General features: G+C 46.0%; 1 protein-coding gene across 2 annotated transcripts; it reads right to left on the bottom strand.

Annotated features, from left to right (window-relative positions):
• Positions 1–18276: 18276 nt before the first annotated feature.
• Positions 18277–43652, bottom strand: LOC140402826 (RNA-binding protein 8A). Of its 2 annotated transcripts, XM_072490445.1 has the most exons (6): positions 43483–43652; positions 43102–43161; positions 21169–21246; positions 19892–20028; positions 18657–18793; positions 18277–18527 (listed from the first exon to the last, which is right to left on the bottom strand). In XM_072490445.1, the coding sequence occupies exons 1-6, from the start codon at positions 43547–43549 to the stop codon at positions 18482–18484; spliced, it is 525 nt and encodes a 174-aa protein (XP_072346546.1). In that variant the 5' UTR covers positions 43550–43652; the 3' UTR covers positions 18277–18481. The 2 variants fall into 2 exon arrangements, with proteins under 2 accessions (XP_072346546.1, XP_072346547.1); XM_072490446.1 differs by lacking the exon at positions 21169–21246.
• Positions 43653–72089: the final 28437 nt, after the last annotated feature.

Below are 72089 nucleotides of genomic sequence, written 5' to 3'. Positions count from 1 at the left end.
ACACTGCTTGTGCTAATTGTCAAGGACAGGGACTGAATACACAGCAACATTGTTCACAATGCAGATAACAGCTGGGCCAAAAAAGCTGATGTTGCACATTGAAGATGGACGGCTTGCCATCAAATCAAATGTGTTTGAGTCTAACCCAAACCAATTAGGATTATATTGGGGTGTGATTAGATGACTTAAGACAGATATGAAAGTGTATAACTGAAAAGTTTCTCCCCGCCATTTTGGGTTTTGTTATCTTTGTGAGTATTGTCTTTTTAGGTTTAGTTTTTAGTGTGTTGTCTTTGTGTATTGTCTTTGGGGGGGTGTTGTGCTGTGTTGTCTTTATGTTAGTTTAGTCAGTTTTTGCCTTTGATTCTAGTCTCCAGTTTTGTTTTAGTGTTTAGATTTTAGGTTAGGTTTGGGGGTTCTGTCAGTCTAACAGTCTGTGTCAGTGATGTTAGTCCACTTTTGACTTTGAGTTTGAGTTTAGCTGAAGATTAGCTTTCTCTCTCTCTTCATGTTTCATTGCCAGACTTTGACCTTTTAAAAGTTACTTTCGAGCTGTCTGCCTAAGCAAAGAAAGATAATGTCTGTAATTCTCTGAAAGCTTCGAATTGTCTACAAATTGCCTTTTAAATGACTTTCAAATTGTAATCAAGCGACTACAAATAAAACAATTCTTTTTGGCACCTGAGGAGTTTATACTGCAAATTTCTGCTGAGTTCCAGTATTCGCAAAGTGCTACTGATAACCGAATAGCAGAGATGATATAAATTCCTTCAACTTTACACAGTCGAATAATACAAGGAATCAAACAACTTAACACAGTCTACAAATAGTACAAATCTTATAACTTGTCGTATTGCGCCAGGACTTGATTCATCAACTAAGTTTCCCCCAAACTTGGCGTAGTTCGACAGGTTAAGATTCCCTTAAATTATAGTTTCCTTTAATTGGCGTAGTCAGGCAGTCGGGGGGGAGTACTGAGGACGACCTTCGGAGGCCCAGGTGACGACGGAAAGCTTCGAAGATAATCGGAGGAGGTCGGGAACCTTCGGGAAGCTTCGGAGATAATCGGAGGAGGCCCAGAAGACAGCCGGAACCCACGGCTAGACTGGGGTAAGAAATATCTTTTTCACCCATTAAAAGTCTTAAAGCCGCATCAATCAGTACTTCGACCCTTGAAAAGAACACTTTTTATAGACTGTGTTAAATAAATCAAGTGCCAGTCGGTCGGTCAGACTATCAGGCGTGACTGGAAGATTAGTCACTGCAGTAACTAAAATAAAACGGCAGTCAGCGATCAAGAAAAGTTATGGCTGATCCTAATCAAAGTGTAGATTCAGAGCCTTTAGCAGACAGAAAATTACTCCCCACTACATCCAAGGGGGGTGCTGGAATACCAGATGTTTCTGTTGAAGATATGTTGGGGGATTGTAGATCTTTCACTCGTAGACATTTTAACCTATGTGAAACCTCAAAAAAAATTGAATCAAAGTATGATATCCCCAGAGGACAGTGGTCCTTCAATAATATCAAGAGAGCATGGGGAAAATGCACACGATTACACGGTGCAGAACGTGTAAAATGGTCCCTGGTAATTACGGGACAGATACACAGTCAGCAAGAGGTCATTGTTAAAAATAAAAGTGATCATCAGCTTCTGTCCACTAAAGACCAACTAAGTGCAGTTCTTGAAGATTTGCAAGATGCAAAATCCAAACTTGAGCATTATGATGAAATTAGAACAGATTTGCAAAATAAAACCTCTGAACTCCAGCAGTTAAATGTTCAAATCGCAGAATTTCAAAATCAAGTTTTTAAAGTGGAGTCAGAATTCCAAAATCAAGTTTTTAAAATGGAGTCAAAATACCAACAGCTGCAATTAAATACTGAACGAAGTGATGATGAGTATAGGTCTACTAAAAAACAATTAATTACAGTTGTTGAAGAATTGCAAGATGCAAAATCCAAACTTGAAACAGATTTGCAAGATGCAAAATCCAAACTTGAGCATTCTGATGAAATTAAAACAGATTTGCAAGTTGCAAAATCCAAACTTGAAACAGAATTGCAAGTTGCAAAATCCAAACTTGAGCATTATGATGAAATTAGAACAGATTTGCAAAACAAAACCTCTGAACTCCAGCAATTTCAAATCCAAGTTTTTAAAGTGGAGTCAAAATACCAACAGTTGCAATTAACTACTGAGCGAAGCGATGATGAGTATAGGTCCACTAAAAAACAATTAATTACAGTTGTTGAAGAATTGCAAGATGCAAAATCCAAACTTGAAACAGATTTGCAAGATGCAAAATCCAAACTTGAGCATTCTGATGAAATTAAAACAGAATTGCAAGATGCAAAATCCAAACTTGAAACAGATTTGCAAGATGCAAAATCCAAACTTGAGCATTCTGATGAAATTAAAACAGAATTGCAAGATGCAAAATCCAAACTTGAAACAGATTTGCAAGATGCAAAATCCAAACTTGAGCATTCTGATGAAATTAAAACAGAATTGCAAGATGCAAAATCCAAACTTGAGCATTATGATGAAATTAAAACAGATTTGCAAGTTGCAAAATCCAAACTTGAGCATTATGATGAAATTAAAACAGAATTGCAAGATGCAAAATCCAAACTTGAAACAGAATTGCAAGTTGCAAAATCCAAACTTGAGCATTATGATGAAATTAAAACAGATTTGCAAGATGCAAAATCCAAACTTGAAACAGAATTGCAAGATACAAAATCCAAACTTGAATATTATGATGAAATTAAAACAGATTTGCAAGTTGCAAAATCCAAACTTGAGCATTATGATGAAATTAAAACAGAATTGCAAGATGCAAAATCCAAACTTGAAACAGAACTGCAAGATGCAAAATCCAAACTTGAGCATTCTGATTAAATTAAAACAGGTTTGCAAGTTGCAAAATCCAAACTTGAGCATTATGATGAAATTAAAACAGATTTACGAGTTGCAAAATCCAAACTTGAGCATCATGGTGAAATTAAAACAGATTTGCAAAACAAAACCTCTGAACTCCAGCAGTTATCTTTTCAAATAACAGAATTCCAAAATCAAGTCTTTGAAGTGGAGTCAAAATACCGACAATTGCAATTAAAAACTGAGCAAATTGAACTTGAAAATTGCAAGTTAGTGAAAGAAAGATGTGTTTTAGAAAGAAATATAACCAGCGTGACTGAACATTGTAATTATTTGACAAACATGCTTTCTGTACAAAAGATTGAACAAACTCAGAAAGCAGTCCAAGCCACCCACCTAGTGGCACAATCGGCAATTGCACAGCCGAGATCAATTGTTAAAAATAAATCATTTTCTCTGTCGGATGAATCAGACGAAGATAGTGTTCCTACAATACAAAATACTAAAGCAATTCGACTAGCCCCTTTAAAACACAAACGGGTTAGAGTTAGAAGCAAAAAAATAGAAAAAGATGGTGAAACTATCACTAGAAACATATTTGACCACCAATGGGTTCATGAACAAATTGATCCTTCTAAAATTGACGAATGGTCCAAGGGTCTTCCACACCCTAAAAAGGGTGGTAAGATCACATGGGATGGAATTCACAGATTACAAGCCATTTACAGTCTCCACCCATTTGATGGAGTACAAATTCTGACTATCATGCTAGGTACCCGTATAAGTTCAACCCTTAAAAATGAAGTAGAAGTTGCCCTTGGAGACGATTTGCAAAATTTAGAAGCTGGTTGGCTAACAATCAAGAATTGGCTATTACAATTTCGCCCCCCGAGGACCAATTGGTCTAAGATCACAGCTTGCTTTCAAAAAAAGAATGAAGATATTCAGGATTTTGAGGAAAGATTTTTACATACTTGGATGGAATATTCAGGGATGACACTCGACCAGGAAAATGACACATGGGATGCAAGCACTTTAAGTCCATTAAAAACGGCTTTTATAGCCGGTGTTAAACCTGGAGTTTCTGCTGCCTTGAATTTGGTTTTACCAGCTTGGGCCACAGCTGGCACATACCGAGACATAGTTGACCGATGCATTCAGATAGATCGTGGTTTGCACAATCAGGCAACTTTTAACACTGCAGCTGCTCAAATGCAGCCTATTGCTCAAATCCAGCCCATGTTACCTGCTGCTCCAGCGGCGGCTGTTGCAGCACCTGCAGGAATATCAGCAGTAACTACAATTTCACCACCAGCGCCAGAGCAAACATGTACCCTTGCTCCATTAAAATCACGTAAGAAAATACCACAATGTCTTTCCTGTGGTAGAGTAGGACACTGGATGGCGAAATGCTATCAAAAACAACGGATGGATTCGAGAGATGATAATGAAGTAGACAATGTTCACTACAATACATCTCCACCTCGTGGTCAACCATGTAACACGTACCAACAAGACACACCCAGTATGGCTTCTGGTCAGCAACACTGGCTAAGCAACTACAACCATGGTTTGCTTTTACAGTTAATCAACAACAGTATCATAATAGCCCAACTGTTTACCACATGGCTTTACAGAATCATCTCAGGCAACTGCCTGTTCGGCCTTCCACCATTATCCAATATGAAGATGATGTTCTGATAACCTCTATCAATAAAGATGATCATGACAAAGATTTACAGATGGTCTTGAACCACCTCAGTACTAACAGTCACAAAGCTAGCTTTCACAAAGCACAAATTGCCCAGAAAGATGTTTACTTGGGACAGAAAATTTCCAAAGGAAAAAGGGAACTTACTCAGAACAGAACGGCTGCCATCAAAGCAGCTAAAGAAAGCTCAATGTATCGCTAAAAAGTTGTCAAGAACTGTCGACTTAAGAAAACTGTCATTATTCTGAACGTTGCTTTATTAATTTAAAGAAATTAACATATCTTGTTAGCTGTGTTTCCTTTAACAGAATCGGCAAATTCATCTACAGAAAATCAAGATACAGCACAAGATTGGTTCAGTTATATATTTAATAAGTTATTGTATTTGATATTTTAAAATAAATGTTTGGAATTAGCCTGGAAATTAAAACTTCAAACAATGTGGAAGCTGGTTTAAAAAAAAAACCAACAATCTTTGATTAAAAGTCAAAAGAACAGATCGTTCAAAGACATTTGATAACGGGAATTTGGCAGCAATCCAACTTTTACTCCCAGTCCATTTGAGTGACAAAAAAAAATTTAAAGATGCGAATGGCATCATTCCAAGCTATACGCCTCTTTTTGTCTCTGCAAGAAAATTAACCCTTTCAACAAGCTTTTGTGTATTATCCAGAAGATGTCAAAGACTTGACATCAATTTTGATAATAATTTTACCATTTATTACTAGATCATATGTCCAACTTTTATTGTATAATAATTTTACATGAAGTTATTATTAATTACCAATGTGATCAAATTTGATTAATTTATTAATTATAATAATTATTTTGAAATGCCTGTTGCAATGTTAATTCCATTTTATTCTTTAAAACTGCAATGATTCTTTGCGCTTTTACCTATCCTATCGCATTAATGATGTATTTTAATCTTTTCTGATATATCTCAATTTTTCGATTTATCAAAGGGCCGACTGTAGAAGCCAAGTATTTCAAATACAACTAGTATAGGTAAAAGATAGCTGTTTAAGCATAAATGTTGAGCCCCAGTTTTTAATACCCATTTATACAGCATAATTCACTTTTACTGAAGTCCGTTGTTCTGGCAAATGCATATTTTCAAAGACAGTGTGACATTAAAACAGCAAGATAATTTGACACTGCTTGTGCTAATTGTCAAGGACAGGGACTGAATACACAGCAACATTGTTCACAATGCAGATAACAGCTGGGTCAGAAAAGCTGATGTTGCACATTGAAGATGTGCTTGCCATCAAATCAAATGTGTTTGAGTCTAACCCAAACCAATTAGGATTATATTGGGGTGTAATTAGATGACTTAAGACAGATATGAAAGTGTATAACTGAAAAGTTTCTCCCCGCCATTTTGGGTTTTGTTATCTTTGTGAGTATTGTCTTTTTAGGTTTCGTTTTTAGTGTGTTGTCTTTGTGTATTGTCTTTGGGGGGGTGTTGTGCTGTGTTGTCTTTATGTTAGTTTAGTCAGTTTTTGCCTTTGATTCTAGTCTCCAGTTTTGTTTTAGTGTTTAGATTTTAGGTTAGGTTTGGGGGTTCTGTCAGTCTACCAGTCTGTGTCAGTGATGTTAGTCCACTTTTGACTTTGAGTTTGAGTTTAGCTGAAGATTAGCTTTCTCTCTCTCTTCATGTTTCATTGCCAGACTTTGACCTTTTAAAAGTTACTTTCGAGCTGTCTGCCTAAGCAAAGAAAGATAATGTCTGTAATTCTCTGAAAGCTTCGAATTGTCTACAAATTGCCTTTTAAATGACTTTCAAATTGTAATCAAGCGACTACAAATAAAACAATTCTTTTTGGCACCTGAGGAGTTTATACTGCAAATTTCTGCTGAGTTCCAGTATTCGCAAAGTGCTACTGATAACCGAATAGCAGAGATGATGTAAATTCCTTCAACTTTACACAGTCGAATAATACAAGGAATCAAACAACTTAACACAGTCTACAAATAGTACAAATCTTATAACTTGTCGTATTGCGCCAGGACTTGATTCATCAACTAAGTTTCCCCCAAACTTGGCGTAGTTCACAGGTTAAGATTCCTATAAATTAAAGATTCCTTTACCGACGAATGGCAGATGGAGTTTAATTTAGATAAATGTGAGGTGATGCATTTTGGCAGATCGAATCAGGCCAGGACCTACTCAGTTAATGGTATGGCGTTGGGGAGAGTTATAGAACAAAGAGATCTAGGAGTACAGGTTCATAGCTCCTTGAAGGTGGAGTCGCAGGTGGACAGGGTGGTGAAGAAGGCATTCGGCATGCTTGGTTTCATTGGTCAGAACATTGAATACAGGAGTTGGGACGTCTTGTTGAAGTTGTACAAGACATTGGTACGGCCACACTTGGAATACTGTGTGCAGTTCTGGTCACCCTATTATAGAAAGGATATTATTAAACTAGAAAGAGTGCAGAAAAGATTTACTAGGATGTTGCCGGGACTTGATGGTTTGAGTTATAAGGAGAGGCTGGATAGACTGGGACTTTTTTCCCTGGAGCGTAGGAGGCTTAGGGGTGATCTTATAGAGGTCTATAAAATAATGAGGGGCATAGATAAGGTAGATAGTCAACATCTTTTCCCAAAGGTAGGGGAGTCTAAAACTAGAGGGCATAGGTTTAAGGTGAGAGGGGAGAGATTCAGAAGGGCCTAGAGGGGCAATTTCTTCACTCAGAGGGTAGTGAGTGTCTGGAATGGGCTGCCAGAGGTAGTAGTAGTGGCGGGTACAATTGTGTCTTTCAAAAAGCATTTAGATGGTTACATGGGTAAGATGGGTATAGAGGGTTATGGGCCAAGTGCGGGCAACTGGGACTAGCTTAATGGTAAAAACTGGGCGGCATGGACTGGTTGGGCCGAAGGGCCTGTTTCCATGCTGTAAACTTCTATGATTCTATGACTTGATGGTTTGAGTTATAAGGAGCGGCTGGATAGACTGGGACTTTTTTTCCCCTGGAGCGTAGGAGGCTTAGGGGTGATCTTATAGAGGTCTATAAAATAATGAGGGGCATAGATCAGGTAGATATTCAACATCTTTTCCCAAAGGTAGGGGAGTCTAAAACTAGAGGGCATAGGTTTAAGGTGAGAGGGGAGAGATTCAGAAGGGCCCAGAGGGGCAATTTGTTCACTCAGAGGGTAGTGAGTGTCTGGAATGTGCTGCCAGAGGTAGTAGTAGAGGCGGGTACAATTGTGTCTTTTAAAAAGCATTTAGATAGTTACATGGGTAAGATGGGTATAGAGGGTTATGGGCCAAGTGCGGGCAACTGGGACTAGCTTAATGGTAAAAACTGGGCAGCATGGACTGGTTGGGCCGAAGTGCCTGTTTCCATGCTGTAAACTTCTATGATTCTATGCTCCGGTTTACTCCCACAAGTCCCGAAAGACATGCTGTTAGTTGAATTGGACATTCTGAATTCTCCCTGTGTACCCGAACAGGCGCCGGAATGTGGCGACGAGGGGATTTTCTTGCGACACTGATAAAGATGAGTATTATTATATCGCTGGCAGTTCCTTGGAAGTGGTGGGATAAAGGTGGACCGAGATCGGACATGTGGTAAATGTTAGATTGATTTGTTGATGAGGCCTGTTGAGTGAGAGCCAGAGTTACATAGAACATAGTGCAGGAGGCCATTCGGCCCATTGAGTCTGCACCGGCCCACTTAAGCCCTCACTTCCACCCTATCCCCATAACCCCACACTACCAGAAGGATGTGGAGGCTTTAGAGAGGGTGCAGAAGAGATTTACCAGGATGTTGCCTGGTATGGAGGGCATTAGCTATGAGGAGCGGTTGAATAAACTCGGTCTGTTCTCACTGCAACGACGGAGGTTGAGGGGCGACCTGATAGAGGTCTACAAAATTATGAGGGGCATAGACAGAGTGGATAGTCAGAGGCTTTTCCCCGGGGTAGAGGGGTCAATTAATAGGGGGCATAGGTTTAAGGTGAGAGGGGCAAGGTTTAGAGTAGATGTACGAGGCAAGTTTTTTACGCAGAGGGTAGTGGGTACCTGGAACTCGCTACCGGAGGAGGTAGTGGAAGCAGGGACGATAGGGACATTTAAGGGGCATCTTGACAAATACATGAATAGGATGGGAATAGAGGGATACGGACCCAGGAAGTGTAGAAGATTGTAGTTTAGTCGGGCAGCATGGTCGGCACGGGCTTGGAGGGCCGAAGGGCCTGTCCTGTGCTGTACATTTCTTTGTTCTTTGTTCCCCATATAATTTAATCCACCTCGATTAAGTCACCCCTCAGCCTTCTTGATTCCAAGGAAAATAACTCCAACCGATCCAATCTTGCCTTGTGACCAAACTTTCCTCGCCATGGGCGACTTCTATCACTCTTTCCCAGGGTGGAGGGGTCAGTCACCAGGGGGCACAGGTTTAAGGTCCGTGGGGCAAAGTTTCGAGGAGATGTGCGAGGCAGGTTTTTTTTTTTTTTTATATACAGAGGGTGGTGACTGTCTGGAACGCGTGGCCAGGGGAGGCTGTGGAAACAGATACATTAACGGTGTTCAAAAGGCATCTCGACAAACACACGGACAGGACGGGTATAGAGGGAGACGGCACAAGGAAGGGCTGAGGGTTTGGGCCAAGGTTGGTATCATGGCCGGGACAGGTTTGGAGGGCCGAAGGGCCTGTTCCTGTGCTGGATTGTTCTTACTTTTCTGTCCTCTGAGAATCTCCTAGCCCACCTACCCAAGCTCAGACGTCTCTATATTGTCACGATCAATGAATCCTGTGTGGAGCACGAGGAGGCAAATGGCTTGATCTTGAGCGATAGGTTTTACAAAGAACAAAGAAATGTACAGCACAGGAACAGGCCCTTCGGCCCTCCAAGCCCCTGCCGACCATACTGCCCGACTAAACTACAATCTTCTACACTTCCTGGATCCGTATCCTTCTATTCCCATCCTATTCACGTATTTGTCAAGATGCCCCTTAAATGTCCCTATCGTCCCTGCCTCCACTACCTCCTCCGGTAGTGAGTTCCAGGCACCCACTACCCTCTGCGTAAAAAACTTGCCTCGTACATCTACTCTAAACCTTGCCCCTCTCACCTTAAACCTATGCCCCCTAGTAATTGACCCCTCTACCCTGGGGAAAAGCCTCTGACTATCCACTCTGTCTATGCCCCTCATAATTTTGTAGACCTCTATCAGGTCGCCCCTCAACCTCCGTCGTTCCAGTGAGAACAAACCGAGTTTATTCAATCGCTCCTCATAGCTAATGCCCTCCATACCAGGCAACATTCTGGTAAATCTCTTCTGCACCCTCTCTAAAGCCTCCACATCCTTCTGGTAGTGTGGCGACCAGAATTGAACACTATACTCCAAGTGTGGCCTAATTAAGGTTCTATACAGCTGCAACATGACTTGCCAATTCTTATACTCAATGCCCCGGCCAATGAAGGCAAGCATGCCGTATGCCTTCTTGACTACCTTCTCCACCTGTGTTGCCCTTTTCAATGACCTGTGGACCTGTACACCTAGATCTCTCTGACTTTCAATACTCTTGAGGGTTCTACCATTCACTGTATATTCCCTACCTGCATTAGACCTTCCAAAATGCTTAACGTCACATTTGTCCGGATTAAACTCCATCTGCCATCTCTCCGCCCAAGTCTCCAAACAATCTAAATCCTGCTGTATCCTCTGACAGTCCTCATCGCTATCCGCAATTCCACCAACCTTTGTGTCGTCTGCAAACTTACTAATCAGACCAGTTACATTTTCCTCCAAATCATTTATATATACTACAAACAGCAAAGGTCCCAGCACTGATCCCTGTGGAACACCACTGGTCACAGCCCTCCAATTAGAAAAGCATCCTTCCATTGCAACTCTCTGCCTTCTATGACCGAGCCAGTTCTGTATCCACCTTGCCAGCTCACCCCTGATCCCGTGTGACTTCACCTTTTGTACTAGTCTACCATGAGGGACCTTGTCAAAGGCCTTACTGAAGTCCATATTGACAACATCCACTGCCCTACCTACATCAATCATCTTTGTGACCTCCTCGAAAAACTCTATCAAGTTACTGAGACATGACCTCCCCTTCACAAAACCGTGCTGCCTCTCACTAATACGTCCATTTGCTTCGAAATGGGAGTAGATCCTGTCTCGAAGAATTCTCTCCAGTAATTTCCCTACCACTGAAGTAAGGCTCACCGGCCTGTAGTTCCCTGGATTATCCTTGCTACCCTTCTTAAAGAGAGGAACAACATTGGCTATTCTCCAGTCATCCGGGACATCACCTGAAGACAGTGAGGATCCAAAGGTTTCTGTCAAGGCCTCAGCAATTTCCTCTCCAGCCTCCTTCAGTATTCTGGGGTAGATCCCATTAGGCCCTGGGGACTTATCTACCTTAATATTTTTCAAGACGCCCAACACCTCTTCTTTTTGGATCTCAATGAGACCCAGGCTATCTACACACCCTTCTCCAGTCTCAACATCTACCAATTCCTTCTCTTTGGTGAATACTGATGGAAAGTATTCATTTAGTACCTCGCCCATTTCCTCTGGCTCCACACATAGATTCCCTTGCCTATCCTTCAGTGGGCCAACCCTTTCCCTGACTACCCTCTTGCTTTTTATGTACATGTAAAAAGCCTTGGGATTTTCCTTAACCCTATTTGCCAATGACTTTTCATGACCCCTTCTAGCCCTCCTGACTCCTTGCTTAAGTTCCTTCCTACTTTCCTTATATTCCACGCAGGCTTCGTCTTTTCCCAGCCTTTTAGCTCTGACAAACGCCTCCTTTTTCTTTTTGACGAGGCCTACAATATCTCTTGTTATCCAAGGTTCCCGAAAATTGCTGTATTTATCCTTCTTCCTCGCAGGAACATGCCGGACCTGAATTCCTTTCAACTGACACTTGAAAGCCTCCCACATGTCAGATGTTGATTTGCCCTCAAACATCCGCCCCCAATCTATGTTCTTCAGTTCCCGCCTAATATTGTTATAATTAGCCTTCCCCCAATTTAGCACATTCATCCTCGGACCACTCTTATCCTTGTCCACCAGCACTTGAAAACTTACTGAATTGTGGTCACTTTTCCTGAAATTCTCCCCTACTGAAACTTCTACCACCTGGCCGGGCTCATTCCCCAATACCAGGTCCAGTACTGCCCCTTCCCTAGTTGGACTGTCTACATATTGTATTAAGAAGCCCTCCTGGATGCTCCTTACAAACTCTGCCCTGTCTAAGCCCCTGGCACTAAGTGAGTCCCAGTCAATATTGGGGAAGTTGAAGTCTCCCATCACCACAACCCTGTTGATTTTACTCTTTTCCAAAATCTGTCTACCTATCTGCTCCTCTATCTCCCGCTGGCTGTTGGGAGGCCTGTAGTAAACCCCCAACATTGCGACTGCACCCTTCTTATTCCTGATCTCTACCCATGTAGCCTCACTGCCCTGTGAGGTGTCCTCCCTTAGTACAGCTGTGATATTCTCCCTAACCAGTAGCGCAACTCCGCCTCCCCTTTTACATCCCCCTCTATCCCGCCTGAAACATCTGAATCTTGGAACGTTTAGCTGCCAATCCTGCCCTTCCCTCAACCAGGCCTCTGTAATGGCAACAACATCATAGTTCCAAGCTCTAAGTTCATCTGCCTTACCCGTAATACTTATTGCATTAAAACATATGCACTTCAGGCCACCAGACCCGCTGTGTTCAGCAACTTCTCCCTGTCTGCTCTGCCTCAGAGCCACACTGTCCCTATTCCCAAGTTCTCCCTCAATGCTCTCACCTTCTGACCTATTGCTCCCGTGCCCACCCCCCTGCCATACTAGTTTAAACCCTCCCGTGTGACACTAGCAAACCCGCGGCCAGGATATTTATGCCTCTCCGGTTTAGATGCAACCCGTCCTTCTTATATAGGTCACACCTGCCCCGGAAGAGCTCCCAGTGGTCCAGATAACGGAAACCCTCCCTCCTACACCAGCTGTTTAGCCACGTGTTTAGCTGCTCTCTCTTCCTATTTCTAGCCTCACTGGCAAGTGGCAGAGGGAGTAATCCCGAGATTACAACCCTAGAGGTCCTGTCTTTTAACTTTCTGCCTAGCTGGCAGAGATAGTGGCGGCAATGGACGCAGAGAAGGCATTTGATAGGGTGGAGTGGGAGTATTTATGGGAAGTGTTAAGGAGGTTTGGGTTTGGGAACGGGTTTATTAGCTGGGTTAGACTTCTTTATGGGGCTCCAACGGCAAGCGTAGTTACAGGTCGACATAGATCGGAGTATTTCCGACTATATAGGGGAACAAGACAGGGATGCCCGCTGTCTCCATTGTTGTTCGCGTTGGCAATTGAACCTCTGGCCATGGCGTTGAGAGACTCCAGGAAATGGAGAGGGGTGATTAGAGGGGGAGAAGAACACCGAGTCTCGTTATATGCGGATGACCTATTGTTATACGTGTCGGACCCAGCGGGGGGAATGATAGAGGTTATGCGAATTTTGAGGGGGTTCGGGGATTTCTCGGGGTATAGGCTAAACATGGGGAAGAGTGAATTATTTGTGATACATCCAGGGGACCAGAGTAGAGAGATAGAAGGCTTGCCTCTAAGGAAAGTGGAAAGAAACTTCCGATACCTGGGGATTCAGATCGCTAGGAGCTGGGGAACCTTGCACAGACTTAATCTGACACGGTTGGGAGAACAAATGGAGGACTTCAAGAGGTGGGACATGCAGCCTCTATCGCTGGCGGGCAGGGTGCAAGCAATTAAGATGATGGTCCTCCCGAGGTTCTTATTTGTATTTCAATGTCTCCCTATACTAATCACTAAGACCTTTTTTAATAAAATAGACAGGAGCATCACGAGCTTCGTGTGGGCAGGGAAAGTTCCGAGAGTAAGGAGGGGGTTCCTTCAGCGTAGTAGGGACAGAGGAGGATTGGCACTACCGAACTTAGGCGATTACTATTGGGCCGCCAATGTGGCAATGATACGTAAATGGATGATGGAGGGTGAGGGAGCGGCGTGGGAAAGACTGGAGAGAAAGTCCTGTAAAGGGACGAGTTTAGAGGCGCTGGTGACGGCGCAGCTACCGATCTCACCTAAAAAGTTTACCACGAACCCGGTGGTGGCGGCAACATTGAATATCTGGGGACAGTGGAGGCGACAGAGAGGGGGGCGGGGAGCCCTGGTGGGGTCCCCAATCAGGAACAACCATAGGTTCGCCCCAGGAAGAATGGATGGAGGATTTCAGAGCTGGTTCCAGTTGGGAATTAGGAGGGTGGGAGATTTATTTATAGATGGGACTTTTGCGAGCTTGGGAGCATTGGAGGAAAAGTATAAGTTGCCCCGGGGAAATTTCTTGAGATATATGCAGGTGAGGGCATTTACTAGACAACAGGTGAGGGAATTTCCGTTGCTCCCGACACAGGGGATACAGGACAGGGTGCTTTCAGGGGTGTGGGTCGGAGAGGGCAAGGTGTCAGAGATTTACCGAGAGATGAGGGAAGAGGGGGAGGAGTCGGTGGGCGAACTAAAAGGAAAGTGGGAAGAAGAACTAGGGGAGGAGATAGAGGAGGGTATGTGGGCTGATGCCCTAAGCAGGGTAAATTCCTCTTCCTCATGCGCCAGGCTTAGCCTGATTCAATTTAAGGTGCTACATAGAGCACACATAACGGGAGCAAGATTGAGCAGGTTCTTTGGAGTGGAGGACAAATGTGGGAGGTGTGGCGGGAGCCCGGCAAACCACGCACATATGTTTTGGGCATGCCCGGCACTGGAAGGGTATTGGAAGGGAGTGACGGGAGTGATTTCGCGGGTGGTGAAGGCCCGGGTCAAACCAGGCTGGGGGTTAGCTCTAGTTGGAGTTGCGGAAGAGCCGGGAGTGCAGGAGGCGAAAGAGGCCGACGTTGTGGCCTTTGCGTCCCTAGTAGCCCGGCGCAGGATCCTACTCATGTGGAGGGAGGCGAAACCCCCCGGACTGGAGGCCTGGGTAAATGATATGGCGGGGTTCATTAAACTGGAGCAGATAAAGTTTGCCCTGAGAGGATCGGCTCAAGGGTTCACCAGGCGGTGGCAGCCATTTCTCGACTACCTAGGGGAACGTTAGAGGGAAGACAGATGACCAGCAGCAGCAACCCAGGGGGAGGGGGGGGGGGGGGGGAAGGGGGGGTTTAGTTTAGGTCAAAGATAAAGGGGTTTTGTTACTTGTGTATTGTTTAAAATTTCTGTATTGTTATTGTTGCGTTTGCTTTGTAAGAGGGGAAAAATTGTTGTTTGGGAAAAAAATTTCAATAAAACATTTATAAAAAAAAACTTTCTGCCTAGCTCCCTGAACTCCTGCTGCAGGACCTCATGCCCCTTCCTGCCTATATCGTTAGTACCAATATGTACAATGACCTCTGCCTGTTTGCCCTCCCCCTTCAGGATGCCCTCTACCCGTTCGGAGACATCCTGGACCCTGGCACCAGGGAGGCAACATACCATCCTGGAGTCTCTTTCACGTCCACAGAAGTGCCTATCTGTGCCCCTGACTATAGAGTCCCCTATTACTATTACTCTTCTGCGCTTTGACCCTCCCTTCTGAACATCAGAGCAGCGTGGTGCCACTGCTCTGGCTGCTGCTGTTTTCCCCTGATAGGCTATCCCCCCCGACAGTATCCAAAGGGGTATACCTGTTCGAGAGGGGGACCACAGGGGATTCCTGCACTGACTGCCTGCCCTTTCTGGTGGTCACCCATTTCTCTGCCTGCACCTTGGGTGTGACCACATTTACATAACTGCGCTCTATGACGCTTTCCGCCACCTGCATGCTCCTAAGTGCATCCAATTGCTGCTCCAACCGAACCATGCGGTCTGTGAGGAGCTTCAGTTGGGTGCACTTTCTGCAGATAAAGCCATCCGGGACGCTGGAAGCCTCCCGGACCTGCCACATCTCAGTCAGAGCACTGCACCCCTCTAACTGACATTGCGTCAATTAATTAGTAAATTAAAGTTAAAAGTTAAAAAAAAATTTAAAAATTTACGTTAACTATGTTTCCTAGCACTAGATTTCTACTATAAATGCGAAAGCTAAATATAGTATACTCTCCGATCTCTGGCTTAGATACCCCTCTAAATTATAATTAAGTAATTATGTTTAATTAGTTACCAATGCTTAATTTTTTAAATTTAGTGTAGATTCCCAACCAGCCACTCAGGTCACAGCTTTCCTGTGATGTCACTTCAGTTTCCCCCCCGACACACACAATTTGAAAAGATAATAAAAGTAAAAATCACTTACCTTCTTACCTTCTGAGGGTCTCAGATGTTCTCAGGTTTCTCTCCCTGACAGAGACTGCTCCTCCTCCTCCGAACGGCTCCCGAACCTTTCTAAATCTCCCTACTGAACTACTGTGGAAGTCCGTGCAAATAATTTGCATCGAACACTACTCCGTCTTTATTCAAGTAATGAAATGAAAATGAAAATCGCTTATTGTCACAAGTAGGCTTCAAATGAAGTTACTGTGAAAAGCCCCTAGTCGCCACATTCCGGTGCCTGTTCGGGGAGGCTGGTACGGGAATTGAACCGTGCTGCTGGCCTGCTTTAAAAGCCAGCGATTTAGCCCTGTGCTAAACCAGTACGGGCTCAACAGAGATGGCCTCCGATTGAATACTGGGGCGTTCGCAGTCATCGCCTCCAATCCCCTCCACACATTCCATTTGCTCGCCGCCGACTCCACCTTAACAGGAATAGGTGGCAATTCAGCTCTTCGAGCGTCTCCGCCATTGAATGACGGCATGGCTGAAACACTCACTCCAAAGATTCACTGATTTCTCGAGAAAAAAATCTTCCTCAGATCCGTCTTAACTGAGCACCCCCGTCCTTCTGCCACTCTTCCCTCTGGTCCAACACTGCCCCGCCAGAGGAAACATCCTCCCAACATTTCTCCTGGCCCTCGGCGTTCCACATGGCCCTGATCTGAGCTTCCCGCAATATCCCCTTCAACAACTGCCCGTGCGTGACCACCCCCGCCCCCCTGCCCTCAGCTCACCAGCTGTCGAACCCCGTATCCACGTCTTCGTTACCGTAACATCCCAGTGGCCTCCGTAAACATTCTGCTCACTGACAAAACAGGGCGCTGGAAAAAGTCAGGTCTGTAGGGAGAGAAAGGCTCACGCCTCGAGTCCCGACGGCTCTGCTTCAGAACTTGAGGAAAAATGCGTTGGACGTTACACTTTACCCGGGAGGGACTGCAACAACCCGACGAACAAGCGACAGGTGACCCAGTGGGGGGAGGGGATTGGGGCTAAGATGGAACAGAAAGGTCAGGGTCTGAAGCTGCTGAACTCAAGGTCGAGTCTGGCGGGCTGTGACGTGCCCAAGTGGAGGATGTGCTGCCGCTCACCCAGCCAGCATTGGGCTTCACTGGAGCGTTACAGCAGGCCGAGGATGGACAAAATGGGGGAGCGACAGCAGGTCGTGGGTCATGCTTGGAGGTGTTCCGCGAAGAGGTCGCCCAGTGTGCGTTCAGGCCCTCCCGATGGGGAGGCCGCACTGGGGAGCAGCGAGGACACTCGACCAAACGGAAGGAGGTGCAAGTGAGACGCTGCTTAACCGGAGAGCAACACCTCCATTTTAAAACCCTCAGCCTTGGTTTTTCAACTACCACAGCCCTCCGCTCCCTCCCACGGTGACCTCAGCTCCCTCCCTCGGTGACCTCCGCTCCCTCCCTCGGTGACCTCCGCTCCCTCCCTCGGTGACCTCCGCTCCCTCCCTCGGTGACCTCCGCTCCCTCCCTCGGTGACCTCCGCTCCCTCCCTCGGTGACCTCCGCTCCCTCCCTCGGTGACCTCAGCTCCCTCCCTCGGTGACCTCAGCTCCCTCCCTCGGTGACCTCCGCTCCCTCCCTCGGTGACCTCCGCTCCCTCCCTCGGTGACCTCAGCTCCCTCCCTCGGTGACCTCCGCTCCCTCCCTCGGTGACCTCCGCTCCCTCCCTCGGTGACCTCCGCTCCCTCCCTCGGTGACCTCAGCTCCCTCCCTCGGTGACCTCCGCTCCCTCCCTCGGTGACCTCCGCTCCCCCCCTCGGTGACCTCCGCTCCCTCCCTCGGTGACCTCCGCTCCCTCCCTCGGTGACCTCCGCTCCCTCCCTCGGTGACCTCCGCTCCCTCCCTCGGTGACCTCAGCTCCCTCCCACGGTGACCTCAGCTCCCTCCCACGGTGACCTCAGCTCCCTCCCACGGTGACCTCAGCTCCCTCCCACGGTGACCTCAGCTCCCTCCCACGGTGACCTCCGCTCCCCCCCTCGGTGACCTCCGCTCCCCCCCTCGGTGACCTCCGCTCCCCCCCCTCGGTGACCTCCGCTCCCCCCCTCGGTGACCTCCGCTCCCCCCCTCGGTGACCTCCGCTCCCTCCCTCGGTGACCTCCGCTCCCCCCCTCGGTGACCTCCGCTCCCCCCCTCGGTGACCTCCGCTCCCCCCCTCGGTGACCTCCGCTCCCCCCCTCGGTGACCTCAGCTCCCCCCCTCGGTGACCTCCGCTCCCCCCCTCGGTGACCTCCGCTCCCTCCCTCGGTGACCTCCGCTCCCCCCCTCGGTGACCTCCGCTCCCCCCCCTCGGTGACCTCCGCTCCCCCCCTCGGTGACGACCCCCCCCACCCTTGACGGTAATCACACCTTTGGCGGGCACTGCTAGCGCCTCCCCTGAGAGACACACGGCTGAAATGAGCTTTCAGGAAGGTCCAATTGACGAGTTTTATTGGTGACAAACAGCAAAATGCAGATCACAGACACACCAGCAAATCAAAAAGAGAGGTCGGTACAAAACACAACGCAGCCCAGACATAAAACACATCCCCATTCAGCACCCCCCCCACCCAATCCCAGCCCCCGCCACCGCCAGCCCCTCCCCAGCGGCTCTCGCTCCATTCCACATCAACGTCGCTTCCGATCCGGACTCCGGCTCCTCCTGCGTCCACTCCTGCAGGGGGGAGAGTAACGGGAGAGGAGGGTAAATAACCACATCAAGGCCCGACTTCCCAATCTGCCCGCTGCTGCCCCACGACTCGATCCCCCCCCCGCGCGGTGCCCCTTCCTGTCATTAACTCACCGTCTCTTGCTTTTTGGAGGTCCTCGGACAAAGCCCCAATCCACACTGATGGGCTGACCCGCCAACTCGGAGCCATTCAGCCCCTCCATCGCTGCCTGGGCCTCTTTATAGGTCTCGTACTCCACCAGAGCGTAACCCTGCAACACAACCAGAGGATTCACATTCAATCCCCCCGCGCCAACCCCCTCCACCGCCCACACACCCCCAATGCCCATGCCCCCTCTCCCCGCCCGCCCCACATCCCTGCCTCCCCCCCACACTCCCCCGCCTCGTCCCCACACCCCCGCCCCCCCACACACCCGCCATTCCCCACACACTGTGCCGCCCCTCCTCACACCCTCTCCCCCACACCCGCCTGCCCCCCACACACCCCCCTCCCCACACCCCCGCCTCCCACACTCCCCCGCCTCGTCCCCACACTCCCGCCCCCCCACACACCCGCCATTCCCCACACACTGTGCCGCCCCTTCTCACACCCCCTCCCCACACCCCCGCCTCCCCCCACACACTCCCTCCCCACACCCCCGCCCCGTCCCCACATCCCCGCCCCCCACACTCCTCCGCCTCGTCCCCACACCCCCGCCTCCTCCCCACACCCCCCTCCCCCCGCCTCGTCCCCACACCCCCTCCCCCCTCACACCCCCGCCTCCTCCCCACACCCCCTCCCCCCTCCCCCCGCCTCGTCCCCCACACCCCCTCCCCCCTCACACCCCCGCCTCGTCCCCACACCCCCGCCTCCTCCCCACACCCCCTCCCCCCGCCTCGTCCCCACACCCCCCCATCACACCGCCTCCTCCCCACACCCCGCCTCGTCCCCACACCCCCTCCCCCGCCTCCTCCCCACACCCCCTCCCCCCCACACCCGCCATTCCCCACACACTGTGCCGCCCCCTCACACACCCCCCTCCCCACACCCCCGCCTCGTCCCCACACCCCCGCCTCCTCCCCACACCCCCTCCCCCCCGCCCTCACACCCCCGCCTCCTCCCCACACCCCCTCCCCCACCTCCTCCCCACACCCCCTCCCCCCCACACCCGCCATTCCCCACACCCCCGCCTCTCCCCCACACCCGCCTGCCCCCCACACACCCCCCTCCCCACTTCTCCGCCCCTCCCCACCCCACCCCCTCCCCCTCCCCACACCCCCGCACCACCCCACACCCCCTCCCCACACCCCCTCCCCACACCCCTGCCCCCTCCCTACACTCCCCCCCCCACCTCCCGCCGCCCCCCCACCTTGAGGTAGCCTGTGCGTCGGTCCAGATTGAGGTGCAGATTCTTTATTTCGCCGTATTCAGCAAACTTGTCGTGGATATCCTCCTCCGTGGCTTCCTCATGGACCCCCGTCACAAACAGGATCCAGCCCTCAACAGCTGCAAAGACAGGGAGCGCAACATCATTCCGGCTCGGTGAGGACAATCCGGGAATACACTCGCCAATCCCGGGAAAATGGGAAACTCAAACATCACAGCCTGTACCTCAGTCATCCCGATCCCAGCACAGAGAGAGCCTGTACCTCACAGTCATCCCGATCCCAGAACAGAGAGAGCCTGTACCTCACAGTCATCCCAACCCCCAATCCCAGAACAGAGAGAGCCTGTACCTCACAGTCATCCCGATCCCAGCACAGAGAGAGCCTGTACCTCACAGTCATCCCGATCCCAGAACAGAGAGAGCCTGTACCTCACAGTCATCCCAACCCCCAATCCCAGCACAGAGAGCCTGTACCTCACAGTCATCCCAACACCCTATCCCAGCACAGAGAGAGCCTGTACCTCACAGTCATCCCAACCCCCAATCCCAGCACAGAGAGCCTGTACCTCACAGTCATCCCAACACCCTATCCCAGCACAGAGAGAGCCTGTACCTCACAGTCATCCCAACCCCCAATCCCAGCACAGAGAGCCTGTACCTCACAGTCATCCCAACACCCTATCCCAGCACAGAGAGAGCCTGTACCTCACAGTCATCCCGATCCCAGAACAGAGAGAGCATGTACCTCACAGTCATCCCAACCCCCAATCCCAGAACAGAGAGAGCCTGTACCTCACAGTCATCCCGATCCCAGCACAGAGAGAGCCTGTACCTCACAGTCATCCCGATCCCAGAACAGAGAGCCTGTACCTCACAGTCATCCCAACCCCCAATCCCAGCACAGAGAGCCTGTACCTCACAGTCATCCCAACACCCTATCCCAGCACAGAGAGAGCCTGTACCTCACAGTCATCCCAACCCCCAATCCCAGCACAGAGAGCCTGTACCTCACAGTCATCCCAACACCCTATCCCAGCACAGAGAGAGCCTGTACCTCACAGTGATCCCAACCCCCAATCCCAGCAGAGAGAGCCTGTGCCTCACAGTCATCCCAACCCCCAATCCCAGCAGAGAGAGCCTGTGCCTCACAGTCATCCCAACCCCCAATCCCAGCAGAGAGAGCCTGTGCCTCATAGTCATCCCAACATAACGCCCCCCCGCGCCACGCAACGTACTGCACCTTTGCAGGCTGTACTTACAGCGCTGTGGCCCTGGCTCATCACCATCCTGCTCCACAGAGTCGAAGTCCTCGCGGAGCCTGGACCGGGCCCCTTCCTCTGCACACAAAGAGAGTCAGTCATCAGGTCGCAGCACAGCACGATCCCAGTCCCTGTTCAGCAAGCACACTGTATTGCAAGGAGTGCTGCTTAGACTAGAGCTAGTGACATCGAAACAAACCTATTGGACTTTAACCTGGTGTTGTAAGACTTCGTACTGCGCTCACCCCAGTCCAACGCCGGCATCTCCACATCATGGCTTAGATTAGAGTGCTGGGAGTTAGGGAATTAATGGGATGAGGCGAACTTTTGCTTTCTCAGGTGCAGAAGTTAGTTATTTGGTAATTATCTGAGTGAATAAGGTTAATTCTATTCCAACGGATCAAAACAGACGAGCAACTTAATAAAATATTTAAGAAAGAAAATCACAAGATGTAATTGTTTAAGATAATTAGTTAATGAGAACACATTAAGGATTGGAGGACAGGTAATGTGTTGCTGCTGTAGCATGTGGGAACCCCTGGATGTTGGGTTTGATCTAGGGGGAAACACGTCGGGATTGGAGGACAGGTGACGTATTGCTGCTGTAGCATGTGGGAACTCCTGGATATCGGTTTGATCCAGGGGGAAACACGTCGGGATTGGAGGACAGGTGATGCATTGCTGCTGTAGCATGTGGGAACTCCTATATCGGTTTGATCCAGGGGGAAACACGTTGGGATTGGAGGACAGGTAATGCGTTGCTGCTGTAGCATGTGGGAATGTGGGAACTCCTGGATGTTGATTTGATCCAGGGGAAAGCACGTCGGGATTGGAGGACAGGTGATGTGTTGCTGCTGTAGCATGTGGGAACTCCTGGATGTTGGTTTGATCCAGGGGGAAACACGTCGGGATTGGAGGACAGGTGATGTGTTGCTGCTGTAGCATGTGGGAACTCCTGGATGTTGGTTTGATCCAGGGGGAAACACGTCGGGATTGGAGGACAGGTGATGTGTTGCTGCTGTAGCATGTGGGAACTCCTGGATGTCGGTTTGATTCAGGGGGAAACACATCCGGGGGGGGGGGGGGAGTAAGGGATTAAGGTTCAAGCAGCTTCTACTCAGAGATGATCAGCTGGAGGCTGAACAACAGACACTGCGGAGTGTCACGGAACGGGAAAAATCCCGGATTCATCGTGCCAAGAGGTAGTCACACCTCGGAGGACGGGATCAGCTGAGTTGGTCAGTGGTCCGGGACAGGGGTACGTGACAGCAAGGGGGGACGGGACGGTGAGGGGACGCAGAGGGCTGGGGGCACAGGCGCCTTTACACCCAGCGGGGCAACAGTGCAGAGGGGGGGCTGGATGAGGCTGACATAGATGGCAGGGGCAGGCGTCAACAACACAAAGGAAATACGATTTCCACTGCGCCTTTAAAAAAAAAAAAATGTCTTTTATTTTTTATATATATATTTTTTTCTTTCTGATAAACCCTCCCCCGAACCCAAACCTACGCAGCACCTCCCAGAGGTACTCCCACTCTACTCGGTCAAAGGCCTTTTCCGCGTCCATTGCTGCCACTATCTCCGCCTCTCCCTCCTCCGATGGCATCATTATCACGTTTAAGAGCCGCCGCACATTAGTGTTTAATTGCCTGCCCTTTACGAATCCCGTCTGGTCCTCATGGATCACCCCCGGGACACAGTCCTCAATCCTTGTGGCCAGCACTTTTGCCAATAACCTAGCGTCCACACTGAGGAGCGAGATCGGCCTGTACGATCCACATTGCAGTGGGTCCATGTCCCGCTTTAGAATCAAGGAAATTGTCGCCTCCGGCATTGTCGGGGGCAGGGTCCCCTCCTCTCTTGCTTCGTTAAAGGTCCTCACTAGTAGCGGGGCCAACAGGTCTACGTACTTTAGAACATAGAACATAGAACGATACAGCGCAGTACAGGCCCTTCGGCCCACGATGTTGCACCGAAACAAAAGCCATCTAACCTACACTATGCCATTATCATCCATATGTTTATCCAATAAACTTTTAAATGCCCTCAATGTTGGCGAGTTCACTACTGTAGCAGGTAGGGCATTCCACGGCCTCACTACTCTTTGCGTAAAGAACCTACCTCTGACCTCTGTCCTATAACTATTACCCCTCAGTTTAAAGTTATGTCCCCTCGTGCCAGCCATATCCATCCGCGGGAGAAGGCTCTCACTGTCCACCCTATCTAACCCCCTGATCATTTTGTATGCCTCTATTAAGTCTCCTCTTAACCTTCTTCTCTCCAACGAAAACAACCTCAAGTCCATCAGCCTTTCCTCATAAGATTTTCCCTCCATACCAGGCAACATCCTGGTAAAACTCCTCTGCACCCGCTCCAAAGCCTCCACGTCCTTCCTATAATGCGGTGACCAGAACTGTACGCAATACTCCAAATGCGGCCGTACCAGAGTTCTGTACAGCTGCAACATGACCTCATGGCTCCGAAACTCAATCCCTCTACCAATAAAGGCCAACACTCCATAGGCCTTCTTCACAACCCTATCAACCTGGGTGGCAACTTTCAGGGATCTATGTACATGGACACCTAGATCACTCTGCTCATCCACACTTCCAAGAACTTTACCATTAGCCAAATATTCCGCATTCCTGTTATTCCTTCCAAAGTGAATCACCTCACACTTCTCTACATTAAACTCCATTTGCCACCTCTCAGCCCAGCTCTGCAGCTTATCTATATCCCTCTGTAACCTGCTACATCCTTCCACACTATCGACAACACCACCGACTTTAGTATCGTCTGCAAATTTACTCACCCACCCTTCTGCGCCTTCCTCTAGGTCATTGATAAAAATGACAAACAGCAACGGCCCCAGAACAGATCCTTGTGGTACTCCACTTGTAACTGAACTCCATTCTGAACATTTCCCATCAACCACCACCCTCTGTCTTCTTTCAGCTAGCCAATTTCTGGTCCACATCTCTAAATCACCCTCAATCCCCAGCCTCCGTATTTTCTGCAATAGCCTACCGTGGGGAACCTTATCAAACGCTTTGCTGAAATCCATATACACCACATCAACTGCTCTACCCTCGTCTACCTGTTCAGTCACCTTCTCAAAGAACTCGATAAGGTTTGTGAGGCATGACCTACCCTTCACAAAGCCATGCTGACTATCCCTGATCATATTATTCCTATCTAGATGATTATAAATCTTGTCTCTTATAATCCCCTCCAAGACTTTACCCACTACAGACGTGTGGCTCACCGGTCTATAGTTGCCGGGGTTGTCTCTGCTCCCCTTTTTGAACAAAGGGACCACATTTGTTATCCTCCAGTCCTCTGGCACTATTCCTGTAGCCAATGATGACATAAAAATCAAAGCCAAAGGTCCAGCAATCTCTTCCCTGGCCTCCCAGAGAATCCTAGGATAAATCCCATCAGGACCCGGGGACTTATCTATTTTCAGCCTGTCCAGAATTGCCAACACCTCTTCCCTACGTACCTCAATGCCATCTATTCTATTAGCCTGGGTCTCAGCATTCTCCTCCACAACATTATCTTTTTCCTGAGTGAATACTGACGAAAAATATTCATTTAGTATCTCGCCTATCTCTTCAGACTCCACACACAACTTCCCATCCCTGTCCTTGACTGGTCCTACTCTTTCCCTAGTCATTCGCTTATTCCTGACATACCTATAGAAAGCTTTTGGGTTTTCCTTGATCCTACCTGCCAAATACTTCTCGTGTCCCCTCCTGGCTCGTCTTAGTTCTCTCTTTAGATCCTTCCTCACTACCTTGTAACTATCCATCGCCCCAACTGAAACTTCACACCTCATCTTCACATAGGCCTCCTTCTTCCTCTTAACAAGAGATTCCACTTCTTTGGTAAACCACGGTTCCCTCGCTCGACGCCTTCCTCCCTGCCTGACCGGTACATACTTATCAAGAACACGCAGTAGCTGATCCTTGAACAAGCTCCACTTATCCAGTGTGCCCAACACTTGCAGCCTACTTCTCCACCTTATCCCCCCCAAGTCACGCCTAATGGCATCATAATTGCGCTTCCCCCAGCTATAACTCTTGCCCTGCGGTGTATACTTATCCCTTTCCATCATTAACGTAAACGTCACCGAATTGTGGTCACTGTCCCCAAAGTGCTCTCCTACCTCCAAATCCAACACCTGGCCTGGTTCATTACCCAAAACAAAATCCAACGTGGCCTCGCCTCTTGTTGGCCTGTCAACATATTGTGTCAGGAAACCCTCCTGCACACACTGTACAAAAAACGACCCATCTAATGTACTCGAACTATATCTTTTCCAGTCAATATTTGGAAAGTTAAAGTCTCCCATAATAACTACCCTGTTACTTTCGCTCTTATCCAGGATCATCCTTGCCATCCTTTGCTCTACATCCCTAGAACTATTTGGAGGCCTATAGAAGACTCCCAACAGGGTGATCTCTCCTTTCATGTTTCTAACCTCAGCCCATACTACCTCGGAAGATGAGTCCCCATCTAGCATCCTCTCCGCCACCGTAATACTGCTCTTGACTAGCAGCGCCACACCTCCCCCTCTTTTGCCTCCTTCTCTGAGCTTACTAAAACACCTAAACCCTGGAACCTGCAACATCCATTCCTGTCCCTGCTCTATCCATGTCTCCGAAATGGCCACAACATCGAAGTCCCAGGTACCAACCCATGCTGCCAGTTCCCCTACCTTATTTCGTATACTCCTGGCATTGAAGTAGACACACTTCAAACCACCTACCTGAACACTGGCCCCCTCCTGCGACGTCAAATCTGTGCTCCTGACCTCTATACTCTCATTCTCCCGTACCCTAAAACTACAATCCAGGTTTCTGTAGAACTCCACCGGGAACCCGTCCGGCCCCGGGGCCTTCCCCGCCTGCATGCTCCCCAAACCCTTGCTCAGCTCCTCCAACATAATTGGTGCCCCCAAACCAGCCACCTCTTGCGCCTCCACTCTGGGGAATCTCAGTTGGTCTAGGAATCGTCTCATCCCCTCTTCCCCCACTGGGGGCTGGGATCTGTACAGCTCTTCATTGCCCAGTGAAGCAGTAGAGGCTCCTTCATTCAATGTTTTTAAGATAAAGATAGATAGTTTTTTGAAGAATAAAGGGATTAAGGGTTATGGTGTTTTGGCCGGAAAGTGGAGCTGAGTCCACAAAAGATCAGCCATGATCTCACTGAATGGTGGAGCAGGCTCGAGGGGCCAGATGGCCTACTCCTGCTCCTAGTTCTTATGTTCATAGAAGGCCTTGAATACCTCGTTTATTTTCGTCACACTCCGAACCGTGGCTCCCCTGCCATCTTTGATTCCCCCTAGTTCCCTCGCTGCCGTCCTCTTACGGAGCTGGTGTGCCAGCATCCGACTAGCCTTTTCCCCGTACTCTTAGGTCGCCCCCTGCGCTTTCCTCCACTGTGCCTCCGCCTTCCCCGTGGTCAACAGGTCAAACTCCGTCTGGAGCTGTCGTCTTTCCCCAAGTAATCTTTCCTCCGGGGCCTCTGCGTATCTCCTGTCCACTCTCAAGATCTCCCCCACTAACCTCTCCCTTTCCATGCCCTCTGTCTTCTCCCTATTAGCCCTGATGGAGATTAGCTCTCCCCTGATCACCGCCTCCCATACCACCCCCACTCGCACCTCCCCGTTGTCATTGGCCTCCAAGTACCTTTCGATACACCCCCTCACCTTCACACACATCACCTCATCTGCCAGCAGTCCCACATCCAGCCGCCACAGTGGGCGTTGGTCCCTCTCCTCTCCCAGCCCCATTTCCACCCAGTGCGGGGCGTGGTCCGATACGGCTATGGCCGAATACTCCGCCCCATTACCCTCGGGATGAGCGCCCTGCTCAGAACAAAGAAATCTATCCGGGAGTAGGCTTTGTGCACGTGGGAGAAGAAAGAAAATTCCCTGGCCTGCGGCCTTGCAAACCGCCATGGGTCCACTCCCCCCATCTGATCCATAAACCCCCTGAGCACCTTGGCCGCCGCCGGCCTCTTTCCCGTCCTTGATCTGGAGCGGTCCAGTGCTGGGTCCAGCACTGTATTGAAGTCCCCTCCCATTATCAGGCCTCCTACCTCCAGGTCCGGAATGCGCCCCAACATGCGCTTCATGAATCCAACATCATCCCAGTTCGGGGCGTATACGTTTACCAACACCACCCAACATCCCTTGCAGCCTACCGCTCACCATTACATATCGCCCTCCATTGTCCGCTACAATAGTCTTGGCCTCAAATGACACCCGCTTTCCCACCAATATTGCCACCCCTCTATTTTTCGTGTCCAGTCCAGAGTGGAATACCTGTCCTACCCATCCCTTTCTTAACCTGACCTGGCCCGCCACCTTCAGGTGTGTCTCTTGGAGCATGGCCACGTCCGCCTTCAGTCCCTTCAAGTGCGCGAACACTCGAGCCCTCTTCACTGGCCCATTCAGGCCCCTCACATTCCACGTTATCAGCCGGATTGGAGGGACTCTCAAACCCCCCCCCCCCCCCCCGGCTGACTAGCCATCTCCTTTTCTGGGCCAGTCCCGTGTCCACGCCTCCCTCACCCTCCAGTCCCCAGACGGGGGACCCCCGTCCCGACCACCTCTTCTGTGTCCCATTCCCTTTCGGCCAGTGCAGCAGCAACCCTTCCCCCCCCCCCCCCGCCTCCGCTAGACCCCTGTCTAGCGTTTTTGCTCCCCCCATATCACTCCTGTAAGTCAGCTGACACCTGCTGACCCCGGTTTCCCCCGCCGTCTCTTTGACCCCCCCGTGTGGGAGTCTCCCAATCAGTATGCGTTCCTTCGTTCCCCTTCCCGCCTTTCTTCCCGCGCGCGGGAAAAACCCCGCGCTTTCCAAAGCCCGCTCCGCCCCCTCTGGCGCAGCTCCTGTCGCGGCCTTGACTCTCCCCCAGGCCATGTAACATTTCCTGCGCATGATTGACCCCCGATGTACAACAACCATCATACTTCAACCCTCAAACACCCCCCACCCACACAAACCCTCAGTTAGAGTCCAACCTTTCGGCTTGTACAAAGGTCCACGCCTCCTCAGGCGTTTCAAAGTAGTAGTGTTGGCCCTTGTATGTGACCCACAGTCGCGCTGGCTGCAGCATTCCGAATTTCACTCCTTTCCGGTACAACGCGCTTTGGCCCGGTTGAAACCCGCTCTCCGCTTTGCAACCTCTGTGCTCCAGTCCGGGTATGTTCTGATCTCTGCATTGTCCCACTTGCTGCTCCGCTCCTTCTTGGCCCATTTCAGGACCCTCTCTCTGTCCGTGAACCGGTGGAACCTCACCACCATCGCCCTTGGAGGCTCATTTGCCTTGGGCCTCCTCGCCAGCACCCGGTGCGCCCCGTCCAACTCCAGCAGCCTCGAAGGGGCCTCCGCGCCCATCATCGCCCCGATCATCGTGCCCGCGTATGCCCCGGCATCGGCCCCCTCCGCTCCTTCAGGGAGACCCAGGATCCGCAGGTTCTTTCTCCTCGACCTGTTGTCCAGGTCTTCGAGTCTTCCCGCCCACCTCTTGTGTAGCGCCTCGTGCTGCTCCACTCTCACCGCCAGGCCCAAGATCTCGTCCTCATTCTCACTGACTCTTTTCTGTACCTCCTGGATCTTTACCTCGTGGGCGTTCTGGGTTATCCCTAGTCCTTCAATTGCCGACAACATAGGCGCCAGCATCTCCTTGCGCAGCTCCTCGAAGCAGCGCTTGATGAACTCCTGCAGCTCCGGCCCGCACTCCGCTTTGTCCCCGGCCGCCGCCATTTTGATTTTTTCCCCTCGCTTCTCCCGCTGCTCCAGAGCCGCTTTTTTGGCCGCTGCACTTCTGGTCCGGTCCACAGAAGTTGGAGGGGGACCTCTCTCTTCACTTCCCCACGGGTTGTCTTCGAAAAAATTCCGTTGGGGCTCCTCCATTGAGCCCGAAGGTCCGTAGCAGCGGGAGCTGCCGAATCGTGCGGGTTAGCTCCGCATAGCCGCAACCGGAAGTCCCATTGCACCTTTCAATAGCACCAGGTGCCTGAAGGCGCTTTCCAATGGATAAAATGCACTCTCAATGTGCACAGCAAGCTCCCACAAACAGCACAGTTGGCAAACACAATGGGGAGGGGCCATTCAGCCCCTTGTCTGTCCCAGCATTCAATAAGGTCGTGGCAGATCTGCTGTCACTGCACCTCATTCCCCTGCTATCCCCGCATTCTTTTACCATTCAAAAGCTCTCCCAGTCCTGAGCGACACAGGCCTAAGGCAGCGGATTGCACAGATTCACGGCCATCAAGAGTGGCGATTTTCCCTCCCGACGCATTCCAAAACAGCCGGTTCCTTCCGCTGAGACTGTTGTCGACTCACCTTGTGGGAGGGGGCAGGAAACAGCCCCTCAGCCTCCCAGTTCAAGCCCTCTCCGCATTTGATCTGACGAGGCGATATGTCTGACTCTGTAACCGTCAGGGAACATGTGCTCCCACTCAGTGTCTGACCACAGGAAGACCCTATCAGCCCAGCAATGAATCCAGCTCCCCTAATCAAAGGCAAGCCCTTCAGTAATGAGACCAGAGAGCAGTTCCATTGTCCCCATGTGCTGGCACACACTGCCAGCATCAGTACTGAGAGCGCGCCGCACTATGGGAGGGTCAGTACTGAGGGAGCGCCGCACTATGGGAGTGTCAGTACTGAGGGAGTGCTGCACTGTCAGAGGGTCAGTACTGAGGGAGTGCTGCACTGTCAGAGGGTCAGTACTGAGGGAGTGCCGCACTGTGGGAGGGTCAGTACTGAGGGAGCGCCGCACTGTGGGAGGGTCAGTACTGAGGGAGTGCCGCACTGTCAGAGGGTCAGTACTGAGGGAGTGCTGCACTGTCAGAGGGTCAGTACTGAGGGAGCGCCGCACTGTGGGAGGGTCAGTACTGAGGGAGTGCCGCACTGTGGGAGGGTCAGTACTGAGGGAGTGCCGCACTGTCAGAGGGTCAGTACTGAGGGAGTGCTGCACTGTCAGAGGGTCAGTACTGAGGGAGTGCCGCACTGTGGGAGGGTCAGTACTGAGGTAGCACCGCACTGTCAGAGGGTCAGTACTGAGGGAGTGCTGCACTGTCGGAGGGTCAGTACTGAGGGAGCGCCGCACTGTCGGAGAGTCAGTGCTGAGGGAGCGCTGCACTGTCGGAGAGTCAGTGCTGAGGGAGCGCCGCACTGTGGGAGGGTCAGTGCTGAGGGAGCGCCGCACTGTGGGAGGGTCAGTACTGAGGTAGCACCGCACTGTCAGAGGGTCAGTACTGAGGGAGTGCTGCACTGTCGGAGGGTCAGTACTGAGGGAGTGCCGCACTGTGGGAGGGTCAGTACTGAGAGAGTGCCGCACTGTCAGACGGTCAGTACTGAGGGACTGCCACACTGTCAGAGGGTCAGTACTGAGGGAGTGCCGCACTGTCAGAGGGTCAGTACTGAGGGAGTGCCGCACTGTCAGAGGGTCAGTACTGAGGGAGCGCTGCACTGTCGGAAGGTCAGTACTGAGGGAGTGCCGCACTGTGGGAGGGTCAGTACTGAGGGAGCTCAGCACTGTCGGAGGGTCAGTACTGAGGGAGCGCCGCACTGTCACAGGGTCAGTACTGAGGGAGCACCGCACTGTCGGAGGGTCAGTACTGAGGGAGGGCCGCACTGTCGGAGGGTCAGTACTGAGGGAGCGCCGCACTGTCGGAGGGTCAGTGCTGAGGGAGCGCCGCACTGTCGGAGAGTCAGTGCTGAGGGAGCGCCGCACTGTCGGAGAGTCAGTGCTGAGGGAGCGCCGCACTGTGGGAGGGTCAGTGCTGAGGGAGCGCCGCACAGTGGGAGGGTCAGTACTGAGGGAGTGCCGCACTGTCAGAGGGTCAGTACTGAGGGAATGCCGCACTGTCAGAGGGTCAGTACTGAGGGGGCGCCGCACTGTCAGAGGGTCAGTACTGAGGGAGCGCCGCACTGTCGGAGGGTCAGTACTGAGGGAGCGCCGCACTGTCACAGGGTCAGTATTGAGGGAGCGCCGCACTGTCGGAGGGTCAGTACTGAGGGAGGGCCGCACTGTCGGGAGGGTCAGTACTGAGGGAGCGCCGCACTGTCGGAGGGTCAGTGCTGAGGGAGCGCCGCACTGTGGGAGAGTCAGTGCTAAGGGAGCGCCGCACTGTGGGAGGGTCAGTGCTGAGGGAGTGCCGCACTGTCGGAGGGTCCGTACTGAGGGACCGCCGCACTGTCAGAGAGTCAGTACTGAGGGAGCGCCGCACTATCGGAGGGTCAGTACTGAGGGAGCGCCGCACTATCGGAGGGTCAGTACTGAGGGAGCGTCGCACTGTCGGAGGCTCAATACTGAGGGTGCGCCGCACTGTGGGAGGGTCAGTGCTCAGGGAGCGTCGCACTATCGGAGGGTCAGTACTGAGGGAATGCTGCACTGTCAGAGGGTCAGTACTGAGGGAGCGCCGCACTATCGGAGGGTCAGTACTGAGGGAGCGCCGCACAGTCGGAGGGTCAGTACTGAGGGAGCTCCGCACTGTCGGAGGAGGGTCAGTACTGAGGGAGCGCCGCACTGTCGGAGGGTCTGTACTGAGGGAGCGCCTCACTGTCGGAAGTTCAGGACTGAGGGAGTGCTGCACTGTCGAGGGTCAGTACTGAGGGAATGCTGCACTGCCCGAGGGTCAGTACTGAGGGAGTGCTACACTGCCCGAGGGTCAGTACTGAGGGAGTGCTACACTGTCAGAGGTTCAGTACTGAGGGAGTGCTGCACTGTCAGAGGGTCAGCACTGAGGGAGCGCCGTACTGTCAGAGGGTCAGTATTGAGGGAATGCTGCACTGAGGGAGCGCCGCACTGTCGGAGGGTCAGTACTGAGGGAATGCTGCACTGTCGGAGGGTCAGTACTGAGGGAGTGCTGCACTGTCAGAGGGTCAGTACTGAGGGAGTGCTGCACTGTCAGAGGGTCAGTACTGAGGGAGTGCCGCACTGTCAGAGGGTCAGTACTGAGGGACTGCTGCACTGTCGGAGGGTCAGTACTGAGGAAGCGCCGCAGTGTCGGAGGGCCAGTACTGAGGGAGCGCCGCACTGTGGGAGGGTCAGTACTGAGGGAGTGCCGCACTGTCAGAGGGTCAGTACTGAGGGAGTGCTGCACTGTCAGAGGGTCAGTACTGAGGGAGCGCCGCACTGTGGGAGGGTCAGTACTGAGGGAGTGCCGCACTGTGGGAGGGTCAGTACTGAGGGAGTGCCGCACTGTCAGAGGGTCAGTACTGAGGGAGTGCTGCACTGTCAGAGGGTCAGTACTGAGGGAGTGCCGCACTGTGGGAGGGTCAGTACTGAGGTAGCACCGCACTGTCAGAGGGTCAGTACTGAGGGAGTGCTGCACTGTCGGAGGGTCAGTACTGAGGGAGCGCCGCACTGTCGGAGAGTCAGTGCTGAGGGAGCGCTGCACTGTCGGAGAGTCAGTGCTGAGGGAGCGCCGCACTGTGGGAGGGTCAGTGCTGAGGGAGCGCCGCACTGTGGGAGGGTCAGTACTGAGGTAGCACCGCACTGTCAGAGGGTCAGTACTGAGGGAGTGCTGCACTGTCGGAGGGTCAGTACTGAGGGAGTGCCGCACTGTGGGAGGGTCAGTACTGAGAGAGTGCCGCACTGTCAGACGGTCAGTACTGAGGGACTGCCACACTGTCAGAGGGTCAGTACTGAGGGAGTGCCGCACTGTCAGAGGGTCAGTACTGAGGGAGTGCCGCACTGTCAGAGGGTCAGTACTGAGGGAGCGCTGCACTGTCGGAAGGTCAGTACTGAGGGAGTGCCGCACTGTGGGAGGGTCAGTACTGAGGGAGCTCAGCACTGTCGGAGGGTCAGTACTGAGGGAGCGCCGCACTGTCACAGGGTCAGTACTGAGGGAGCACCGCACTGTCGGAGGGTCAGTACTGAGGGAGGGCCGCACTGTCGGAGGGTCAGTACTGAGGGAGCGCCGCACTGTCGGAGGGTCAGTGCTGAGGGAGCGCCGCACTGTCGGAGAGTCAGTGCTGAGGGAGCGCCGCACTGTCGGAGAGTCAGTGCTGAGGGAGCGCCGCACTGTGGGAGGGTCAGTGCTGAGGGAGCGCCGCACAGTGGGAGGGTCAGTACTGAGGGAGTGCCGCACTGTCAGAGGGTCAGTACTGAGGGAATGCCGCACTGTCAGAGGGTCAGTACTGAGGGGGCGCCGCACTGTCAGAGGGTCAGTACTGAGGGAGCGCCGCACTGTCGGAGGGTCAGTACTGAGGGAGCGCCGCACTGTCACAGGGTCAGTATTGAGGGAGCGCCGCACTGTCGGAGGGTCAGTACTGAGGGAGGGCCGCACTGTCGGGAGGGTCAGTACTGAGGGAGCGCCGCACTGTCGGAGGGTCAGTGCTGAGGGAGCGCCGCACTGTGGGAGAGTCAGTGCTAAGGGAGCGCCGCACTGTGGGAGGGTCAGTGCTGAGGGAGTGCCGCACTGTCGGAGGGTCCGTACTGAGGGACCGCCGCACTGTCAGAGAGTCAGTACTGAGGGAGCGCCGCACTATCGGAGGGTCAGTACTGAGGGAGCGCCGCACTATCGGAGGGTCAGTACTGAGGGAGCGTCGCACTGTCGGAGGCTCAATACTGAGGGTGCGCCGCACTGTGGGAGGGTCAGTGCTCAGGGAGCGTCGCACTATCGGAGGGTCAGTACTGAGGGAATGCTGCACTGTCAGAGGGTCAGTACTGAGGGAGCGCCGCACTATCGGAGGGTCAGTACTGAGGGAGCGCCGCACAGTCGGAGGGTCAGTACTGAGGGAGCTCCGCACTGTCGGAGGAGGGTCAGTACTGAGGGAGCGCCGCACTGTCGGAGGGTCTGTACTGAGGGAGCGCCTCACTGTCGGAAGTTCAGGACTGAGGGAGTGCTGCACTGTCGAGGGTCAGTACTGAGGGAATGCTGCACTGCCCGAGGGTCAGTACTGAGGGAGTGCTACACTGCCCGAGGGTCAGTACTGAGGGAGTGCTACACTGTCAGAGGTTCAGTACTGAGGGAGTGCTGCACTGTCAGAGGGTCAGCACTGAGGGAGCGCCGTACTGTCAGAGGGTCAGTATTGAGGGAATGCTGCACTGAGGGAGCGCCGCACTGTCGGAGGGTCAGTACTGAGGGAATGCTGCACTGTCGGAGGGTCAGTACTGAGGGAGTGCTGCACTGTCAGAGGGTCAGTACTGAGGGAGTGCTGCACTGTCAGAGGGTCAGTACTGAGGGAGTGCCGCACTGTCAGAGGGTCAGTACTGAGGGACTGCTGCACTGTCGGAGGGTCAGTACTGAGGAAGCGCCGCAGTGTCGGAGGGCCAGTACTGAGGGAGCGCCGCACTGTCGGAGGGTTAGTACTGAAGGAATGCTGCACTGTCAGAGGGTCAGCACTGAGGGAGTGCCGCACTATTGGAGGGTCAGTACTGATGGAGCGCCGCACTGTCGCAGGGTCAATGCTGAGGGAGCGCCGCACTGTCGGAGGGCCAGTACTGAGGGAGCGCCGCACTGTTGGAGGGTTAGTACTGAGGGAATGCTGCACTGTCAGAGTGTCAGCACTCAGGGAGTGCCGCATTATTGGAAGGTCAGTACTGAGGGAGCGCCGCACTGTGGGAGGGTCAGTCCTGAGGGAGCGCCGCACTGCCAGAGGGTCAGTAGAGGGAGCGCTGCACTATCGGAGGGTCAGTACTGAGGGAGTGCCACACTGTGGGAAGGCCAGTACTGAGGGAGTGCCGCACTGTCGGAGGGTCAGTACTGAGGGAGCGCCGCACTGTCGGAGGGTCAGTACTGAGGGAGCGCCGCACTGTCGGAGGGTCAGTACAATTACTGGAGAGAATTCTTCGAGACAGGATCTACTCCCATTTGGAAGCAAATGGACGTATTAGTGAGAGTCAGCATGGTTTTGTGAAGGGGAGGTAGTGTCTCACTAACTTGATAGTTTTTCGAGGAGGCCACTAAGATGATTGATGCAGGTAGGGCAGTGGATGTTGTCCATATGGACTTCAGTAAAACCTTTGACAAGGTCCCTCATGGTAGACTAGTACAAAAGGTGAAGTCACACGGGATGAGGGGTGAGCTGGCAAGGTGGATACAGAACTGGCTAGGCCATAGAAGGCAGAGAGTAGCAATGGAGGGATGCTTTTCTAATTGGAGGGCTGTGACCAGTGGTGTTCCGCAGGGATCAGTGCTGGGACCTTTGCTGTTTGTAGTATATATAAATGATGTGGAGGAAAATGTAACTGGTCTGATTAGTAAGTTTGCAGACGACACAAAGGTTGGTGGAATTGCGGATAGCGATGAGGATTGTCAGAGGATACAGCAGGATTTAGATTGTTTGGAGACTTGGGCAGATGGAGTTTAATCCGGACAAATGTGAGGTAATGCATTTTGGAAGGTCGAATGCAGGTAGGGAATATACAGTGAATGGTAGAACCCTCAAGAGTATTGAAAGTCAAAGAGATCTAGGAGTACAGGTCCACAGGTCATTGAAAGGGACACAAGAACATAAGAACTAGGCACAGGAGTCGGCCATCTGGCCCCTCGAGCCTGCTCCGCTATTCAATGAGATCATGGCTGATCTTTTGTGGACTCAGCTCCACTTTCCGGCCCGAACACCATAACCCTTAATCCCTTTATTCTTCAAAAAACTATCTATCTTTATCTTAAAAACATTTAATGAAGGAGCCTCTACTGCTTCACTGGGCAAGGAATTCCATAGATTCACAACCCTTTGGGTGAAGAAGTTCCTCCTAAACTCAGTCCTAAATTTACCTCCCCTTATTTTGAGGCTATGCCCCCGAGTTCTGCTTTCACCCGCCAGTGGAAACAACCTGCCCGCATCTATCCTATCTATTACCTTTATAATCTTATATAGAACATAGAACGATACAGCGCAGTACAGGCCCTTCAGCCCACGATGTTGCACCGAAACAAAAGCCATCTAACCTACACTATGCCATTATCATCCATATGTTTATCCAATAAACTTTTAAATGCCCTCAATGTTGGCGAGTTCGCTACTGTAGCAGGTAGGGCATTCCACGGCCTCACTACTCTTTGCGTAAAGAACCTACCTCTGACCTCTGTCCTATATCTATTACCCCTCAGTTTAAAGCTATGTCCCCTCGTGCCAGCCATTTCCATCCGCGGGAGAAGGCTCTCACTGTCCACCCTATCCAACCCCCTGATCATTTTGTATGCCTCTATTAAGTCTCCTCTTAACCTTCTTCTCTCCAACGAAAACAACCTCAAGTCCGTCAGCCTTTCCTCATAAGATTTTCCCTCCATACCAGGCAACATCCTGGTAAATCTCCTCTGCACCCGCTCCAAAGCCTCCACGTCCTTCCTATAATGCGGTGACCAGAACTGTACGCAATACTCCAAATGCGGCCGGACCAGAGTTCTGTACAGCTGCAACATGACCTCCCGACTCCGGAACTCAATCCCTCTACCAATAAAGGCCAACACTCCATAGGCCTTCTTCACAACCCTATCAGCCTGGGTGGCAACTTTCATGGTTCTATGTACATGGACACCTAGATCCCTCTGCTCAGCCACACTTTCAAGAACTTTACCATTAGCCAAATATTCCGCATTCCTGTTATTCCTTCCAAAGTGAATCACCTCACACTTCTCTACATTAAACTCCATTTGCCACCTCTCAGCCCAGCTCTGCAGCTTATCTATATCCCTCTGTAACCTGCTACATCCTTCCACACTATCGACAACACCACCGACTTTAGTATCGTCTGCAAATTTACTCACCCACCCTTCTGCGCCTTCCTCTAGGTCATTGATAAAAATGACAAACAGCAACGGCCCCAGAACAGATCCTTGTGGTACTTCACTTGTGACTGTACTCCATTCTGAACATTTCCCATCAACCACCACCCTCTGTCTTCTTTCAGCTAGCCAATTTCTGATCCACATCTCTAAATCACCCTCAATCCCCAGCCTCCGTATTTTTTGCAATAGCCTACCGTGGGGAACCTTATCAAACGCTTTGCTGAAATCCATATACACCACATCAACTGCTCTACCCTCGTCTACCTGTTCAGTCACCTTCTCAAAGAACTCAATAAGGTTTGTGAGGCATGACCTACCCTTCACAAAGCCATGCTGACTATCCCTGATCATATTATTCCTATCTAGATGATTATAAACCTTGTCCCTTATAATCCCCTCCAAGACTTTACCCACTACAGACGTGAGGCTCACCGGTCTATAGTTGCCGGGGTTGTCTCTGCTCCCCTTTTTGAACAAAGGGACCACATTTGCTGTCCTCCAGTCCTCTGGCACTATTCCTGTAGCCAATGATGACATAAAAATCAAAGCCAAAGGTCCAGCAATCTCTTCCCTGGCTTCCCATAGAATCCTAGGATAAATCCCATCAGGTCCCGGGGACTTATCTATTTTCAGCCTGTCCAGAATTGCCAACACCTCTTCCCTACGTACCTCAATGCCATCTATTCTATTAGCCTGGGGCTCAGCATTCTCCTCCACAACATTATCTTTTTCCTGAGTGAATACTGACGAAAAATATTCATTTAGTATCTCGCCTATCTCTTCAGACTCCACACACAACTTCCCATCCCTGTCCTTGACTGGTCCTACTCTTTCCCTAGTCATTCGCTTATTCCTGACATACCTATAGAAAGCTTTTGGGTTTTCCTTGATCCTTCCTGCCAAATACTTCTCATGTCCCCTCCTTGCTCGTCTTAGCTCTCTCTTTAGATCCTTCCTCGCTACCTTGTAACTATCCATCGCCCCAACCGAAACTTCACACTTCATCTTCACATAGGTCTTCTTCTTCCTCTTAACAAGAGATTCCACTTCCTTGGTAAACCACGGTTCCCTCGCTCGACGCCTTCCTCCCTGTCTGACCGGTACATACTTATCAAGAACACGCAGTAGCTGATCCTTGAACAAGCCCAACTTATCCAGTGTGCCCAACACTTGCAGCCTACTTCTCCACCTTATCCCCCCCAAGTCACGTCTAATGGCATCATAATTGCGCTTCCCCCAGCTATAACTCTTGCCCTGCGGTGTATACTTATCCCTTTCCATCATTAACGTAAACGTCACCGAATTGTGGTCACTGTCCCCAAAGTGCTCTCCTACCTCCAAATCCAACACCTGGCCTGGTTCATTACCCAAAACCAAATCCAACGTGGCCTCGCCTCTTGTTGGCCTGTCAACATATTGTTTCAGGAAACCCTCCTGCACACACTGTACAAAAAACGACCCATCTATTGTACTCGAACTATATATTTTCCAGTCAATATTTGGAAAGTTAAAGTCTCCCATAATAACTACCCTGTTACTTTCGCTCATATCCAGAATCATCTTCGCCATCCTTTCCTCTACATCCCTAGAACTATTAGGAGGCCTATAAAAAACTCCCAACAGGGTGACCTCTCCTTTCCTATTTCTAACTTCAGCCAATACTACCTCGGAAGAAGAGTCCCCATCTAGCATCCTCTCCGCCACCGTAATACTGCTCTTGACTAGCAGCGCCACACCTCCCCCTCTTTTGCCTCCTTCTCTGAGCTTACTAAAACACCTAAACCCCGGAACCTGCAACATCCATTCCTGTCCCTGCTCTATCCATGTCTCCGAAATGGCCACAACATCGAAGTCCCAGGTACCAACCCATGCTGCCAGTTCCCCTACCTTATTTCGTATACTCCTGGCATTGAAGTAGACACACTTCAAACCACCTACCTGAACGCTGGCCCCCTCCTGCGACGTCAAATCTGTGCTCCTGACCTCTATACTCTCATTCTCCCTTACCCTAAAACTACAATCCAGGTTCCCATGCCCCTGCTGCATTAGTTTAAACCCCCCCAAAGAGCACTAACAAATCTCCCCCCCAGGATATTTGTGCCCCTCAGGTTCAGATGTAGACCATCCTGTCTGTAGAGGTCCCACCTTCCCCAGAAAGAGCCCCAGTTATCCAAAAATCTGAAACCCTCCCGCCTGCACCATCCCTGTAGCCACGTGTTTAAATGCTCTCTCTCCCTATTCCTCATCTCACTATCACGTGGCACGGGCAACAACCCAGAGATAACAACTCTGTTTGTTCTAGTTCTGAGCTTCCATCCTAGCTCCCTGAAAGCCTGCCTGACATCCTTGTCCCCTTTCCTACCTATGTCGTTGGTGCCAATGTGGACCACGACTTGGGGCTGCTCCCCCTCCCCGCTAAGGACCCGGAAAACACGATCCGAGACATCACGTACCCTTGCACCTGGGAGGCAACATACCAAACGTGAGTCTCTCACGCTCCCACAAAATCTCCTATCTGTGCCCCTGACTATAGAGTCCCCAATTACTAATGCTCTGCTCCTCTCCCCCCTTCCCTTCTGAGCAACAGGGACAGACTCCGTGCCAGAGGCCCGTACCCCATGGCTTACCCCTGGTAAGTCGTCCCCCCCACAAGTATCCAAAGCGGTATACTTGTTTCTCAGGGGTACGACCGCAGGGGATCCCTGCACTGACTGTTTTTTCCCAGTCCCTCTTACAGTTACCCACCTATCTCCAATGTTTGGTGTAACTAATTCCCTGAAGCTGCTATCTATGACCCCTTCTGCCTCCCGAATGATCCGAAGTTCTTCCAACTCCAGCTCCAGTTCCCTAACTCGGTCTTGGAGGAGCTGGAGATGGCAGCACTTCCTGCAGGTAAAATCAGCAGGGACACTAACTGCATCCCTCACCTCAAACATCCTGCAGGAGGAACATTGCACTCCCTTCCCTGCCATTCCTCTAACTTTCTATCAAGATCTGGCTAACAACTAAATTAAATTTTTATAAAAAATAATAATAATATAATAAAAATATGGTACTTACCTCAGACCAATGGGTTTTATTATTAGGTTAGAGGAGGAGGGCGGGAGGGAGACACTACACGTGTAGTGTCTCGGGTTTCCTCTCCACCAGAATTTATTGGTGAGGGTCTTCCCAGACGTCCACGGGTCGACTTCCTTATCCCGCCTAAAAAACTAATTTAAAAAAAAAGAAAAATTCTCAGCTCCTGCTGAAATTGACTAACCAGCTGCTCTCACGCCCCGAAATCGACTGGCCTGCCCCTGCAAAGAGAAGTGCTTTTAAGGGTTGACTTACCTCCCAGCAACCTCCTTCCGCAATGCTCCCGCTGAAACTGACTAACCAGCTGCTCTCACGCCGCTGAAATCGACTGGCCTGCCCCTGCAAAGAGAAGTGCTTTTAAAGGTTGACTTACCTCCCAGCAACCTCCTTCCGCAATGCTCCCGCTGAAATTGACTAACCAGCTGCTCTCACGCCGCCGAAATCGACTGGCCTGCCCCTGCAAAGAGAAGTGCTTTTAAAGGTTGACTTACCTCCCAGCAACCTCCTTCCGCAATGCTCCCGCTGAAACTGACTAACCAGCTGCTCTCACGCCGCCGAAATCGACTGTTTCTATAAGATCCCCCCTCATCCTTCTAAATTCCAACGAGTACAGCCCCAGTCTACTCAACCTCCCCTCGTAATCCAACCCCTTCAGCTCTGGGATTAACCTAGTGAATCTCCTCTGCACACCCTCCAGTGCCAGTACGTCCTTTCTCAAGTAAGGAGACCAAAACTGAACACAATACTCCAGGTGTGGCCTCACTAACACCTTATACAATTGCAGCAGAACCTCCCTAGTCTTAAACTCCATCCCTCTAGCAATGAAGGACAAAATTCCATTTGCCTTCTTAATCACCTGTTGCACCTGAAAACCAACTTTTTGCGACTCATGCACTAGCACACCCAGGTCTCGCTGCACAGCAGCATGTTTTAATATTTTATCATTTAAATAATAATCCCTTTTGCTGTTATTCCTACCAAAATGGATAACCTCACATTTGTCAACATTGTATTCCATCTGCCAGACCCTAGCCCATTCACTTAGCCTATCCAAATCCCTCTGCAGCCTTCCAGTATCCTCTGCACTTTTTGCTTTACCACTTATCTTAGTGTCGTCTGCAAACTTGGACACATTGCCCTTGGTCCCCAACTCCAAATCATCTATGTAAATTGTGAACAGTTGTGGGCCCAACACTGATCCCTGACAACACAGGTGGAGAAGGTAGTCAAGAAGGCATACGGCATGCTTGCCTTCATTGGCCGGGCATTGAGTATAAGAATTGGCAAGTCATGTTGCAGCTGTATAGAACCTTAGTTAGGCCACACTTGGAGTATAGTGTTGAATTCTGGTCGCCACACTACCAGAAGGATGTGGAGACTTTAGAGAGGGTGCAGAAGAGATTTACCAGAATGTTGCCTGGTATGGAGGACATTAGCTATGAGGAGCGGTTGAATAAACTCGGTTTGTTCTCACTGGAACGAAGGAGGTTGAGGGGCGACCTGATAGAGGTCTACAAAATTATGAGGGGCATAGACAGAGTGGATAGTCAGAGGCTTTTCCCCGGGGTAGAGGGGTCAATTACTAGGGGGCATAGGTTTAAGGTGAGAGGGACAAGGTTTAGAGTAGATGTACGAGGCAAGTTATTTACGCAGAGGGTGGTGGGTGCATGGAACTCGCTGCCGGAGGAGGTGGTGGAAGCAGGGACGATAGGGACATTTAAGGGGCACCTTGACAAATATATGAATAGGATGGGAATAGAGGATTACGGACCCAGGAAGTGTAGAAGATTGTAGTTTAGTCAGGCAGCATGGTCGGCACGGGCTTGGAGGGCCGAAGGGCCTGTTCCTGTGCTGTAATTTTCTTTGTTCCACATCATGACAAGAAACGGCTGAAGGGACTGGATACTGCAAAGTCTATGGGCCCTGACAATATTCCGGCAATAGTCATGAAGACTTGCCACACCCCCCAGCCAAACTGTTCCAGTACAGCTACAACACTGCCATCTACCCGGCAATGTGGACAATTGCCCTTGTCTGTCCAGTACACAAGAGGATAAATCCAACCCAGCCAATTACCGCCCTCTAGTCTACTATCCGTCAACAGCAAAGTGATGGAAGGAGTCATCTACAGTGCTATCAAGCGGCACTTACTCAGCAATAACCTGCTCACGGACGCTCAGTTTGGGTTCCGCCCAGGATCACTCAGCTCCTGACCTCATTACAGCCTTGGTTCAGACATGGTCAAGAGAGCTGAATGTCAGAGGTGAGGTGAGAATGACTGCCCTTGACATCAGGCAGCATGGCATCAATCGAGTACAGCATCAAGCTTTCATATCCAAGCTTTCATGTCTTTCTAAAGAAGCCTCATGAGGCTCTTCACCTCATGTTCACAGCTCCTCGATTCACTGGCTTCAAACGCAAAGTATCTCAACACCCCAGCCCCGAATGGCGACACAGTGGTTAGCATAGTTGCCTCACAGCTCCAGGGATCCGGGTTCGATTCCGGCCTCAGGTCACTGTCTGTGCGGAGTCTGCATGTTCTCCCCGTGTCTGCGTGGGTTTCCTCCGGGTGCTCCGGTTTCCTCCCACAGTCCAAAGATGTGCGGGTTAGGTGGATTGGCCGTGCTAAATTGTCCCTTAGTGTCCAAAGATGTACAGGTTAGGTGGATTGACCGTGCTAAATTGTCCCTTAGTGTCCAAAGATGTGCAGGTTAGGTGGATTGACCGTGCTAAATTGTCCCTTAGTGTCCAAAGATGTGCAGGTTAGGTGGATTGGCCGTGCTAAATTGTCCCTTAGTGTCCAAAGATGTGCGGGTTAGGTGGATTGGCCGTGCTAAATTGTCCCTTAGTGTCCAAAGATGTGCGGGTTAGGTGGATTGGCCGCGCTAAATTGTCCCTTAGTGTCCAAAAGGTTGGGTGGGGTTATGGGGCGCGGGAATGGGCCGAAGGTGCTATTTCAGAGGGCTGGTGCAGATATCGATGGGCCGAATGCCCTCCTTCTGACCTGCAGGGATTCGATGATTCTATGACCCTCCACTGTGCTGATGACCAGAGTGGGCAGCATCTGCACAATATGATCCACCACAACTCACCTGAGCCAAAACCTCGTCCCTTCCGCTTCTTGGCCTTCTCCTTGAGTTTGTGAATGCTTTCTGCCGGAAGAACAGAAGAGAGTGAGAACCAGGGGGGGGGGGGGGGGGGACACAGCGAGGAACACACACTCGCACGGTTCCACTGGCGGGGTTAGGGTCACACTGGAGGGGGGGTTAGGGGTCACACTGGAGGGGGGGGTTAGGGGTCACACTGGAGGGGGAGTTAGGGGTCACACTGGAGGGGGGGTTAGGGGTCACACTGGAGGGGGGGGTTAAGGGTCAGACTGGGAAGGGGAGTTCAAGGGTCAGACTGGGAAGGGGAGGTTAGGGGTCAGACTGGGGAGAGGAGGTTAGGGGTCAGACGGGGGCGGGGCCTCTCACCGTCCCCCTCGTCGTCCATGGCGAAATCCTCGGCTCCGGCCTCATGAAGGTCCAGCACGTCCGCCATCTTGCTGCCGCGGGGAGCTGTGGGAACGACCGGAAAGAGATAGCGCGCTGAAGACGCCCCTTCCGGTCCACCACTGCGCACGCGCAGCTCACACCGCCGGTCGCCAAGGCCCCGAGTCTGCGCAGTAGAGCCAGGATGACAGTTCCTCAGCATGACGTCACAATGAGTTTAAATTAACATTGTGGGAGTGCGTCATCAGCATGACGTCACAATGAGAGTTTAAATTAACATTGTGGGAGGGAGTGCGTCATCAGCATGACGTCACACTGAGAGTTTAAATTAACATTGTGGGAGGGAGTGTGGAATCAGGATTAAATCACACTGAGTTTAAATTAACATGTGGGAGGGAGTGTGGAATCAGGATTAAATCACACTGAGTTTAAATTAACATTGTGGGAGGGAGTGTGGAATCAGGATTAAATCACACTGAGTTTAAATTAACATTGTGGGAGGGAGTGTGGAATCAGGATTAAATCACACTGAGAGTTTAAATTAACATTGTGGGAGGGAGTGTGGAATCAGGATTAAATCACACTGAGTTTAAATTAACATTGTGGGGGGGGAGTGTGGAATCAGGATTAAATCACACAGAGTTTAAATTAACATTGTGGGAGGGAGTGTGGAATCAGGATTAAATCACACTGAGTTTAAATTAACATTGTGGGAGGGAGTGTGGAATCAGGATTAAATCACACAGAGTTTAAATTAACATTGTGGGAGGGAGTGTGGAATCAGGATTAAATCACACTGAGTTTAAATTAACATTGTGGGAGGGAGTGTGGAATCAGGATTAAATCACACTGAGTTTAAATTAACACTGTGGGGGGGAGTGTGGAATCAGGATTAAATCACACTGAGAGTTTAAATTAACATTGTGGGGGGGAGTGTGGAATCAGGATTAAATCACACAGAGTTTAAATTAACATTGTGGGAGGGAGTGTGGAATCAGGATTAAATCACACTGAGTTTAAATTAACATTGTGGGAGGGAGTGTGGAATCAGGATTAAATCACACTGAGTTTAAATTAACATTGTGGGAGGGAGTGTGGAATCAGGATTAAATCACACAGAGTTTAAATTAACATTGTGGGAGGGAGTGTGGAATCAGGATTAAATCACACACAGAGTTTAAATTAACATTGTGGGAGGGAGTGTGGAATCAGGATTAAATCACACACAGAGTTTAAATTAACATTGTGGGAGGGAGTGTGGAATCAGGATTAAATCACACAGAGTTTAAATTAACATTGTGGGAGGGAGTGTGGAATCAGGATTAAATCACACAGAGTTTAAATTAACATTGTGGGAGGGAGTGTGGAATCAGGATTAAATCACACAGAGTTTAAATTAACATTGTGGGAGGGAGTGTGGAATCAGGATTAAATCACACTGAGTTTAAATTAACATTGTGGGAGGGAGTGTGGAATCAGGATTAAATCACACAGAGTTTAAATTAACTTTGTGGGAGCGAGTGTGGAATCAGGATTAAATCACACAGAGTTTAAATTAACATTGTGGGAGGGAGTGTGGAATCAGGATTAAATCACACAGAGTTTAAATTAACTTTGTGGGAGCGAGTGTGGAATCAGGATTAAATCACACAGAGTTTAAATTAACATTGTGGGAGGGAGTGTGGAATCAGGATTAAATCACACTGAGTTTAAATTAACATTGTGGGAGGGAGTGTGGAATCAGGATTAAATCACACTGAGTTTAAATTAACATTGTGGGAGGGAGTGTGGAATCAGGATTAAATCACACAGAGTTTAAATTAACATTGTGGGAGGGAGTGTGGAATCAGGATTAAATCACACAGAGTTTAAATTAACTTTGTGGGAGCGAGTGTGGAATCAGGATTAAATCACACAGAGTTTAAATTAACATTGTGGGAGGGAGTGTGGAATCAGGATTAAATCACACTGAGTTTAAATTAACATTGTGGGAGGGAGTGTGGAATCAGGATTAAATCACACTGAGTTTAAATTAACATTGTGGAGGGAGTGTGGAATCAGGATTAAATCACACTGAGTTTAAATTAACATTGTGGGAGGGAGTGTGGAATCAGGATTAAATCACACTGAGTTTAAATTAACATTGTGGGAGGGAGTGTGGAATCAGGATTAAATCACACTGAGAGTTTAAATTAACATTGTGGGAGGGAGTGTGGAATCAGGATTAAATCACACTGAGTTTAAATTAACATTGTGGGAGGGAGTGTGGAATCAGGATTAAATCACACTGAGTTTAAATTAACATTGTGGGAGGGAGTGTGGAATCAGGATTAAATCACACTGAGTTTAAATTAACATTGTGGGAGGGAGTGTGGAATCAGGATTAAATCACACAGAGTTTAAATTAACATTGTGGGAGGGAGTGTGGAATCAGGATTAAATCACACTGAGTTTAAATTAACATTGTGGGAGGGAGTGTGGAATCAGGATTAAATCACACAGAGTTTAAATTAACATTGTGGGAGGGAGTGTGGAATCAGGATTAAATCACACAGAGTTTAAATTAACTTTGTGGGAGCGAGTGTGGAATCAGGATTAAATCACACAGAGTTTAAATTAACATTGTGGGAGGGAGTGTGGAATCAGGATTAAATCACACAGAGTTTAAATTAACATTGTGGGAGGGAGTGTGGAATCAGGATTAAATCACACTGAGTTTAAATTAACATTGTGGGAGGGAGTGTGGAATCAGGATTAAATCACACTGAGTTTAAATTAACATTGTGGGAGGGAGTGTGGAATCAGGATTAAATCACACTGAGTTTAAATTAACATTGTGGGAGGGAGTGTGGAATCAGGATTAAATCACACAGAGTTTAAATTAACATTGTGGGAGGGAGTGTGGAATCAGGATTAAATCACAGTGTTTAAATTAACATTGTGGGAGGGAGTGTGGAATCAGGATTAAATCACACTGAGTTTAAATTAACATTGTGGGAGGGAGTGTGGAATCAGGATTAAATCACACTGAGTTTAAATTAACATTGTGGGAGGGAGTGTGGAATCAGGATTAAATCACACAGAGTTTAAATTAACTTTGTGGGAGCGAGTGTGGAATCAGGATTAAATCACACAGAGTTTAAATTAACATTGTGGGAGGGAGTGTGGAATCAGGATTAAATCACACAGAGTTTAAATTAACATTGTGGGAGGGAGTGTGGAATCAGGATTAAATCACACTGAGTTTAAATTAACATTGTGGGAGGGAGTGTGGAATCAGGATTAAATCACACTGAGTTTAAATTAACATTGTGGGAGGGAGTGTGGAATCAGGATTAAATCACACTGAGTTTAAATTAACATTGTGGGAGGGAGTGTGGAATCAGGATTAAATCACACAGAGTTTAAATTAACATTGTGGGAGGGAGTGTGGAATCAGGATTAAATCACAGTGTTTAAATTAACATTGTGGGAGGGAGTGTGGAATCAGGATTAAATCACACTGAGAGTTTAAATTAACATTGTGGGAGGGAGTGTGGAATCAGGATTAAATCACACTGAGAGTTTAAATTAACATTGTGGGAGGGAGTGTGGAATCAGGATTAAATCACACAGAGTTTAAATTAACATTGTGGGAGGGAGTGTGGAATCAGGATTAAATCACACTGAGTTTAAATTAACATTGTGGGAGGGAGTGTGGAATCAGGATTAAATCACACAGAGTTTAAATTAACTTTGTGGGAGCGAGTGTGGAATCAGGATTAAATCACACAGAGTTTAAATTAACATTGTGGGAGGGAGTGTGGAATCAGGATTAAATCACACTGAGTTTAAATTAACATTGTGGGAGGGAGTGTGGAATCAGGATTAAATCACACTGAGAGTTTAAATTAACATTGTGGGAGGGAGTGTGGAATCAGGATTAAATCACACAGAGTTTAAATTAACATTGTGGGAGGGAGTGTGGAATCAGGATTAAATCACACTGAGTTTAAATTAACATTGTGGGAGGGAGTGTGGAATCAGGATTAAATCACACAGAGTTTAAATTAACTTTGTGGGAGCGAGTGTGGAATCAGGATTAAATCACACAGAGTGTTTAAATTAACATTGTGGGAGGGAGTGTGGAATCAGGATTAAATCACACTGAGTTTAAATTAACATTGTGGGAGGGAGTGTGGAATCAGGATTAAATCACAATGAGTTTAAATTAACACTGTGGGAGGGAGTGTGGAATCAGGATTAAATCACACTGAGAGTTTAAATTAACATTGTGGGAGGGAGTGTGGAATCAGGATTAAATCACACTGAGTTTAAATTAACATTGTGGGAGGGAGTGTGGAATCAGGATTAAATCACACTGAGTTTAAATTAACATTGTGGGAGGGAGTGTGGAATCAGGATTAAATCACACAGTTTAAATTAACATTGTGGGAGGGAGTGTGGAATCAGGATTAAATCACACTGAGAGTTTAAATTAACACTGTGGGAGGGAGTGTGGAATCAGGATTAAATCACACAGTTTAAATTAACATTGTGGGAGGGAGTGTGGAATCAGGATTAAATCACACTGAGAGTTTAAATTAACATTGTGGGAGGGAGTGTGGAATCAGGATTAAATCACAGTGTTTAAATTAACATTGTGGGAGGGAGTGTGGAATCAGGATTAAATCACACTGAGTTTAAATTAACATTGTGGGAGGGAGTGTGGAATCAGGATTAAATCACACTGAGTTTAAATTAACATTGTGGGAGGGAGTGTGGAATCAGGATTAAATCACAGAGAGTTTAAATTAACATTGTGGGAGGGAGTGTGGAATCAGGATTAAATCACACTGAGTTTAAATTAACATTGTGGGAGGGAGTGTGGAATCAGGATTAAATCACACTGAGTTTAAATTAACATTGTGGGAGGGAGTGTGGAATCAGGATTAAATCACACTGAGAGTTTAAATTAACATTGTGGGAGGGAGTGTGGAATCAGGATTAAATCACAGAGAGTTTAAATTAACATTGTGGGAGGGAGTGTGGAATCAGGATTAAATCACACTGAGTTTAAATTAACATTGTGGGAGGGAGTGTGGAATCAGGATTAAATCACAGAGAGTTTAAATTAACATTGTGGGAGGGAGTGTGGAATCAGGATTAAATCACACTGAGAGTTTAAATTAACATTGTGGGAGGGAGTGTGGAATCAGGATTAAATCACACAGAGTTTAAATTAACATTGTGGGAGGGAGTGTGGAATCAGGATTAAATCACACAGAGTTTAAATTAACATTGTGGGAGGGAGTGTGGAATCAGGATTAAATCACACTGAGTTTAAATTAACATTGTGGGAGGGAGTGTGGAATCAGGATTAAATCACACTGAGTTTAAATTAACATTGTGGGAGGGAGTGTGGAATCAGGATTAAATCACACTGAGTTTAAATTAACATTGTGGGAGGGAGTGTGGAATCAGGATTAAATCACACAGAGTTTAAATTAACATTGTGGGAGGGAGTGTGGAATCAGGATTAAATCACAGTGTTTAAATTAACATTGTGGGAGGGAGTGTGGAATCAGGATTAAATCACACTGAGTTTAAATTAACATTGTGGGAGGGAGTGTGGAATCAGGATTAAATCACACTGAGTTTAAATTAACATTGTGGGAGGGAGTGTGGAATCAGGATTAAATCACACAGAGTTTAAATTAACTTTGTGGGAGCGAGTGTGGAATCAGGATTAAATCACACAGAGTTTAAATTAACATTGTGGGAGGGAGTGTGGAATCAGGATTAAATCACACAGAGTTTAAATTAACATTGTGGGAGGGAGTGTGGAATCAGGATTAAATCACACTGAGTTTAAATTAACATTGTGGGAGGGAGTGTGGAATCAGGATTAAATCACACTGAGTTTAAATTAACATTGTGGGAGGGAGTGTGGAATCAGGATTAAATCACACTGAGTTTAAATTAACATTGTGGGAGGGAGTGTGGAATCAGGATTAAATCACACAGAGTTTAAATTAACATTGTGGGAGGGAGTGTGGAATCAGGATTAAATCACAGTGTTTAAATTAACATTGTGGGAGGGAGTGTGGAATCAGGATTAAATCACACTGAGAGTTTAAATTAACATTGTGGGAGGGAGTGTGGAATCAGGATTAAATCACACTGAGAGTTTAAATTAACATTGTGGGAGGGAGTGTGGAATCAGGATTAAATCACACAGAGTTTAAATTAACATTGTGGGAGGGAGTGTGGAATCAGGATTAAATCACACTGAGTTTAAATTAACATTGTGGGAGGGAGTGTGGAATCAGGATTAAATCACACAGAGTTTAAATTAACTTTGTGGGAGCGAGTGTGGAATCAGGATTAAATCACACAGAGTTTAAATTAACATTGTGGGAGGGAGTGTGGAATCAGGATTAAATCACACTGAGTTTAAATTAACATTGTGGGAGGGAGTGTGGAATCAGGATTAAATCACACTGAGAGTTTAAATTAACATTGTGGGAGGGAGTGTGGAATCAGGATTAAATCACACAGAGTTTAAATTAACATTGTGGGAGGGAGTGTGGAATCAGGATTAAATCACACTGAGTTTAAATTAACATTGTGGGAGGGAGTGTGGAATCAGGATTAAATCACACAGAGTTTAAATTAACTTTGTGGGAGCGAGTGTGGAATCAGGATTAAATCACACAGAGTGTTTAAATTAACATTGTGGGAGGGAGTGTGGAATCAGGATTAAATCACACTGAGTTTAAATTAACATTGTGGGAGGGAGTGTGGAATCAGGATTAAATCACAATGAGTTTAAATTAACACTGTGGGAGGGAGTGTGGAATCAGGATTAAATCACACTGAGAGTTTAAATTAACATTGTGGGAGGGAGTGTGGAATCAGGATTAAATCACACTGAGTTTAAATTAACATTGTGGGAGGGAGTGTGGAATCAGGATTAAATCACACTGAGTTTAAATTAACATTGTGGGAGGGAGTGTGGAATCAGGATTAAATCACACAGTTTAAATTAACATTGTGGGAGGGAGTGTGGAATCAGGATTAAATCACACTGAGAGTTTAAATTAACACTGTGGGAGGGAGTGTGGAATCAGGATTAAATCACACAGTTTAAATTAACATTGTGGGAGGGAGTGTGGAATCAGGATTAAATCACACTGAGAGTTTAAATTAACATTGTGGGAGGGAGTGTGGAATCAGGATTAAATCACAGTGTTTAAATTAACATTGTGGGAGGGAGTGTGGAATCAGGATTAAATCACACTGAGTTTAAATTAACATTGTGGGAGGGAGTGTGGAATCAGGATTAAATCACACTGAGTTTAAATTAACATTGTGGGAGGGAGTGTGGAATCAGGATTAAATCACAGAGAGTTTAAATTAACATTGTGGGAGGGAGTGTGGAATCAGGATTAAATCACACTGAGTTTAAATTAACATTGTGGGAGGGAGTGTGGAATCAGGATTAAATCACACTGAGTTTAAATTAACATTGTGGGAGGGAGTGTGGAATCAGGATTAAATCACACTGAGAGTTTAAATTAACATTGTGGGAGGGAGTGTGGAATCAGGATTAAATCACAGAGAGTTTAAATTAACATTGTGGGAGGGAGTGTGGAATCAGGATTAAATCACACTGAGTTTAAATTAACATTGTGGGAGGGAGTGTGGAATCAGGATTAAATCACAGAGAGTTTAAATTAACATTGTGGGAGGGAGTGTGGAATCAGGATTAAATCACACTGAGAGTTTAAATTAACATTGTGGGAGGGAGTGTGGAATCAGGATTAAATCACACTGAGTTTAAATTAACATTGTGGGAGGGAGTGTGGAATCAGGATTAAATCACACTGAGTTTAAATTAACATTGTGGGAGGGGGTGTGGAATCAGGATTAAATCACACTGAGAGTTTAAATTAACATTGTGGGAGGGAGTGTGGAATCAGGATTAAATCACACTGAGAGTTTAAATTAACATTGTGGGAGGGAGTGTGGAATCAGGATTAAATCACAGAGAGTTTAAATTAACATTGTGGGAGGGAGTGTGGAATCAGGATTAAATCACACTGAGTTTAAATTAACATTGTGGGAGGGAGTGTGGAATCAGGATTAAATCACACTGAGAGTTTAAATTAACATTGTGGGAGGGAGTGTGGAATCAGGATTAAATCACAGAGAGTTTAAATTAACATTGTGGGAGGGAGTGTGGAATCAGGATTAAATCACACTGAGTTTAAATTAACATTGTGGGAGGGAGTGTGGAATCAGGATTAAATCACACAGAGTTTAAATTAACATTGTGGGAGGGAGTGTGGAATCAGGATTAAATCACACAGAGTTTAAATTAACATTGTGGGAGGGAGTGTGGAATCAGGATTAAATCACAGAGAGTTTAAATTAACATTGTGGGAGGGAGTGTGGAATCAGGATTAAATCACACTGAGAGTTTAAATTAACATTGTGGGAGGGAGTGTGGAATCAGGATTAAATCACACTGAGTTTAAATTAACATTGTGGGAGGGAGTGTGGAATCAGGATTAAATCACACTGAGAGTTTAAATTAACATTGTGGGAGGGAGTGTGGAATCAGGATTAAATCACAGAGAGTTTAAATTAACATTGTGGGAGGGAGTGTGGAATCAGGATTAAATCACACTGAGAGTTTAAATTAACATTGTGGGAGGGGGTGTGGAATCAGGATTAAATCACACTGAGAGTTTAAATTAACATTGTGGGGGGGAGTGTGGAATCAGGATTAAATCACACTGAGTTTAAATTAACATTGTGGGAGGGAGTGTGGAATCAGGATTAAATCACACAGAGTTTAAATTAACATTGTGGGGGGGAGTGTGGAATCAGGATTAAATCACACTGAGTGTTTAAATTAACACTGTGGGAGGGAGTGTGGAATCAGGATTAAATCACACAGAGTTTAAATTAACATTGTGGGAGGGAGTGTGGAATCAGGATTAAATCACACTGAGTGTTTAAATTAACATTGTGGGAGGGAGTGTGGAATCAGGATTAAATCACACAGAGTTTAAATTAACATTGTGGGAGGGAGTGTGGAATCAGGATTAAATCACACTGAGTTTAAATTAACATTGTGGAAGGGAGTGTGGAATCAGGATTAAATCACACTGAGAGTTTAAATTAACATTGTGGGAGGGAGTGTGGAATCAGGATTAAATCACACAGAGTTTAAATTAACATTGTGGGAGGGAGTGTGGAATCAGGATTAAATCACAGAGAGTTTAAATTAACATTGTGGGGGGGAGTGTGGAATCAGGATTAAATCACACTGTGAGTTTAAATTAACATTGTGGGAGGGAGTGTGGAATCAGGATTAAATCACACTGAGAGTTTAAATTAACATTGTGGGAGGGAGTGTGCAATCAGGATTAAATCACACAGAGTTTAAATTAACATTGTGGGAGGGAGTGTGGAATCAGGATTAAATCACACAGAGTTTAAATTAACATTGTGGGAGGGAGTGTGGAATCAGGATTAAATCACACTGAGTTTAAATTAACATTGTGGGAGGGAGTGTGGAATCAGGATTAAATCACACAGAGTTTAAATTAACATTGTGGGAGGGAGTGTGGAATCAGGATTAAATCACAGTGTTTAAATTAACATTGTGGGAGGGAGTGTGGAATCAGGATTAAATCACACTGAGTTTAAATTAACATTGTGGGAGGGAGTGTGGAATCAGGATTAAATCACACTGAGTTTAAATTAACATTGTGGGAGGGAGTGTGGAATCAGGATTAAATCACACAGAGTTTAAATTAACTTTGTGGGAGCGAGTGTGGAATCAGGATTAAATCACACAGAGTTTAAATTAACATTGTGGGAGGGAGTGTGGAATCAGGATTAAATCACACAGAGTTTAAATTAACATTGTGGGAGGGAGTGTGGAATCAGGATTAAATCACACTGAGTTTAAATTAACATTGTGGGAGGGAGTGTGGAATCAGGATTAAATCACACTGAGTTTAAATTAACATTGTGGGAGGGAGTGTGGAATCAGGATTAAATCACACTGAGTTTAAATTAACATTGTGGGAGGGAGTGTGGAATCAGGATTAAATCACACAGAGTTTAAATTAACATTGTGGGAGGGAGTGTGGAATCAGGATTAAATCACAGTGTTTAAATTAACATTGTGGGAGGGAGTGTGGAATCAGGATTAAATCACACTGAGAGTTTAAATTAACATTGTGGGAGGGAGTGTGGAATCAGGATTAAATCACACTGAGAGTTTAAATTAACATTGTGGGAGGGAGTGTGGAATCAGGATTAAATCACACAGAGTTTAAATTAACATTGTGGGAGGGAGTGTGGAATCAGGATTAAATCACACTGAGTTTAAATTAACATTGTGGGAGGGAGTGTGGAATCAGGATTAAATCACACAGAGTTTAAATTAACTTTGTGGGAGCGAGTGTGGAATCAGGATTAAATCACACAGAGTTTAAATTAACATTGTGGGAGGGAGTGTGGAATCAGGATTAAATCACACTGAGTTTAAATTAACATTGTGGGAGGGAGTGTGGAATCAGGATTAAATCACACTGAGAGTTTAAATTAACATTGTGGGAGGGAGTGTGGAATCAGGATTAAATCACACAGAGTTTAAATTAACATTGTGGGAGGGAGTGTGGAATCAGGATTAAATCACACTGAGTGTTTAAATTAACATTGTGGGAGGGAGTGTGGAATCAGGATTAAATCACACTGAGTTTAAATTAACATTGTGGGAGGGAGTGTGGAATCAGGATTAAATCACACTGAGTTTAAATTAACATTGTGGGAGGGAGTGTGGAATCAGGATTAAATCACACTGAGAGTTTAAATTAACATTGTGGGAGGGAGTGTGGAATCAGGATTAAATCACACTGAGTTTAAATTAACATTGTGGGAGGGAGTGTGGAATCAGGATTAAATCACACAGAGTTTAAATTAACATTGTGGGAGGGAGTGTGGAATCAGGATTAAATCACACTGAGTTTAAATTAACATTGTGGGAGGGAGTGTGGAATCAGGATTAAATCACACTGAGTTTAAATTAACATTGTGGGAGGGAGTGTGGAATCAGGATTAAATCACACTGAGTTTAAATTAACATTGTGGGAGGGAGTGTGGAATCAGGATTAAATCACACTGAGTTTAAATTAACATTGTGGGAGGGAGTGTGGAATCAGGATTAAATCACACAGAGTTTAAATTAACATTGTGGGAGGGAGTGTGGAATCAGGATTAAATCACACTGAGAGTTTAAATTAACATTGTGGGAGGGAGTGTGGAATCAGGATTAAATCACACTGAGTTTAAATTAACATTGTGGGAGGGAGTGTGGAATCAGGATTAAATCACAATGAGTTTAAATTAACACTGTGGGAGGGAGTGTGGAATCAGGATTAAATCACACTGAGAGTTTAAATTAACATTGTGGGAGGGAGTGTGGAATCAGGATTAAATCACACTGAGTTTAAATTAACATTGTGGGAGGGAGTGTGGAATCAGGATTAAATCACACTGAGTTTAAATTAACACTGTGGGAGGGAGTGTGGAATCAGGATTAAATCACACTGAGAGTTTAAATTAACATTGTGGGAGGGAGTGTGGAATCAGGATTAAATCACACTGAGTTTAAATTAACATTGTGGGAGGGAGTGTGGAATCAGGATTAAATCACACTGAGTTTAAATTAACATTGTGGGAGGGAGTGTGGAATCAGGATTAAATCACACAGAGTTTAAATTAACATTGTGGGAGGGAGTGTGGAATCAGGATTAAATCACACTGAGAGTTTAAATTAACATTGTGGGAGGGAGTGTGGAATCAGGATTAAATCACACAGAGTTTAAATTAACATTGTGGGAGGGAGTGTGGAATCAGGATTAAATCACACTGAGTTTAAATTAACATTGTGGGAGGGAGTGTGGAATCAGGATTAAATCACACTGAGAGTTTAAATTAACATTGTGGGAGGGAGTGTGGAATCAGGATTAAATCACACAGAGTTTAAATTAACATTGTGGGAGGGAGTGTGGAATCAGGATTAAATCACACTGAGTTTAAATTAACATTGTGGGAGGGAGTGTGGAATCAGGATTAAATCACACTGAGTTTAAATTAACACTGTGGGAGGGAGTGTGGAATCAGGATTAAATCACACTGAGTTTAAATTAACATTGTGGGAGGGAGTGTGGAATCAGGATTAAATCACACTGAGAGTTTAAATTAACATTGTGGGAGGGAGTGTGGAATCAGGATTAAATCACACTGAGTTTAAATTAACACTGTGGGAGGGAGTGTGGAATCAGGATTAAATCACACTGAGTTTAAATTAACATTGTGGGAGGGAGTGTGGAATCAGGATTAAATCACACTGAGTTTAAATTAACATTGTGGGAGGGAGTGTGGAATCAGGATTAAATCACACAGAGTTTAAATTAACACTGTGGGAGGGAGTGTGGAATCAGGATTAAATCACACTGAGTTTAAATTAACATTGTGGGAGGGAGTGTGGAATCAGGATTAAATCACACTGAGAGTTTAAATTAACATTGTGGGAGGGAGTGTGGAATCAGGATTAAATCACACTGAGTTTAAATTAACACTGTGGGAGGGAGTGTGGAATCAGGATTAAATCACACTGAGTTTAAATTAACATTGTGGGAGGGAGTGTGGAATCAGGATTAAATCACACTGAGTTTAAATTAACATTGTGGGAGGGAGTGTGGAATCAGGATTAAATCACACTGAGAGTTTAAATTAACATTGTGGGGGGGGGGAGTGTGGAATCAGGATTAAATCACAATGAGTTTAAATTAACATTGTGGGAGGGAGTGTGGAATCAGGATTAAATCACAATGAGTTTAAATTAACATTGTGGGAGGGAGTGTGGAATCAGGATTAAATCACACTGAGAGTTTAAATTAACATTGTGGGAGGGAGTGTGGAATCAGGATTAAATCACACAGAGTTTAAATTAACATTGTGGGAGGGAGTGTGGAATCAGGATTAAATCACACTGAGAGTTTAAATTAACATTGTGGGGGGGGGGGGAGTGTGGAATCAGGATTAAATCACACTGAGTTTAAATTAACATTGTGGGAGGGAGTGTGGAATCAGGATTAAATCACACTGAGTTTAAATTAACATTGTGGGAGGGAGTGTGGAATCAGGATTAAATCACACAGAGAGTTTAAATTAACATTGTGGGAGGGAGTGTGGAATCAGGATTAAATCACACTGAGTTTAAATTAACATTGTGGGAGGGAGTGTGGAATCAGGATTAAATCACACTGAGTTTAAATTAACATTGCGGGAGGGAGTGTGGAATCAGGATTAAATCACAATGAGTTTAAATTAACATTGTGGGAGGGAGTGTGGAATCAGGATTAAATCACACAGAGTTTAAATTAACATTGTGGGAGGGAGTGTGGAATCAGGATTAAATCACACTGAGAGTTTAAATTAACATTGTGGGGGGGGGGAGTGTGGAATCAGGATTAAATCACACTGAGTTTAAATTAACATTGTGGGAGGGAGTGTGGAATCAGGATTAAATCACACTGAGAGTTTAAATTAACATTGTGGGAGGGAGTGTGGAATCAGGATTAAATCACAGAGAGTTTAAATTAACATTGTGGGAGGGAGTGTGGAATCAGGATTAAATCACACTGAGTTTAAATTAACATTGTGGGAGGGAGTGTGGAATCAGGATTAAATCACACTGAGTTTAAATTAACATTGTGGGAGGGAGTGTGGAATCAGGATTAAATGACACTGAGAGTTTAAATTAACATTGTGGGAGGGAGTGTGGAATCAGGATTAAATCACACTGAGTTTAAATTAACATTGTGGGAGGGAGTGTGGAATCAGGACTAAATCACACTGAGAGTTTAAATTAACATTGTGGGAGGGAGTGTGGAATCAGGATTAAATCACACTGAGTTTAAATTAACATTGTGGGAGGGAGTGTGTAATCAGGATTAAATCACAGAGTTTAAATTAACATTGTGGGAGGGAGTGTGGAATCAGGATTAAATGACACTGAGAGTTTAAATTAACATTGTGGGAGGGAGTGTGGAATCAGGATTAAATCACACAGAGTTTAAATTAACATTGTGGGAGGGAGTGTGGAATCAGGACTAAATCACACTGAGAGTTTAAATTAACATTGTGGGAGGGAGTGTGGAATCAGGATTAAATCACACTGAGAGTTTAAATTAACATTGTGGGAGGGAGTGTGGAATCAGGATTAAATCACACTGAGTTTAAATTAACATTGTGGGAGGGAGTGTGGAATCAGGATTAAATCACACTGAGTTTAAATTAACATTGTGGGAGGGAGTGTGGAATCAGGATTAAATCACACTGAGTTTAAATTAACATTGTGGGAGGGAGTGTGGAATCAGGATTAAATCACACTGAGTTTAAATTAACATTGTGGGAGGGAGTGTGGAATCAGGATTAAATCACACAGAGTTTAAATTAACATTGTGGGAGGGAGTGTGGAATCAGGATTAAATCACACTGAGAGTTTAAATTAACACTGTGGGAGGGAGTGTGGAATCAGGATTAAATCACACAGAGTTTAAATTAACATTGTGGGAGGGAGTGTGGAATCAGGATTAAATCACACTGAGTTTAAATTAACATTGCGGGAGGGAGTGTGGAATCAGGATTAAATCACACAGAGTTTAAATTAACATTGCGGGAGGGAGTGTGGAATCAGGATTAAATCACACTGAGTTTAAATTAACATTGTGGGAGGGAGTGTGGAATCAGGATTAAATCACACTGAGTTTAAATTAACATTGTGGGAGGGAGTGTGGAATCAGGATTAAATCACACTGAGTTTAAATTAACATTGTGGGAGGGAGTGTGGAATCAGGATTAAATCACACTGCGTTTAAATTAACATTGTGGGAGGGAGTGTGGAATCAGGATTAAATCACACTGAGAGTTTAAATTAACATTGTGGGAGGGAGTGTGTAATCAGGATTAAATCACAGAGTTTAAATTAACATTGTGGGAGGGAGTGTGGAATCAGGATTAAATGACACTGAGAGTTTAAATTAACATTGTGGGAGGGAGTGTGGAATCAGGATTAAATCACACAGAGTTTAAATTAACATTGTGGGAGGGAGTGTGGAATCAGGACTAAATCACACTGAGAGTTTAAATTAACATTGTGGGAGGGAGTGTGGAATCAGGATTAAATCACACTGAGAGTTTAAATTAACATTGTGGGAGGGAGTGTGGAATCAGGATTAAATCACACTGAGTTTAAATTAACATTGTGGGAGGGAGTGTGGAATCAGGATTAAATCACACAGTTTAAATTAACATTGTGGGAGGGAGTGTGGAATCAGGATTAAATCACACTGAGTTTAAATTAACATTGTGGGAGGGAGTGTGGAATCAGGATTAAATCACACTGAGTTTAAATTAACATTGTGGGAGGGAGTGTGGAATCAGGATTAAATCACACTGAGTTTAAATTAACATTGTGGGAGGGAGTGTGGAATCAGGATTAAATCACACAGAGTTTAAATTAACATTGTGGGAGGGAGTGTGGAATCAGGATTAAATCACACTGAGAGTTTAAATTAACACTGTGGGAGGGAGTGTGGAATCAGGATTAAATCACACAGAGTTTAAATTAACATTGTGGGAGGGAGTGTGGAATCAGGATTAAATCACACTGAGTTTAAATTAACATTGCGGGAGGGAGTGTGGAATCAGGATTAAATCACACAGAGTTTAAATTAACATTGCGGGAGGGAGTGTGGAATCAGGATTAAATCACACTGAGTTTAAATTAACATTGTGGGAGGGAGTGTGGAATCAGGATTAAATCACACTGAGTTTAAATTAACATTGTGGGAGGGAGTGTGGAATCAGGATTAAATCACACTGAGTTTAAATTAACATTGTGGGAGGGAGTGTGGAATCAGGATTAAATCACACTGCGTTTAAATTAACATTGTGGGAGGGAGTGTGGAATCAGGATTAAATCACACTGAGAGTTTAAATTAACATTGTGGGAGGGAGTGTGGAATCAGGATTAAATCACACTGAGTTTAAATTAACATTGTGGGAGGGAGTGTGGAATCAGGATTAAATCACACTGAGAGTTTAAATTAACATTGTGGGAGGGAGTGTGGAATCAGGATTAAATCACAGAGAGTTTAAATTAACATTGTGGGAGGGAGTGTGGAATCAGGATTAAATCACACTGAGTTTAAATTAACATTGTGGGAGGGAGTGTGGAATCAGGATTAAATCACACTGAGTTTAAATTAACATTGTGGGAGGGAGTGTGGAATCAGGATTAAATCACACTGAGTTTAAATTAACATTGTGGGAGGGAGTGTGGAATCAGGATTAAATCACAGAGAGTTTAAATTAACATTGTGGGAGGGAGTGTGGAATCAGGATTAAATCACACTGAGTTTAAATTAACATTGTGGGAGGGAGTGTGGAATCAGGATTAAATCACACTGAGTTTAAATTAACATTGTGGGAGGGAGTGTGGAATCAGGATTAAATCACACTGAGTTTAAATTAACATTGTGGGAGGGAGTGTGGAATCAGGATTAAATCACACTGAGAGTTTAAATTAACATTGTGGGAGGGAGTGTGGAATCAGGATTAAATCACACAGAGTTTATATTAACACTGTGGGAGGGAGTGTGGAATCAGGATTAAATCACACAGAGTTTAAATTAACACTGTGGGAGGGAGTGTGGAATCAGGATTAAATCACACAGAGTTTAAATTAACATTGTGGGAGGGAGTGTGGAATCAGGATTAAATCACACTGAGTTTAAATTAACATTGTGGGAGGGAGTGTGGAATCAGGATTAAATCACACTGAGTTTAAATTAACATTGTGGGAGGGAGTGTGAAATCAGGATTAAATCACACTGAGAGTTTAAATTAACATTGTGGGAGGGAGTGTGGAATCAGGATTAAATCACACTGAGTTTAAATTAACATTGTGGGAGGGAGTGTGGAATCAGGATTAAATCACACTGAGTTTAAATTAACATTGTGGGAGGGAGTGTGGAATCAGGATTAAATCACACTGAGTTTAAATTAACATTGTGGGAGGGAGTGTGGAATCAGGATTAAATCACACTGAGAGTTTAAATTAACATTGTGGGAGGGAGTGTGGAATCAGGATTAAATCACACTGAGTTTAAATTAACATTGTGGGAGGGAGTGTGGAATCAGGATTAAATCACACAGAGTTTAAATTAACATTGTGGGAGGGAGTGTGGAATCAGGATTAAATCACACTGAGAGTTTAAATTAACATTGTGGGAGGGAGTGTGGAATCAGGATTAAATCACACTGAGTTTAAATTAACATTGTGGGAGGGAGTGTGGAATCAGGATTAAATCACAGAGTTTAAATTAACATTGTGGGGGGGAGTGTGGAATCAGGATTAAATCACACTGAGTTTAAATTAACATTGTGGGAGGGAATGTGTAATCAGGATTAAATCACACTGAGTTTAAATTAACATTGTGGGAGGGAGTGTGGAATCAGGATTAAATCACACTGAGTTTAAATTAACATTGTGGGAGGGAGTGTGGAATCAGGATTAAATCACACTGAGAGTTTAAATTAACATTGTGGGAGGGAGTGTGGAATCAGGATTAAATCACACAGAGTTTAAATTAACATTGTGGGAGGGAGTGTGGAATCAGGATTAAATCACACAGAGTTTAAATTAAAATTGTGGGAGGGAGTGTGGAATCAGGATTAAATCACACTGAGTTTAAATTAACATTGTGGGAGGGAGTGTGGAATCAGGATTAAATCACACAGAGTTTAAATTAACATTGTGGGAGGGAGTGTGGAATCAGGATTAAATCACACAGAGTTTAAATTAACATTGTGGGAGGGAGTGTGGAATCAGGATTAAATCACACTGAGTTTAAATTAACATTGTGGGAGGGAGTGTGGAATCAGGATTAAATCACACAGAATTTAAATTAACATTGTGGGAGGGAGTGTGGAATCAGGATTAAATCACACAGAGTTTAAATTAACATTGTGGGAGGGAGTGTGGAATCAGGATTAAATCACACAGAGTTTAAATTAACATTGTGGGAGGGAGTGTGGAATCAGGATTAAATCACACTGAGAGTTTAAATTAACATTGTGGGAGGGAGTGTGGAATCAGGATTAAATCACACTGAGTTTAAATTAACATTGTGGGAGGGAGTGTGGAATCAGGATTAAATCACACTGAGTTTAAATTAACATTGTGGGAGGGAGTGTGGAATCAGGATTAAATCACACTGAGAGTTTAAATTAACATTGTGGGAGGGAGTGTGGAATCAGGATTAAATCACACTGAGTTTAAATTAACATTGTGGGAGGGAGTGTGGAATCAGGATTAAATCACACAGAGTTTAAATTAACATTGTGGGAGGGAGTGTGGAATCAGGATTAAATCACACAGAGTTTAAATTAACATTGTGGGAGGGAGTGTGGAATCAAGATTAAATCACACTGAGTTTAAATTAACATTGTGGGAGGGAGTGTGTAATCAGGATTAAATCACACTGAGTTTAAATTAACATTGTGGGAGGGAGTGTGGAATCAGGATTAAATCACACAGAGTTTAAATTAACATTGTGGGAGGGAGTGTGGAATCAGGATTAAATCACACTGAGAGTTTAAATTAACATTGTGGGAGGGAGTGTGGAATCAGGATTAAATCACACAGAGTTTAAATTAACATTGTGGGAGGGAGTGTGGAATCAGGATTAAATCACACTGAGAGTTTAAATTAACATTGTGGGAGGGAGTGTGGAATCAGGATTAAATCACAGAGTTTAAATTAACATTGTGGGAGGGAGTGTGGAATCAGGATTAAATCACAGAGAGTTTAAATTAACATTGTGGGAGGGAGTGTGGAATCAGGATTAAATCACACTGCGAGTTTAAATTAACATTGTGGGAGGGAGTGTGGAATCAGGATTAAATCACACTGAGAGTTTAAATTAACATTGTGGGAGGGAGTGTGTAATCAGGATTAAATCATACAGTTTAAATTAACATTGTGGGAGGGAGTGTGTAATCAGGATTAAATCACACAGAGTTTAAATTAACATTGTGGGAGGGAGTGTGGAATCAGGATTAAATCACACTGAGAGTTTAAATTAACATTGTGGGAGGGAGTGTGGAATCAGGATTAAATCACACTGAGAGTTTAAATTAACATTGTGGAGGGAGTGTGGAATCAGGATTAAATCACAGAGTTTAAATTAACATTGTGGGAGGGAGTGTGGAATCAGGATTAAATCACAGAGAGTTTAAATTAACATTGTGGGAGGGAGTGTGGAATCAGGATTAAATCACACTGCGAGTTTAAATTAACATTGTGGGAGGGAGTGTGTAATCAGGATTAAATCACACAGTTTAAATTAACATTGTGGGAGGGAGTGTGTAATCAGGATTAAATCACACAGAGTTTAAATTAACATTGTGGGAGGGAGTGTGGAATCAGGATTAAATCACACAGAGTTTAAATTAACATTGTGGGAGGGAGTGTGGAATCAGGATTAAATCACACTGAGAGTTTAAATTAACATTGTGGGAGGGAGTGTGGAATCAGGATTAAATCACACTGAGTTTAAATTAACATTGTGGGAGGGAGTGTGGAATCAGGATTAAATCACACTGAGTTTAAATTAACATTGTGGGAGGGAGTGTGGAATCAGGATTAAATCACACAGAGTTTAAATTAACATTGTGGGAGGGAGTGTGGAATCAGGATTAAATCACAGAGAGTTTAAATTAACATTGTGGGAGGGAGTGTGGAATCAGGATTAAATCACAGAGAGTTTAAATTAACATTGTGGGAGGGAGTGTGGAATCAGGATTAAATCACACAGAGTTTAAATTAACACTGTGGGAGGGAGTGTGGAATCAGGATTAAATCACACTGAGTTTAAATTAACATTGTGGGAGGGAGTGTGGAATCAGGATTAAATCACACAGAGTTTAAATTAACACTGTGGGAGGGAGTGTGGAATCAGGATTAAATCACACTGAGTTTAAATTAACATTGTGGGAGGGAGCGTGGAATCAGGATTAAATCACACAGAGTTTAAATTAACATTGTGGGAGGGAGTGTGGAATCAGGATTAAATCACACTGAGAGTTTAAATTAACATTGTGGGAGGGAGTGTGGAATCAGGATTAAATCACACAGAGTTTAAATTAACACTGTGGGAGGGAGTGTGGAATCAGGATTAAATCACACAGAGTTTAAATTAACACTGTGGGAGGGAGTGTGGAATCAGGATTAAATCACACTGAGTTTAAATTAACATTGTGGGAGGGAGCGTGGAATCAGGATTAAATCACACAGAGTTTAAATTAACATTGTGGGAGGGAGTGTGGAATCAGGATTAAATCACACTGAGAGTTTAAATTAACATTGTGGGAGGGAGTGTGGAATCAGGATTAAATCACACTGAGTTTAAATTAACATTGTGGGAGGGAGTGTGGAATCAGGATTAAATCACAGAGTTTAAATTAACATTGTGGGAGGGAGTGTGGAATCAGGATTAAATCACACTGAGTTTCAATTAACATTGTGGGAGGGAGTGTGGAATCAGGATTAAATCACACTGAGTTTCAATTAACATTGTGGGAGGGAGTGTGGAATCAGGATTAAATCACACTGAGTTTAAATTAACATTGTGGGAGGGAGTGTGGAATCAGGATTAAATCACACTGAGTTTAAATTAACATTGTGGGAGGGAGTGTGGAATCAGGATTAAATCACACTGAGTTTAAATTAACATTGTGGGAGGGAGTGTGGAATCAGGATTAAATCACACAGAGAGTTTAAATTAACACTGTGGGAGGGAGTGTGGAATCAGGATTAAATCACACTGAGAGTTTAAATTAACATTGTGGGAGGGAGTGTGGAATCAGGATTAAATCACACTGAGTTTAAATTAACATTGTGGGAGGGAGTGTGGAATCAGGATTAAATCACACTGAGTTTAAATTAACATTGTGGAGGGAGTGTGGAATCAGGATTAAATCACACTGAGTTTAAATTAACATTGTGGGAGGGAGTGTGGAATCAGGATTAAATCACACTGAGTTTAAATTAACATTGTGGGAGGGAGTGTGGAATCAGGATTAAATCACACTGAGAGTTTAAATTAACATTGTGGAGGGAGTGTGGAATCAGGATTAAATCACACTGAGTTTAAATTAACATTGTGGGAGGGAGTGTGGAATCAGGATTAAATCACACTGAGTTTAAATTAACATTGTGGGAGGGAGTGTGGAATCAGGATTAAATCACACTGAGTGTTTAAATTAACATTGTGGGAGGGAGTGTGGAATCAGGATTAAATCACACTGAGTTTAAATTAACATTGTGGAGGGAGTGTGGAATCAGGATTAAATCACACTGAGTTTAAATTAACATTGTGGGAGGGAGTGTGGAATCAGGATTAAATCACACTGAGTTTAAATTAACATTGTGGGAGGGAGTGTGGAATCAGGATTAAATCACACTGAGTTTAAATTAACATTGTGGGAGGGAGTGTGGAATCAGGATTAAATCACACTGAGAGTTTAAATTAACATTGTGGGAGGGAGTGTGGAATCAGGATTAAATCACACTGAGAGTTTAAATTAACACTGTGGGAGGGAGTGTGGAATCAGGATTAAATCACACTGAGTTTAAATTAACATTGTGGGGGGGGGAGTGTGGAATCAGGATTAAATCACACTGAGAGTTTAAATTAACATTGTGGGAGGGAGTGTGGAATCAGGATTAAATCACACTGAGAGTTTAAATTAACATTGTGGAGGGAGTGTGTAATCAGGATTAAATCACACACAGTTTAAATTAACATTGTGGGAGGGAGTGTGGAATCAGGATTAAATCACACTGAGAGTTTAAATTAACATTGTGGGAGGGAGTGTGGAATCAGGATTAAATCTCACAGAGTTTAAATTAACATTGTGGGGGGGAGTGTGGAATCAGGATTAAATCACACTGAGAGTTTAAATTAACATTGTGGGAGGGAGTGTGGAATCAGGATTAAATCACACTGAGAGTTTAAATTAACATTGTGGGAGGGAGTGTGGAATCAGGATTAAATCACACTGAGTTTAAATTAACATTGTGGGAGGGAGTGTGGAATCAGGATTAAATCACACTGAGAGTTTAAATTAACATTGTGGGAGGGAGTGTGGAATCAGGATTAAATCACACTGAGAGTTTAAATTAACACTGTGGGAGGGAGTGTGGAATCAGGATTAAATCACACAGAGAGTTTAAATTAACATTGTGGGAGGGAGTGTGGAATCAGGATTAAATCACACAGAGTTTAAATTAACATTGTGGGAGGGAGTGTGGAATCAGGATTAAATCACACTGAGAGTTTAAATTAACATTGTGGGGGGGAGTGTGGAATCAGGATTAAATCACACTGAGAGTTTAAATTAACATTGTGGGAGGGAGCGTGGAATCAGGATTAAATCACACTGAGTTTAAATTAACATTGTGGGAGGGAGTGTGGAATCAGGATTAAATCACACTGAGAGTTTAAATTAACATTGTGGGAGGGAGTGTGGAATCAGGATTAAATCACACAGAGTTTAAATTAACATTGTGGGAGGGAGTGTGGAATCAGGATTAAATCACACAGAGTTTAATTTAACATTGTGGGAGGGAGTGTGGAATCAGGATTAAATCACACTGAGTTTAAATTAACATTGTGGGAGGGTGTGTGGAATCAGGATTAAATCACACTGAGTTTAAATTAACATTGTGGGAGGGAGTGTGGAATCAGGATTAAATCACACTGAGTTTAAATTAACATTGTGGGGGGGAGTGTGGAATCAGGATTAAATCACACTGAGAGTTTAAATTAACATTGTGGGGGGGAGTGTGGAATCAGGATTAAATCACACAGAGTTTAAATTAACATTGTGGGAGGGAGTGTGGAATCAGGATTAAATCACACTGAGAGTTTAAATTAACATTGTGGGAGGGAGTGTGGAATCAGGATTAAATCACACAGTTTAAATTAACATTGTGGGAGCGAGTGTGGAATCAGGATTAAATCACACTGAGAGTTTAAATTAACATTGTGGGAGGGAGTGTGGAATCAGGATTAAATCACACTGAGTTTAAATTAACATTGTGGGAGGGAGTGTGGAATCAGGATTAAATCACACTGAGTTTAAATTAACATTGTGGGAGGGAGTGTGGAATCAGGATTAAATCACACTGAGTGTTTAAATTAACATTGTGGGAGGGAGTGTGGAATCAGGATTAAATCACACTGAGAGTTTAAATTAACATTGTGGGAGGGAGTGTGGAATCAGGATTAAATCACACTGAGAGTTTAAATTAACATTGTGGGAGGGAGTGTGGAATCAGGATTAAATCACACTGAGAGTTTAAATTAACATTGTGGGAGGGAGTGTGGAATCAGGATTAAATCACACTGAGAGTTTAAATTAACATTGTGGGAGGGAGTGTGGAATCAGGATTAAATCACACAGAGTTTAAATTAACATTGTGGGAGGGAGTGTGGAATCAGGATTAAATCACACTGAGAGTTTAAATTAACATTGTGGGAGGGAGTGTGGAATCAGGATTAAATCACACAGAGTTTAAATTAACATTGTGGGAGGGAGTGTGGAATCAGGATTAAATCACACTGAGTTTAAATTAACATTGTGGGAGGGAGTGTGGAATCAGGATTAAATCACACTGAGAGTTTAAATTAACATTGTGGGAGGGAGTGTGGAATCAGGATTAAATCACACTGAGAGTTTAAATTAACATTGTGGGAGGGAGTGTGGAATCAGGATTAAATCACACTGAGTTTAAATTAACATTGTGGGAGGGAGTGTGGAATCAGGATTAAATCACACTGAGTTTAAATTAACATTGTGGGAGGGAGTGTGGAATCAGGATTAAATCACACTGAGAGTTTAAATTAACATTGTGGGAGGGAGTGTGGAATCAGGATTAAATCACACTGAGTTTAAATTAACATTGTGGGAGGGAGTGTGGAATCAGGATTAAATCACACTGAGAGTTTAAATTAACATTGTGGGAGGGAGTGTGGAATCAGGATTAAATCACACTGAGTTTAAATTAACATTGTGGGAGGGAGTGTGGAATCAGGATTAAATCACACTGAGTTTAAATTAACATTGTGGGAGGGAGTGTGGAATCAGGATTAAATCACAATGAGAGTTTAAATTAACATTGTGGGAGGGAGTGTGGAATCAGGATTAAATCACACTGAGTTTAAATTAACATTGTGGGAGGGAGTGTGGAATCAGGATTAAATCACAATGAGAGTTTAAATTAACATTGTGGGAGGGAGTGTGGAATCAGGATTAAATCACACAGAGTTTAAATTAACATTGTGGGAGGGAGTGTGGAATCAGGATTAAATCACACTGAGAGTTTAAATTAACATTGTGGGAGGGAGTGTGGAATCAGGATTAAATCACACAGAGTTTAAATTAACATTGTGGGAGGGAGTGTGGAATCAGGATTAAATCACACAGAGTTTAAATTAACATTGTGGGAGGGAGTGTGGAATCAGGATTAAATCACACAGAGTTTAAATTAACATTGTGGGAGGGAGTGTGGAATCAGTATTAAATCACACTGAGAGTTTAAATTAACATTGTGGGAGGGAGTGTGGAATCAGGATTAAATCACACTGAGTTTAAATTAACATTGTGGGAGGGAGTGTGGAATCAGGATTAAATCACACTGAGTTTAAATTAACACTGTGGGAGGGAGTGTGGAATCAGGATTAAATCACACTGAGTTTAAATTAACATTGTGGGAGGGAGTGTGGAATCAGGATTAAATCACACTGAGAGTTTAAATTAACATTGTGGGAGGGAGTGTGGAATCAGGATTAAATCACACAGAGTTTAAATTAACATTGTGGGAGGGAGTGTGGAATCAGTATTAAATCACAATGAGAGTTTAAATTAACATTGTGGGAGGGAGTGTGGAATCAGGATTAAATCACACTGAGTTTAAATTAACATTGTGGGAGGGAGTGTGGAATCAGGATTAAATCACACTGAGTTTAAATTAACATTGTGGGAGGGAGTGTGGAATCAGGATTAAATCACACTGAGAGTTTAAATTAACATTGTGGGAGGGAGTGTGGAATCAGGATTAAATCACACAGAGTTTAAATTAACATTGTGGGAGGGAGTGTGGAATCAGTATTAAATCACACTGAGAGTTTAAATTAACATTGTGGGAGGGAGTGTGGAATCAGGATTAAATCACACTGAGTTTAAATTAACACTGTGGGAGGGAGTGTGTAATCAGGATTAAATCACACTGAGTTTAAATTAACATTGTGGGGGGGGAGTGTGGAATCAGGATTAAATCACACAGAGTTTAAATTAACATTGTGGGAGGGAGTGTGGAATCAGGATTAAATCACACAGAGTTTAAATTAACATTGTGGGAGGGAGTGTGGAATCAGGATTAAATCACAGAGTTTAAATTAACATTGTGGGAGGGAGTGTGGAATCAGGATTAAATCACACAGAGTTTAAATTAACATTGTGGGAGGGAGTGTGGAATCAGTATTAAATCACACTGAGAGTTTAAATTAACATTGAGGGAGGGAGTGTGGAATCAGGATTAAATCACACTGAGTTTAAATTAACATTGTGGGAGGGAGTGTGGAATCAGGATTAAATCACACAGAGTTTAAATTAACATTGTGGGAGGGAGTGTGGAATCAGGATTAAATCACACTGAGTTTAAATTAACATTGTGGGAGGGAGTGTGGAATCAGGATTAAATCACACTGAGAGTTTAAATTAACATTGAGGGAGGGAGTGTGGAATCAGGATTAAATCACACTGAGTTTAAATTAACATTGTGGGAGGGAGTGTGGAATCAGGATTAAATCACACTGAGAGTTTAAATTAACATTGTGGGAGGGAGTGTGGAATCAGGATTAAATCACACACAGTTTAAATTAACATTGTGGGAGGGAGTGTGGAATCAGGATTAAATCACAGAGTTTAAATTAACATTGTGGGGGGGAGTGTGGAATCAGGATTAAATCACACAGAGTTTAAATTAACATTGTGGGAGGGAGTGTGGAATCAGGATTAAATCACACTGAGTTTAAATTAACATTGTGGGGGGGAGTGTGGAATCAGGATTAAATCACACCGAGAGTTTAAATTAACATTGTGGGAGGGAGTGTGGAATCAGGATTAAATCACACAGAGTTTAAATTAACATTGTGGGAGGGAGTGTGGAATCAGGATTAACTCACACTGAGTTTAAATTAACATTGTGGGAGGGAGTGTGGAATCAGGATTAAATCACACTGAGAGTTTAAATTAACATTGTGGGAGGGAGTGTGGAATCAGGATTAAATCACACAGAGTTTAAATTAACATTGTGGGAGGGAGTGTGGAATCAGGATTAAATCACACTGCGAGTTTAAATTAACATTGTGGGAGGGAGTGTGGAATCAGGATTAAATCACACTGAGAGTTTAAATTAACATTGTGGGGGGGAGTGTGGAATCAGGATTAAATCACACTGAGTTTAAATTAACATTGTGGGAGGGAGTGTGGAATCAGGATTAAATCACACAGAGTTTAAATTAACATTGTGGGAGGGAGTGTGGAATCAGGATTAAATCACACTGAGTTTAAATTAACATTGTGGGAGGGAGTGTGGAATCAGGATTAAATCACACTGAGTTTAAATTAACATTGTGGGAGGGAGTGTGTAATCAGGATTAAATCACACAGAGTTTAAATTAACATTGTGGGAGGGAGTGTGGAATCAGGATTAAATCACACTGAGAGTTTAAATTAACATTGTGGGAGGGAGTGTGGAATCAGGATTAAATCACACAGAGTTTAAATTAACATTGTGGGGGGGAGTGTGGAATCAGGATTAAATCACACTGAGTTTAAATTAACATTGTGGGAGGGAGTGTGGAATCAGGATTAAATCACACTGAGTTTAAATTAACATTGTGGGGGGGAGTGTGGAATCAGGATTAAATCACACAGAGTTTAAATTAACATTGTGGGGGGGAGTGTGGAATCAGGATTAAATCACACTGAGTTTAAATTAACATTGTGGGAGGGAGTGTGGAATCAGGATTAAATCACACTGAGAGTTTAAATTAACATTGTGGGGGGGAGTGTGGAATCAGGATTAAATCACACTGAGTTTAAATTAACATTGTGGGAGGGAGTGTGGAATCAGGATTAAATCACACAGAGTTTAAATTAACATTGTGGGAGGGAGTGTGGAATCAGGATTAAATCACACTGAGTTTAAATTAACATTGTGGGAGGGAGTGTGGAATCAGGATTAAATCACACTGAGTTTAAATTAACATTGTGGGAGGGAGTGTGTAATCAGGATTAAATCACACAGAGTTTAAATTAACATTGTGGGAGGGAGTGTGGAATCAGGATTAAATCACACTGAGAGTTTAAATTAACATTGTGGGAGGGAGTGTGGAATCAGGATTAAATCACACAGAGTTTAAATTAACATTGTGGGAGGGAGTGTGGAATCAGGATTAAATCACAGAGTTTAAATTAACATTGTGGGAGGGAGTGTGGAATCAGGATTAAATCACACTGAGTGTTTAAATTAACATTGTGGGAGGGAGTGTGGAATCAGGATTAAATCACAGAGTTTAAATTAACATTGTGGGAGGGAGTGTGGAATCAGGATTAAATCACACAGAGTTTAAATTAACATTGTGGGGGGGAGTGTGGAATCAGGATTAAATCACACTGAGAGTTTAAATTAACATTGTGGGAGGGAGTGTGGAATCAGGATTAAATCACACTGAGAGTTTAAATTAACATTGTGGGAGGGAGTGTGGAATCAGGATTAAATCACACAGAGTTTAAATTAACATTGTGGGGGGGAGTGTGGAATCAGGATTAAATCACACTGAGAGTTTAAATTAACATTGTGGGAGGGAGTGTGGTATCAGGATTAAATCACACTGAGTTTAAATTAACATTGTGGGAGGGAGTGTGGAATCAGGATTAAATAACACTGAGAGTTTAAATTAACATTGTGGGGGGGGAGTGTGGAATCAGGATTAAATCACACTGAGTTTAAATTAACATTGTGGGAGGGAGTGTGGAATCAGGATTAAATCACACTGAGTTTAAATTAACATTGTGGGAGGGAGTGTGGAATCAGGATTAAATCACACTGAGAGTTTAAATTAACATTGTGGGGGGGAGTGTGGAATCAGGATTAAATCACACTGAGTTTAAATTAACATTGTGGGGGGGAGTGTGGAATCAGGATTAAATCACACAGAGTTTAAATTAACATTGTGGGAGGGAGTGTGGAATCAGGATTAAATCACACTGAGAGTTTAAATTAACATTGTGGGAGGGAGTGTGGAATCAGGATTAAATCACACAGAGTTTAAATTAACATTGTGGGAGGGAGTGTGGAATCAGGATTAAATCACACT

This window comes from Scyliorhinus torazame, chromosome 26 (assembly GCF_047496885.1).
Source record: "Scyliorhinus torazame isolate Kashiwa2021f chromosome 26, sScyTor2.1, whole genome shotgun sequence".
NCBI lineage: Eukaryota > Metazoa > Chordata > Chondrichthyes > Carcharhiniformes > Scyliorhinidae > Scyliorhinus > Scyliorhinus torazame.
The sequence above is the reverse complement of the archived record's forward strand: the minus strand, read 5'-3'. Positions and strand labels throughout refer to the sequence as shown.

Coding starts and splice junctions, on each gene's coding strand:
- LOC140402826 (XM_072490445.1), bottom strand. CDS start 43,549: ATGGCGGACGTGCTGGACCTTCATGAGGCCGGAGCCGAGGATTTCGCC. Junction 43,162..43,482: donor CATGGACGACGAGGGGGACG/GTGAGAGGCCCC, acceptor TTCTTCCGGCAG/AAAGCATTCACAAACTCAAG. Junction 20,029..21,168: donor TGAGCCAGGGCCACAGCGCT/GTAAGTACAGCC, acceptor CTGTCTTTGCAG/CTGTTGAGGGCTGGATCCTG.